General features: G+C 54.8%; 2 protein-coding genes across 6 annotated transcripts in view; one reads left to right on the top strand and one right to left on the bottom strand.

Annotated features, from left to right (window-relative positions):
• SLC43A3 (solute carrier family 43 member 3) lies at positions 19,309–39,115 on the bottom strand. 5 transcript variants are annotated; one of them, XM_018059069.1, is made up of 13 exons: positions 39,023–39,115; positions 37,443–37,843; positions 36,937–37,066; positions 34,428–34,474; positions 31,197–31,273; positions 30,881–30,973; positions 30,079–30,215; positions 28,541–28,638; positions 27,321–27,488; positions 26,978–27,097; positions 22,531–22,717; positions 21,669–21,792; positions 19,309–20,292 (listed from the first exon to the last, which is right to left on the bottom strand). In XM_018059069.1, exons 2-13 carry the CDS (start codon positions 37,624–37,626, stop codon positions 20,191–20,193), a joined length of 1,467 nt encoding a protein of 488 aa, XP_017914558.1. In that variant the 5' UTR covers positions 37,627–37,843; positions 39,023–39,115; the 3' UTR covers positions 19,309–20,190. The 5 variants fall into 5 exon arrangements, with proteins under 5 accessions (XP_017914558.1, XP_017914561.1, XP_017914559.1 ...); XM_018059072.1 differs by having other exon boundaries at positions 37,443–37,805; XM_018059070.1 differs by lacking the exon at positions 39,023–39,115 and adding an exon at positions 38,956–38,971.
• Positions 65,669–69,968, top strand: part of RTN4RL2 (reticulon 4 receptor-like 2) — a 15,829-nt gene continuing 11,529 nt past the window's right edge. Inside the window, exon 1 of the mRNA XM_018059067.1 lies at positions 65,669–66,052. Within this exon, the coding sequence (XP_017914556.1) occupies positions 66,022–66,052 (31 nt within the window). The 5' untranslated portion in view covers positions 65,669–66,021. The remainder of the gene's footprint in view (positions 66,053–69,968) is intronic.

Raw genomic sequence — 69,968 nt, 5'->3', positions numbered from 1 at the left:
CGGCCGTCTTCAGACTGGTCATCGGCGGTCTGACCAGCGTCGTCTTGGTTGTACTAGCTACAGTTAACCTTCAGTTCCGGGGTGCACTTGTTCCCATTTTTTTGAGGCCGATTATCGGAACTGTGGCCGCTCACGTCCTGGGTACAGTCCGGTCATGGGGTAGTTAACTTCCCCACCCGGTGTTTCAGTATCGATAAGGCAGCTCACGGGATATGGCTCAGAATGTGATCTGCAGCCCTTGAGAAAGAACGAAAACTCCTTGACTTCGCTTAACGACCACATTATTGTTATTTGTGCTCCTTACACGCTTTTCCTTTGCCTCAGCATTTCTCACTTTTCTGATTGAACTGTTATTTTTGGACTAAAAGTTTCCACATGCAAAAGGCAGGCAGATGACATGGTGGGATGGGGGTGGGGTGGGGGCAAGGGCCATATGGTCCTGCTCCGTTTCAATGCTTTTACAAAGGAAAAACCGTATGCAAGTGTCTGTCTGTGAGTTTCCTTTATATAGCCGCAGAGCGTGGAGCTGCCGTGCTAAACAGATCCACACTGGCCTGTTCACCTCGGTGGCCTCCGGGAGTAGAAGGAAGAGAGGGAAGCCAGTTGGCTGCCTCCCTTCCTGTCGTGGCTGTGCGTGCCTCAGTGGTTGCGATCTGCGTGTGCCCCCTCTGAAATTTTGCAAGAGGCCTTAGTAATGACTGTGAAATACACAAACCCCACCCTGGGACGTTTCGACTGCCTGGTAGGTCTAGAGTGGAGGGCATGTGTGCCCTTTCAAAAAGCTTCCCAGCTGACTCTTCTGGTGGGAAATGTATCTGAGAATCACAGTCATGGGGATGTCTGAGCACAGGAAGTGTTCGCCTCTGCCTGACCCCACTTCCTTGAGAATGTAACCACTCAATTAGGACGCCCTGGTGGTACAGTGGATAAGAATCCAATTGCCAGGAGACATGGGGTCGATCCGTAGTCCAGGAAGATTCCGCATGCCTCGGAGCAACTAAGCCGCGCGCCACCAGTACTGAGGCTCACGTGCCTAGAGCCGACACTCTGCAGCGAGAGAAGCCGCCACATTGAGAAGTCCACACACCGCAAGGAGGAACAGTGTCCGCTCCCCTCAACCGGAGGAAGCCCGCACTCAGCAACCAAGACCCAGGGCAACCAACAATACACAACAATTAATTTTAAAATAATAAAACTTTTTAAAAAAAAGAGCTTAATGACTCTGTTGGCAACCTACCAGCCTTCATTATGGTAACATACGCTGCTCATTTTAAACCACTGTGCATTGCCTATACTACCTCTTTTACAACAACCTAGAGAGCTAGGTGGCTGACCTCTCCATTGTCCAGGTGAGGAAACCAAGGCTCCGCGTGGCTCCTGACCCACTCTGCGCTCCCCCTCCCCACACTAGGTCCCTTACATACGCTCCTGTAACTCCATCTGCTTGAGCTTCAGAGTGCCTGTTGGCGTTAGTCGTTTTCTCTTTTCTGAGAGATTGTCTGGTTAGTGGGTTAGCGTCTATCTCCCTTCTAGGCTATAAGCTCCAGAATAGCAGAAACCATATCTGTTTACTCACGCTTGTATCTTTGGTGCCTCATACAGTGCCTGCACATAGTAGGTCCTCAATAAAGAATGTTCAGTGGATGGATGGTTAAATACATTGTTCAGGCAAATAGCAGGGTTGGAATTCAAATTCAGTTCACCAAATTTCTGTCCCCTTTCACGTGCTTTATCATGCCATCCATCCAGGTGCAAACAAAATCACAGCGAAGTATAATCCTTGCCCTCAATTTGTTTACAGTCTGGCCGGTGAGAGGAAACACATCCAGGTTAAACAAGAGGAGAAAGATTAAGACCCAAGCTAAGAAGCACTCTCCGGTGATGCTGAAGAAATTCCACGGTGGAAGAGGAAGGGGAAGGCTCCAGGCAGATTAGGAGCTGATGCTCATCTGGAAGCCTTGACAGTGAACAGAAGGGAGGGGAACACGTGATCCGGGCAGAAAGGACACGAGCGAGAGGTGCAGGTGGGGCGACCTTGGCACAGGTGAGGACAGGGCCCTTTCCTTCACTGTTGCTGTTCACTGGCTCCGTCGTGTCCGACTCTGTGTGACCCCATGGGCTGCAGGACGCCAGGCCTCCCTGTCCATCACCAACTCCCGGAGCTTGCTCAAACTTATGTCCACCGAGTCGGTGGTGCCATCCAACCATCTCATCCTCAGTCGTCCCCTTCTCCTCCTGCCCCCAATCCCTCCCAGCATCAGGGTCATTTCTAATGAGTCGGCTCTTTGCATCAGGTGGCCAAAGTATTGGAGCTTCAGTTTCAGCATCATTCATTCTAACGAATATTCAGGAATGATTTCCTTTAGGATTGATTGATTTGATCTCCTTGCAGTCCAAGGGACTTCTCCAATACAATTCAAATGGAAGTCAGTAGTGTACACATTGGAAAGGGTGGGAAACTCAGAGACCCATACCTCCCGTCTTGAGCCAAGGATGGAGGCATCCTTTCTCTGCTTCCACTAAGGAGACAGATGCAGGAATCAGAGGATGACTCAGCAAGAGCCAAAACAGGGGACTTTCCTGGTGGTCCAGTGGATAAGGCTCCGAGCTCCCAATGCAGGGAGGCCTGGGTTCAATCCCTGATTGGGGAACTAAGATCCCACATACCACACCTAGGCCTACGAGCTGCACCTACAGAGTCCATGTGCCCCAGAGAGCCCGCGTGCTCCAACTAGAGGGAAGCCCCACACCACACCTCGAGATGCCGACAGAGACCCAGTGCAGCCCTCCCCTCAGCCCAGTGCAGCCGCTCAGTCATGTCTGACTCTTTGCAACCCCATGGACTGCAGCACACCAGCTTTCCTCGTCCTTCACCATCTCCCAGAGCTTGCTCAAACTCATCTCCATTGAGTCGGTGATGCCATCCAGCCATCTCACCCTCTGTCGTCCCCTTCTCCTCCCACCTTCCATCTTTCCCAGCATCAGGGTCTTTTCCAATGAGTCAGCTCTTTGCATCAGGTACCCAAAGAATTGGAGTTTCAGCTTCAGCATCAGTCCTTCCAACGACTATTCAGGACTGATCTCCTTTAAGATGGACTGGTTGGATCTCCTTGCAGTCCAAGGAACTCTCAAGAGTCTTCTCGAACACCACACTTCAAAAGCATCAATTCTTCGGGGCTCAGCTTTCTTTATAGTCCAACTCTCACATCCATACATGACTACTGGAAAAACCATAGATTTGACTACACAGACCTTTGTTAGCAAAGTTATGTCTCTGCTTTTTAATATGCTATCTAGATTGGTCATAACTTTTCTTCCAAGGAAAAAACGTCTTTTAATTTCATGGCTGCAGTCACCGTCTGCAGTGATTTTGGAGCCCAAGAAAATTAAGTCTCTCACTGTTTTCACTGTTTTCCCATCTATTTGTCATGAAGTCATGGGACTGCATGCCATGATCTTGGTTTTCTGAATGTTGAGCTTTAAGCCAACTTTTTCACTCTCTTGTTTCACTTTCATCAAGAGGGTCTTTAGTTCTTCACTTTGTGCGATAAGGGTGGTGTCATCTGCATATCTGAGGTTACTGATATTTTTCCTGGCAATCTTTATCCAGCTTGTGCTTCATCCAGCCCAGCATTTCACATGACGTCCTCTGCTTATAAGTTAAATAAGCAGAGTGACAACATACAGCCTTGACGTACTCCTTTTCCTATTTGGAACCCTTCTGTTGTTCCGTGTCCAGTTCTAACTGTTGCTTCCTGGCCTGCATACAGATTTCTCAAGAGGCAGGTCAGGTGGTCTGATATTCCCATCTCTTGAAGAATTTTCCACAGTTTACTGTGATCCACACAGTCAAAGGCTTTGGCATAGTCAACAAAGCAGATTTTTTCTGGAACTGTCTTGCTTTTTCAATGTTCCAGTGGATGTTGGCAGTTTGATCTCTGTTTCTCTGCCTTTTCTAAATCTAGCTTGAACATCTGGAAGTTCACAGTTCACGTACTCTTGAAGCCTGGCGTGGAGAATTTTGAGCATTACTTTGCTAGCGTGTGAGATGAGTGCAATTATGTGGTAGTTTGAGTATTCTTTGGCATTGCTTTACTTTGGGATTGGAATGAAAACTAACTTTTTCCAGTCCTGTGGGCACTGCTGGTTTCCAAATTTGCTGGTATATTGAGTGCAGCACTTTCACAGCATCATCTTTTAGGATTTGAAACAGCTCAACTGGAATTCCATCACCTCCACTAGCTTCATTCTTAGTGATGCTTCCGAGGGCCCACTTGGCTTCACATTCCAGAATGTCTGGCTCTAGGTGAGCGATCACACTGTTGTGGTTATCTGGGTCATGAAGATCCTTTTTGCAGGCAAAACAGGAGCTCTGAGCTGTGTTCTGCTCACCCCCATCCCAGGCCCCCTGCAGGACCACTTCGCGCATGTATGGAGAGAGCTATTGCAGTCAGACAAGGACAGGATGGAGCAGACTCTGAGAGCCCAGCTGGTGGCTTGGCATCTGTGCCCTGAGGTTACACAATCCACAGTCTGAAATACACAGCTTAGCGACCATAGAAAGTCCATTTCCTCGACATCCAGTGGAGGTACAAAGCAGTGGCTGAGCGTGTGCGTTCTGGAGTCAGACAGTCCAAGTTTGAATTCTAACTCTGCCAGTTAAAAGCTGTGTGACCCTGGACACTTTTCGTAACTTCTCTGTACCTCATCTCCGTTGTTCAGAAACTGGGGATAACAGCATCTACTTCGCTGAGAATGAAAGACCCTGCATGTGTAGCAGACATGCTGGGAGCTGCTGAGCCTCCGCCCTGCCTTCCGCTTTCTGGGATCCCACTTCTTACAGCTCTTGGGCCAGCAGGGGCAGTGGGGTGGGGAAGGGACATCTTTTTTTAATATTTATTTTTGTTTATTTACTTATTTGACTGTCTGATCCTTTCTTTAAAATATTTCTTAAATTGATTCACCTTTGGCTGTGCTGGGTCTTTGTTGCTTTGAGGGGCTTTTCTCCAGTTGCGGCGCATGGCTCAGCACACCTGGATTTCATGGGAGCAAAGAGCCAGAGGTCTTGGGGCCCCGTGCCTTTGAGCCTGGGCCTGCACTCTTCTCCCAAGAAATGTCAGGCCAATGTTGCAAGGTCCCGAGTCTTAGGAATCCCCCTTTCCAGGCTCAAAGTTACTACGGAGCTTGGACGGCCCTAAAGAGCCTCAGTCATCTGCCGGGAGCCAGCGTGAGGAACTCCGCCTGTGGCAAAGGTCATGAGGAAGGAGGCTTCGGCATACGCAAAGGCGGGATCGAGCCTCAGGAGACCCCCTGTTCCCGAGCATCTACCCCCAAAACCAGAGTCTGCCTGCTTTACTGCTTTACGCTCTCACCTACACCTCTGACTTTTCGGGGGGCCGTCCCCCACCTCTCTCGGAGAAGGAGTTAACCTACAGCTCCAGTTAATAAAAATTCCTGGGCATGACAAGGGTGTCTCAGGTCAAACCTCTCTGCTGGCAGACTAGCTTGTGTGACAGGATTATCCACACTCTTGCTACTATGTACATGATTGTTTACAACCTCTCAACCATAAACAGCACAGAGAGTTTGGAGTATTTTGAAAGTCTTAGTTAGCATTGGGTTTTTCTAAAGAAAAAAATCATGTTGGTGAAGGGTTTTTCATTTATTGGGCCAATGTATGCTGCTAAATCCCCTGCCCTTATACATGTTAATGAATATATAACTAGCATATAGGAGAAATAAGTATTAACCTTTAAGATTAATCATGTTAACCTTAGGCTAAGTAAATTCCTTTCTTAATTGTAACCCACTACACCCTCACCCTATAGGAATGCAACTTTATCTGGTACCTTCGGAGGGTGGTGCCTGGTTTAAGAAAAATCACCCCTGGAAAATTAGTTTTTTGGTTGACTGACCATTATCAGAAAGAAAGGATCATGATGTCAGCAGGCCTCATGGCCAGAAGATGATGTAAAACCCCTAAGACCTTTTCGTATACATTTATATGAAGCACCTGATTTTGATAAAGGTCAGGACTGCTGACCCCCGCGTGACTTTAAAATTTCCATTTGTCTCTATGTGTAAAAAAAGGTATATAAGCAAACCTGAAAATAAAGAAAATGGATCAGTTTCTGGAAAGACTGATTCCCCCATGTCATTCTTTCTTGTTCTCCGTTTTTCTGGCTGAATTCCCATCTGGAGCATGGGTGCTCGCCAAGCCTGCTACTTTTGCCCTGGCTTTTAAGTTCCACGTGAGAGGGAGCCCAAGATGGGGCACCCTCCGATATTCAAGTGGGCGCCGGTGGTCTACGTAGGTGGTACAAGCTTCTTGTCTTGAAGTTTTATTGGTATCTCACATAAACCAAGTTATTCAGCCTCTTTTTCTCCACTAATTTTCCTACTACACTATTTCTTTCTAATCTCCCTCTATATCTTTAATTGAGCAATTAATTCCTAGGACGCTGACTCCGTCCCTGCTTCGAATTACCCTGGATCCCCCGGGGCTGGACCCCGGCAGTCATCCCTCTCCATAACAGCACAGCCATGGGGGGTCCTAGCAGAACCTCTCCCCTCCCCTGCGTTTCATCCTTCCTGGTCTCATTCTCGAGGACTCATCCCAGCTTCGGGCTCGTGGGAGAATGTGCTACAACCCTAGGACAGCCTGCCCAGGGGCAGCCCTGGTACTCAGGGGTCTTTGCTCCCACCAGCGTGCACATGGGCCGACAGGGCACACCGAGCAGAGGTCAGCTCGGGCACGGCGCCCAATATCTACCAAGTCTGGTTTATGTCCCTCCCACGACCGACACATGACAGCTTGAAGATAGAAAGCCCTGCAGTGGCGTATACCCAGCCCACTCTGCTCAGCTGCCTTCCTGCTTGCACCCTCCCACATCCCGCCCCAGGGTGTATCAACCTGGAAACTACGAATGAGTTCAAGGGGCCTTGAACTCTGCCATCAGCGACAATGATGTTCCACACCCTCCATGAGACTGTTTCATGTCCTCCCAAAAGGCAAAGGAAGTGCTAACTTTACCAGATGGTTTGTCCTCAAATTGCCAGGAATTATACCACCAAACTTCTCCACCAAAAAATGTCCTTCTTGGCTCTTGCAATTGAAATTCTAAGATGCCCCCCAAGTTCCTTCTCCCACCCGCTGGGGCCGTCTATAGGATGTATTTTTTTCCTGTGATTGTGCTGTGTTTTACAGATCTTATGAAAGGGAGAACAACCTGGGAGAGTCTAACCTAATGAGGCATGCCCTTTAAAGGGAGTAGGCTCTTTCTAAAGTCAGAGATTACAAACTCGATTGGAATTCACCTCGAGGGAGGTTCTCCATTGCTGGCTTTGAGGATGGCAGGGAGGGCAAGGAATGTGGAGTAGCCCCATCTCACAGCCAGCCAGGAACAGAATTCTGCTACAACCTCATGAGCTTGGAGGAGGACCCTGAACTCTAGATAAGAACACAGCTCAGCCAACACCTTGATTCTAGCCTTGGGGCACCCAGGAGCTGAAAATATGCAGTCATGTTGCAGTTCAGTTCAGTTCATACAGTTGCTCAGTCGTGTCCGACTCTTTGTGACCCCATGGACTGCAGCACGCCAGGCCTCCCTGTCCATCACCAGCTCCTGGAGTTTGCCCAAACTCATGTCTATTGTGTCGGTGATGCCATCCAACCATCTCATCCTCTGTTGTCCCCTTCTCCTCTTGCCTTCAATCCTTCCCACCATCAGGGTCTTTTCCGACGAGTCAGTTCTTCGCATCAGGTGGACAAAGTATTGGAGTTTCAGCTTCAGCATCAGTCCTTACAATGACTGTTCAGGACTGACCTCCTCCAGCGTGGACTGGTTGGGTCTCCAGTCCACGCTATTGCAGGGAGGAAAGCCAATTCTGACTTCAGGTTGGAGCTGCTCCTCTCACTTGCTTTTCATTGCTTTTGTTATTATAATCGTACAGAATGAGTTGCCTCAGAGAGTCCTGCCCCTCTGCCTGGCTTTTAAAGTGCCTTTGTTCAGAACCTTGTCCACCTGTGGATGGCGGGGTGGAAGAAATTAACACACCCCTGCCTGAGCCTTGCCATTGTAGGAGGTGTTTGCAAGATCCACGGCCTTTTTACTTTGCGTCCTCACCTCCCCTCATCTCTATAAAAGAACCTGGCATCCAGACTCCAAGAAGATGGCTGCTTTGAGGCGCTAGCCTGCCATCTTCTCCGTCTGCTGGCTTCCCGATCAGACTAAAGTCTCTTCCTTGCCTCCGCACCTTGTCTCTCAGATTCATTGGCCTGTTATGTGGCAAGCAAAGCGAGCTTGGACTAGGTAATGATGCCGTGCCCACACCTCTGACCTGAGAACTGTGAGCTAATATATGTTGTTTGAAGTCACTAAATTTGCGCCAGTTGCTATATGGCACATACAACCCTCAAGGCCCATTTCCTTCTCAGGATGAAATTTACAGTTGGTACCATTGATGGGGTGGGGGGCGCTGTTGATAGGCATAGGAGAGCACCCCAAACAAATTGGCTGGTGGACCTCCCAAAGAACCCAGGGAGAAGTCAGGAAATATGAACAAGGAGGAAGAGAGGTCTGATTCCAGCCAGAGGCCCCACCTCCCTTCCCCTCAGACCACAAGAAACTGGTTAGCCTCCTCTAGCTCCACGTCCCAGTCTCAGAGAATTGGTGAGGGCAGGAAACAGAACTTCAGGGCTGATCAACTGCCCGCTGCCTAGACTCAGCCAACACCCCCCTGGGGCAGGTAAGAGGCGGGGAAAGGGTTACCATCACCCCAGGAGTGAGCAGCCCAGGAGATAGCGATCCAGGCCGTTGCCCTTCGAAATCAACCTTGATTCACAGTTCCTTTGACACTTCCCTATTTGAAAGCTTCAGCAACCGACATAGACCAAGGATGCTAGGGTTTGAAGGATCTTTAGAAGTGACCCAGTCCAGTGTCCATGCCTAAGATATGAAAAGTGCCCTGGACTGGACTCAGAAGTTCAGTGCTCTTCCTGCCCCCAAGGTGAGATAACGCCCCCTTCCCCTCCAGGCAGCTCCTCTCCCAGGGACTGTGCTTGCACACAGCAAGCCTGGAAGGAATGCCTTTGCAGTCAGCGCCCATCCCCCTACCCCAGCTTCCACCTCAATACCTCCCCCGGCCATCTGTCTCTCTCCATCTCTGCGGCCACCTCCCTAGCCCAAGCCACCACACTGGATAATGTACATTCAAGCCCATCAGGCCCATGCTTCCCATTCAGTGTGCCGCCTCTGCACCAGCAATTAATTCAGACTCGTGACCGCTGCCAGCACGGCCCTCTGTCCGTCGACTTGCCCAGCCACCCTGGTGTGTGAGACCCTTGTCATACTGATTTCTGCTCCTTTGGCCAGGCTGAAGCTTTGATGCTCGCTCCTTCTCATCCAGCAGGCTCAGCTCAGAGGTTGCCTTCTCAGGGAACTCTTCCTGAAGAAACCCGCCCAGCACACTTCCCATATCTAGTTACTTTGATCCACATTATTCAGTGATTTCCTCCAAAGAGATATGGAGAATGAAACGGCAACCCACTCCAGCATCCTTGCCTGGAGAATCCCAGGGACAGAGGAGCTTGAGCCTGGCGGGCTACAGTCCACGGGGTCGCAGAGTCGGACACGACTGAGCAACTAACACTTCACACTCAGAGAGACACTCTTGCTCTTTTGCTGGTTTCTTGTTTATTATCTGTCTCTCCCTGGAGGAAAAAAGTTCCAAGAGAACAGGGACCTTGTCTTTCTTACTCACTGCCTAGAACTCTACCCAGGTCGTGGAAGGAGTTTTTCGATTAGTTGATTTACCATCTTGAAAGTTACTTCCTGGAGAAGGTCCTGCTGAGTTAAGATCAGAGTATATGTCCATTAATTTGAATTCCACAGGTGTCCTTCTGAGCCCCAACTGCCATGAACACTACTGTGGGCCAGGTTCTGAGCACTGAATCATACATTCATACATGCAATAAATATTCTGAGTCTCTAATCTCAGGGAGGCCTAATGTAGCCGATAGAGCAAGACAAACAAAACGAATCTCTTAGTAAAGCAAGGCCCTGCACTGAGCCGACACAGAAGGATAAAGCTTGCATGTGCTGGAAGACACCGATTTTCTATGTTACTGAAACAGACCAGGGCCCTGGGTTCCCTGTCCCCATGTCCTCAGCCTGCCTTTTGTCTCTGGAAAAAAACTTGAGCCACAGAGTAAGTTTAGTGAGAGAAGTGGGCAGAAACAAAGGAAATCAAAGAATAATACCGCACTCATTAAGCATCGTCAAGGACCTTTAGCTCCTTCTCAGGGGCTGTGGATAACATTCTGAGCCATATCCTGGGAGCTGTCTTGTAAGACTGAGACACTCCCCGCCCCAAGGTGGAGAAGGTAAGACATGATGACTGGCCTACAGCCGTGAAAACTCTGCCGCAATTCTGAGAACGGACCTCAGAATGGAAACGAGCCGACCCTGGGTCTGAAGGCTAACTGTACCCGAAACACCCCAGATGACGCTGGTCCGACCATCAAGGACCAATTTCAAGGCGGCCGGCAGGGCTGGCTCTGCTGCTTCTGCAGGTAGCCCCCTCCCTGTGTCTATAAAAGCTCTCGCCCCCCGGACTGCTGAGGGGCAGAGGTGTCAGCCTCTGGGCTGATGTCTGTCCTATGCCTCTAGCTGCCGGCATCTGAAATAAAGTAAGCTTTCCTTCCCACCAACCTGGCCTGTTTATTGGTGTTTGAGCGGGAAGCAGCCAGAGCCCGCTTTCAGCAACGCTGCCAGAGTTGCACTGAGGGCAAGGGCAGGCAGAGAGGGCTTCTTTGAAAAGGTGTTCCTTGGACTTGGCTCTGGAAGATGGACAGGCCGGATAGGAGAGGCAGAAGAGGAGACGCACTTCTAGGAAACAAGCCACAGCACGGCTGGAATCTGAGCCAGCATGTGGGTGATTTGGTGTTTCCTGGAGGTTCAGTCAAAGAATGATGTGAATTCTCTTTGCACCGAAACCGAGCTCCTCCAATGAGCAGTGTAGACTTAGTGCAAGTCTTAGCCGTGTCCGGCTCTCTGACCCCAGGGACTGTGTAGTCCCTGGAGTTCTCCAGGCCGGAGCACTGGGTAGCCTTTCCCTTCTCCAGGGGATCTTCCCAACCCAGGGATTAAACCCAGGTCTCTTGCATTGCAGGTGGATTCTTTGCCAGCTGAGCCACAAGGGAAGCCCAAGAATACTGGAGTGGGTCGCCTATCCCTTCTCCAGTGGATCTTCCCGACCCAGGGATAGGACCGGGGTCACCTGCATTGCAGGCAGATTCTTTACCAACTGAGCTATCAGGGAAGGCCATAGTGTAGACTTAACTGGCCAGCAACTCAACTCCCCCGGTTCCTTACACTATATTACCAAACTACTCTGGTTTCTGCCCACCCTGCAATGCTCCACAGAAACTACTCTTGCCAAGGTCCCCACTGGCTGCCTGATTGCCAAACCCAACAGACCATCTTCAGTTCTTGTCCTACCCGACCTCTCTGGTGCCTGATATCTCTTTACTTCCTCCTTCTTAAAAACAGCATCTTTTCTCAACAACCTTTCTAGCCACTCCTTCCCAGCTTCTGTTGAGGGGCTCTTCCTCTTCCAGAAAGTTAGATATTGGCTATCCACTGGCTTCTTGGTGCCCTTCATTCTTAACTCCATACCCGCTCTGTGGGTTAGCCCATCCACCCCCGCATCTCAGGCAGCAACACATATACTCTCATCACTCCCAAATCTTCATCTCCAGACCAGGACCTGCCACTCACCAGGTCTAGTCCACAACTACGGACTCATATATCTGGTCACCCAATAAGCTTTCCAACTTGGGTGTCCCACGTGTGTTATGAATTCAACACACATCCAATTAACTCATCTCACACACGTACACACACACCCCTACACAAACCCACTCCTCCTCATGTGGTCCCTTCCTCTGGAGAAGCCATCACCTTGCATTCACACCCCCAAGCCAAGACCCTGGGGCCGTCCTCCACCCACCCTCTCCATCACCCACACATCCACAGTCTCAGCACCTTAACCATCGTGTCTCCCCACACAGTCCCACCTCCTCCGCCCCTCTTCTAATGAACCGCTGGCCGTCTCTCACCGGGACCACCTCCCCATTTCATCTTCCAACCAACCGCTGGCCATCTGTCCCCTGGACCACCCCCCCATCCCATCTTCCAGCCATCCGCTGGCCCTCTGTCACCTGGTCCACTTCAATGGCTCTCAAATCACTTTCTCTCCTCCTCTTCCTATAACCTACCCCCATCTCTGATACATTGTTGGGATGCTGCTAAAATGAGCTCCTAAAACCTGGAGCTCATCACACAAACACTTGTCACTTCTGACAAATACTGTCTCTCTGATCTGCCCCCTCCTGACCTCAACCTGAGCATTTTTGACTCTGGGGACCGGATTCTCCTTTGTTGTGAGGCGTTATCCTGTGCCGGGTTGGGGTTTAGCAGCAATGCCCTCACCCTCTAGATGCCAGTCATGCCTTCCCCCCAAGTTGGAACAATCAAAAATGTCTCCAAATATTACCAAATGCCCCCCTGGGGGGCAGAGCCACCTGCTAGTTGAGTCACTGCCCTACAACCTCATCTCCCCAAACACACACACACACTGCTCCCATCATATTGAGCACCCTGCTATTTCCCAAATATACCATGAGCTCTCAGACACCATTTCGTCTGTCTAGAGTGCCCTTTCCTTGATGCATTTTGCTGTACAGCAGAAATTAGCACAACATGTGGGGATTTTCCTGGGTTCAGAAGATCCCCTGGAGAAAGGAATGGCAACCCACTCCAGTATTCTTGCCTGGAGAATCCCACGGACAGAGGAGCCTGGCGGGCCACAGTCTGTGGTGTCACAGAGAGTCAGACACGACTGGGAGATGAGCACTTTCACTTTCAGTGACAGCTTGCCCAATCCAGATCTACACACATAGTGAGCATATCTACGTGTATAGAGGTCCCTGGGACCTCTTCCAAGTTTAAGAAGGAGGGCTATCACCTAAGGAGCTGTGACTCTGTGAGATTAAGAAAGAATGTTGTCTCCTCAGGCGGTCTGATTAATGCCTACACACAACACACATCTTCACTAGCAGAGGGGGGAGGCCAAGCGCAAGGAGAAGATTCTTCTGTTTTTTACGCGTCAGTCTTTCTTGTCTTGTCATAAAATATACAATGATTTCATCCATTTCCCCGACATGACACCCTCAACCTTCTCCAAAGCCTCCCGGTTCAAGCCATCCTGCAGTTTCCTCAAGCAAGTCCCTGCCAATGGCGAACGGAGATCTCAGGGTGCTGGAGGTGAAAGAGGTGCTCCCTGCCTTCAGACAGTCATTCATTCCTTCCCTGACCCTTTCCTTCCCCTCCCTCCCTCCCTCCCTCCCTTCCATCTCTCTGTCTCTCTCTCTTCCTGTGTCTCTTGCATCCAATATTTCTTGAACCTCTATGTGTACCTCCTTGGAAGAAAGGTGAAAGTGAAAGCGAAGTCATGAAGTCGTGTCCTACTCTTTGCGACCCGTGGACTGTAGCCCATCAAGCTCCTCCGTCCATGGGATTCTCCAGGCAACAGTACTGGAGTGGGTTGCCATTTCCTTCTCCAGGGAAGAAAAGCCACAACAAACCTAGACAGCATATTCAAAAGCAGAGACATCACTTTGCCAACAAAGGTCCATCCAGTCAAAGCTATGTTTTTCCAGTGGTCATGTATGGATGTGAGAGTTGGACCATAAAGAAGGCTGAGCGCAGAAGAACTGATGCCTTCAAACTGTGGTTCTGGAGAAGACTCTTGAGAATCCCCTGGACTGCAAGGAGATCCAACCAGTCCATCCTAGAGGAAATCAGCCCTGAATATTCATTGGAAGGACTGATGCTGAAGTTCCAGACTTTGACCATCTGATACAAAGTGCCAACTCGTTTGAAAAGACCCTGATGCTGGGAAAGATTGAGAGCGGGAGGAGTAGGGGACAACAGAGGATGAGCTGGCTGGACGGCATCACCGACTCGATGGACATGAGTCTGAGCTAGCTCCGGGAGATGGTGAAGGACAGGGAAGCCTGGCGTGCTGCAGTCCATGGGGTTGCAAAGAGTCAGACACGACTGAGTGATTGAACGACAGCAACTCTGCGCCAGGTAGTGAAATTCACTCAGTCGTATCCGACTCTTTGCAACACCAGGGACTGTACAGTCCATGGGATTCTCCAGGCCAGAATACTGGAGTGGTTAGCCTTTCCCTTCTCCAGGGGATCTTCCCAACCCAGGGATCAAACTCAGGCCTCCCTCATCGCAGGCAGATTCTTTACAGGCTGAACCAGAAGGGAAGTCCTGATACAAGGGGTAATAAAAGACACGGTCATTGGGCCCCCCTGGTGGCTCGGCGGTTAACCATCTGCCTGCCGACGCAGGGGACACGGCTATGATCCCTGGTCCAGGAAGATCCACAAGGTACAGAGCGAGCAAGCCCAAGGGTCATCACTCCTGAGCCCGAGCTCTAGAGCCTACAAGCTGCAACCACGGAGCCAACGCACCTCAGCTACTGGGGCACAGTAAGGAAGACCCAGCACAGCCAAAAGCAAATCCATTTCTTAAAAATTACTTTAGAAAGATAACTTTATCATCTGCCTACCTGGAGTTCCCAGACTTGCATTATTATTATTTTTTAATCTGTACATTAAACTGCAATTGTAACAAGCTCTATGTAGACAAGTGCCTGGTGCAATGAAAATCCGTTCAGGGTAACAGGAGGGAAAGGAAAGAAAGGAGGTAGCAGCTGAAAGCTGGAGGAACTGCAGGAGTTGAACATGGGTTTGGTGTGATGCATTCCAAGCAAGAAGAATAAAATCGTTTCACTTCTAAAGCATGCACATTAATGGAAAATAATTTCAAAAAATATGTATGTGTAAGTATCACTGAATTACCTTGCTATGCATCTGAAACGTAAGTCAACTATACTTCAATAAAATATATGTATTAAGAGAAAAAAACAAAAGTGTGCACTTGACCTTTAAGGTGATATTGTGCATATATTAACAATAAAAATTACTCCGGGACCTGCTATGAGCCAGGGCCAAGTGCTTTTCACATGGAGCCTCTTTATCCTCAGCAGCAGGGAGAGGCTGTGACCCATTCAAGAACACACAGCCTGAGGACATGACAGCAGGGCACAGGGCTGGCTGTCTGCACTCCTACCTGGACCCCAGCCATCCCTGACCCCTGGCCCCGGAAGGAATCCACAACCCAATCCCTCTGTGCACACAGATTTCCTGCGCTGGCTACTGCAGAAGCAAAGAGTAGGGCTAGAAATGAATATGAAGGCTGACATTTTTCATTGGCTTAAGATCTGGGATAATTAGAAAGTCTTTTTTTTTTTTTTTTTTTTTTGTCTTGAAGCTTTCCCATTGTACACAGCTCAAGAGGATCTGCCCTGCTTTGTCAGACAGAAAGGAGTTCCGGCAAATGCTTGCGGGCTGGTTTCCGCCCTGAACCAACGCAGTGACGTTCCAGCCTCCCCCAGGCCTGGAGTTCTCACTCTGTCTGCCCCCCAGGGAGTCACAGATGCTGCCAATAACATGCGGGTGCTTGCCTGCCAGAAGCAAGGCAGTTTATGTCATGTTCCAAGTGCTCTGAAGTCATCACTTCCTTCATCCTCCCAACCCCAGATCCAACTCCGCTGATATTCTTAGTGTACTGATGAAGAAGCAGAGGCTCCCTGAACCGAGTCCCGAGCTCTGGAGGGAGAGCCGGAAGCTGGTCGTGGAGCAGCTGGTCCAGCTGCCTCCACGTTTTATTCCCCGAGTCCTCTCTCATCTTTCCCACCAGCCTGTGCTGTTTATTGTCTCCATCGCAGGTGAGGAAACTGAGGCTCCAGGGATGAGGGGGTGCCTTGAGGTCACACAGCTGGTCCGTGTCTGGGACACCCAGAGCCTTTCCCCCGCACCTACAGCTTGAGTCCACCTTCAGGCTTGGGAGGTGAGCCTGGGCTCGGGAAAGGGAACGCAGAGGGCCCTGAGCACAGTCCCGGCGAGTCGGCCCCGCGGTGGGCAGCAATGGGCCAGGAGTGGTCAGACGTGGCCCATCTGGGACTCCTCATCACCAGCAGAGGACCGCAGTCTGGACTGGAGCCTGTGGACTTGGTGCTGGAATGCAAGCGTTCTTCCCGCAGAACATTCAAGGAGGGACTCAACGCTGTGCCCGAGGCACACTCGATGCATTCGGGGATCATCTAGGCCCTGAGGGACCGGCAGGGAAAGGAGCTCCAGGCCATCCCTGGGGGGACCCCGGGTTTCAAATTAGCAGAGGAACAACCGCCCTGTGAAGCAGGCAGCCAGCGCCTTCAGACTGGAGAACTGTCAGCCCTAGGCCAGTGAAAGGCGTTCAGTCGTATCCGACTCTTTGCGACCCATGGACTCTCCAGTCCATGGGATTCTCCGGGCCAGGATACTGCAGTGGGGAGCCTTTCCCTTCTCCAGGGGATCTTCCCAACCCAGGGATTGAACCCAGGTCTCCCGTATTGCAGGCGGATTCTTGACCAGCTGAGCCCCCAGGGAAGCCCAAGGGAAGAGGATTAAGCACCGTGATGGGGTTCCCCCAGAAACTCCCAAGGGGCTCCTCCGGCTGTTACTGTTCACAGCCCCGACCTGCCGCCCTCCACCCCTCTCCCGAGTCTCTGCCATCTGGCACCCCGACCCAGGCAGCCCCGGGGCGACAGGAGAGACAGAGGCACATCGTCCAAGACGCGGCACATTGTCCAAGACGCGGTGTCCAAGACGCGGTGTCCGACGCGGGTCCGACGGGTGCGACGCGGGCAAGGCGGGGCGGGGCGGGGCGGGGCGGGGCGGGGCGGGGCGGGGCGGGGCGGGGCGGGGCGGGGCGGGGCGGGCGGGGCGGGGGCGGGGCGGTCACTGTGCCACGGCCATCAGACGCGGGCGTAAGTGGCCATTTAAAGTCACGACTGTGACAGCGGCGTGATGCTGTAAAGAAGGGCTTGGGAGATGGCTTCCATCATTACACACACAGTTGCACCTCGTGGGGCACACAGGACCCCGTGCTAACCGCGGGCATTTCTGGGTGCTGAAATGAACGGTGATAACCCTTTATCACGCGGCTCTTTATTCTCTGACCTGCTTTACAACAGCCGTTTCTTTCTGACATAAGAACGAACGCCAAGAGTGTAGAGGAAAGGCCAAGGCGTGAGTAGCATGAGCCGCCTTGCCCTCCGCCTTCGGTCTGTGCATATTTCGCAGAGCTTCCGGCAGCGCAGGGTGGGCACAGGGCAGCCGGAGGTTCTCAACCGGTGCGGTCCACAGGAGCCACCGCGAGGAGAGTCTGGGGAAGAATACACCACGTTCCGTGGGAAGCAAGGGGAGGTGACTAGCTGTGATGACTGCGTTCTGTGGGTGTGGATGCGCAGCGTCTTTCTTGATAGTAAGACACCAACTGCTTAACGAATAATCCATGAGACAGATATGACACGGACCTCTAAGGAAAGAAGGATCAAACTCATCCTAGATAGGTTTGTAAATAAACTTATGACGTAAATAAAAGGTCACACCTAAAAGGAATGTGACCTTAGGAATCAGACAGACGTGGGGTTTTTCATGTTTTATTTACTTGGCCACACCAGGTCTCAGTGGCGGCATGCAGGGTCTTCGTCGCAGCATATAGGACCCCTGCTCCCTGGTCAGGGGTTGAACCCCAGCCCCCTGCACTGGCAGCAGAGTCTGCCACTGGAGCACCCAGGGAGCCCGGGCGTGGGCGAAAGCAGCAGCTCCACGAGGCACTGGCTGGATGGTCCTGGCGAAGCTTGCCGTCACAGCCTCGCTGTCCTCAGCCCCAAGTTGGTGGTGAGAGCAGACGGTCACACAGCTGACTCACTGTCCCTGTCCTGGGCGCAGCAGGCGCCCTCCTCTCCCTCCCTGCCCCAGAGAGGACCCCGCCTGGCACCGCCTGCAGCGCTCCCTGTCCGCTGAGGCTGGCAGCAGAGAGCAGGGTGGCACTGCCCGCCTGCTGCTGAGGGGAACCAACCCTCGCGAACAACCCCCCACCCCTTCCCACCTCCCCCACCCCTTCCCACCTCCCCCCCCAGTCTTCCAACAGGCAGTAACTGGCACCACGTACCTGGCAAGCAGGCACTACTCCCTGAGCCAGGAGTGAGACCCAGAGGCTGCCTCCCAGGCCTTTCTGTCCAAATGGGAAAAGGGGCCACGAGAGGAGGCGGGGGCCAGTCTCCAAGAAGGGTATAACCAAGGCCCGGGAACTCAGGGCTGCTGAAAGCTGCAGAAAGGCTTTCAGAGGAGATGGCGTTTCAAGCTGGACCCCACTGGACCCAGCAGAGTTCCCTGGCAGAGACGGGCTGGGTGGGAGGAACGGGTAGGCTCACAGATGCTAAAGCGCACACCTGGGCTGGGCCCAGGAGGTGAGGGGTGGAGCGGGGAGCTGGAATCACGTTGCTGACCGACCATCTACACTGCCACACTGGAATCTAGGCCCCACCCCATGGGCCACAGGGAGCCAAGCTTTTGAGCAAGACAACCGGATGAAAGCATCTATCAGCAATCATGTCATGTGCACACCCAGGCCCGAACCCGGAAAATTAGCCCTCGGCAGCTCAGAGAAGAGCTGGCTTCAGACCCTCGGGCACCTCTCTCGACGCCCCAGTGCCTAGAACAGACCCCGCAGCAGCTCAGGAATTAGGGACTGACCAAAGGCAGGAGTCAGTCCTCAGTGCTCTCCCGGATGAGGAGTCAAGCCCCGGGCGTGTTCCAGACTTTCTCCCATCTCGCCCAGGCCGTCCCTCACCCCCTCTCCCTTAACAACCCACCTCCTCTCCAGTCTGAGTAAAGTGAATGCTCCAGGGTGCCCAGCACACACCAGGCAGTGGAGACCACCGTCAGTTCTCACAGTTGCCCTCCAGGGTGTAAAGGACTCACCACAGCCAGCAGTAAGGACCTCAGGGGCCTGCCCAGCTGCTGTGAGGGGAACGGACACTTGGGTCAGACCTTCTGAGTCCAGCTGGGGGGGTGGGGGCAGGCACGTGTTGCAGCAGGGGTGGGGGCAGGGTGGAGAGCAAGAGGAGGCGAGGCAGGGGATTCCTGGGGACCCGCAGCCCAGGCCTCGGGACCAGGTGGCTGGACCCCAGTCTGAGGCACCTGCCCGACCCTGGGTCCAGCTGCCACGCCTGGGGCTGCAGCCAGCCGCCTCCACACCGCCCGCGTCCACGCCCCCAGGCCAGGTCTGGGCTGGGGCACAGGCACACACACACCACCACAGCCCCGAAGCCTGGGAGCAGCAGCTGTCTTAGACAGAAAGGCTTTATTTCTAATGAAATGATTTAGGACATAACTCAGTGTTATAAAAACCATTCCCCAGAGGATGTTTTTATATTCTACCCAAAGTAAATAATCATCTCCCTTCTTGAAGAAGTAAACCTCCCCAAAAGGCTTCGTCCGAGACCCTTGGGTCCAGCAGGCCAGGTGGTTCTCACAGCTCTGAGGGTGGCCGGGCTGACACTGTTCTGAAAACCTTCTACTAGCCCAAAAGTTTGTTTGGGTTATCTCCACCCCTCGTACCATCTTACAAAAAACTCAAATGAACTTTTGAATTTTTCCAGTGGAACACGAATGCTGGAGGGAAGGCCGACTCCAAACCCCCTCTCCTTTCACAGATGGGAAACCAGCGCTCTGAGGGGAGAAGGGTCTGCTCAAGGCCACTCGGCCCGCCCCAACCCACCTGCCTCTCTTTCCCCCTGGGCTCATCCTCTGGGCCGCTGCGGGCAAGCTGAGTGCCACTGCTGAACGCTGAGTAGTGGGACAGCCTCAGCCTCCACTGGGAAGCATGTCCGGCGCACAGGGTCCAGGCAGGCTCGGGCTTCAGGGACAGAGACCCGGGGAGGCAGGAGACACAGCTCACCATCCCATCACCCGCCTCAGCCCAAGTGTCCGCCAGGGCCAGCTGTCCCTGCCTCTGACACTGAAAGCCTTTCTGTGCTTTTGCTCCTGTCTTGCAGATAAGCAGTCTTGGCAGGGAGGTAAGCATGGCTTTTTGTCTTATGGAAGGAATAATGGCTACTTAATACAAGCAGCCTGGGTGGGCCACGTCTTCCTGGACGTGGGATCCTCCGAGGGGGAAGATGACGCATCCTCGGGGCAGCAAAGGCGGGGCTTCTGATCTAGGTGACCTCACCGGGGCTTGCCTTCCGCTGGCACTCCCGGTCCACTCGGAAGGGGTGGATGAACGTCAGCAGAGTCAGCAGCACCAACATCAAGTTCACCTGGAGGGTGAGGGGCAGTGAGGCCAAGTCCACCCCCATGCAGGGACCAGAATCCCGCCTGGAGGGTGAGGGGCAGTGAGGCCAAGTCCACCCCCATGCAGGGACCAGAATCCCGCCTGGAGGGTGAGGGGCAGTGAGGCCAAGTCCACCCCCATGCAGGGACCAGAATCCCGCCTGGAGGGTGAGGGGCAGTGAGGCCTAGTCCACCCCCATGAGGGCCCAGAATCCCGCCTGGAGGGTGAGGGGCAGTGAGGCCTAGTCCACCGCCAGGAAGGGCCCAGAATCCCGCCTGGAGAGTGAGGGGCAGTGAGGCCTAGTCCACCCCCATGCAGGGCCCAGAATCCCGCCTGGAGGGTGAGGGGACAGTGAGGCCAAGTCCACCCCCATGCAGGGACCAGAATCCCGCCTGGAGGGTGAGGGGACAGTGAGGCCAAGTCCACCCCCATGCAGGGACCAGAATCCCGCCTGGAGGGTGAGGGGACAGTGAGGCCAAGTCCGCCCTCATGCAGGACCAGAATCCCGCCTGGAGGGTGAGGGGCAGTGAGGCCAAGTCCACCGCTAGGAAGGGCCCAGAATCCCGCCTAGAGGGTGAGGGGCAGTGAGGCCAAGTCCACCCCCATGCAGGGCCCAGAATCCCGCCTGGAGGGTGAGGGGCAATGAGGCCTAGTCCACTGCCAGGAAGGGCCCAGAATCCCGCCTGGAGGGTGAGGGGCAGTGAGGCCAAGTCTACCGCCAGGAAGGGCCCAGAATCCCGCCTGGAGGGTGAGGGAACAGTGAGGCCAAGTCCACCCCCATGCAGGGACCAGAATCCTGCCTGGAGGGTGAGGGGACAGTGAGGCCAAGTCCACTGCCAGGAAGGGCCCAGAATCCCGCCTGGAGGGTGAGGGGACAGTGAGGCCAAGTCCACCCCCATGCAGGGACCAGAATCCCGCCTGGAGGATGAGGGGCAGTGAGGCCAAGTCCACTGCCGCGAAGGGTCCAGAATCGCACCAGGTTTCTCCTCTGCGTCCCACTCAGACCTGACAGTGCCCTATGGGATGGACGCCGGGTGACTTTTCGTTCCACCTGCCTAGAGCAGGGCAAGAAGGAACGCTGTGACCATTTCACAGGTGGAGAAACTGAGGCCTGCAGAGTCCCCAACGACCTGGGAGGCCATCCACGTTAACCCTGTGGCTTCGGGGATCCCTGGCGCACAACAGGGTTCTCCCACAGACTCCCATTGGAAAAGCAAGACCCAGGACGCAGCCATGTGCAGAAACGTTCCCGCGGGAACCACACCCAGGCCACCCCGGCCAGGCCAGGGGCAACCCCGATGGAGCCTGACAAAGGCACCGCGATCTGAGTCCAAGGCCAGGGTCCTCGCCCGCAGTACTCACGTATAGGGGGTCGTCCTGGAGGGGGCCCTTGATGAGGGTGAAGAGGGGAAACTGCAGCAGAGACACAACAGCCGACAGGGCCATCACGAGTCCAAACAGCTTCCCGAAGTGCTCCGAGGGGAACCTGCGCGGGGGCGGGCAGAGGAGGTTCCCGCGGGCTCGGGCCCACGGAGGGGCTTGGCTCTGGTGGGTCTCGGTCAGCCCCCTGCTCCCATTCCCCTAGTCTAAGCCAGCCGGCACTTACCCACACCCACGGGGGCCCCCCTTCACCTCTGCTCAGGCTTTCAAGCCACGGAGCACAGAGACGGCCCCGCGCTCCACCGGGGAAAACAGCAGAGCCCCAGACACAGGCTGGGCCCCGAGAGGTCTCAGGAAAAAGACACAAATACATCCACCGTATGCTAAATGATGCCTGCACCAGCAGAAGCAGCGAGAATAATGACTTCCCTGGTGGTCTAGTGGGTTAAGACACTGCACTTCCCGTATAAGGGGTATGGGCTCGATCCCTGGTCAGGGAACTAAGATCTCACAAGCAGTGCGGCAGGGCCAAGAAAATATCCAAAAAAAAGGAAGAAGAAGAGTGTCAGAAGGAAAGAAAAAGCTTTCTTTCTGCTCTTCCCTGGGAGAGCTACAACAGAAGAGGGCTTTGGAGGGGGAACAGAAGTTCGCCAGGCAGATCACAGAGGCAGAGGGGAGCAGACATGAAGGGCGTCCATGCAAGTGAAGGCTCTGCCCCTCCCACAGCCCCCAGTGCGCCTCCCCGACCACATCTGGGTCCCCTCCCCTGACTCCTCCGCCCACAGCACGCCTCCCTCTGTCCCGGGGGGATCCCACACCAGGAGCACACATCGAGCCCACTTACGCAAGCGTGAGGAAGGCCGCGTTGCAGCCGTACAGGAAAGAGCGGCTGACCACTTGCAGGATGAAGGTGGCGTACTGCAGGGGGAGCACCGGAACAGAGGCGCAGACGGCAAAGCCCAGGCACAGCAGGGACGTCAGGGCCAGCGAAGGCACCGCCGAGCGCAGGGCAGCGGCCTCGGCCGGGGCCCCTGTACCAAGAGGGAGACAGGAAGCTGACGGGACGCCCACGGGGCCAGGGCCACGCTGGGCCCTTCTCTCCATACACCCCATCTCCAATCCATCAGTGCACGCGGAGAGCTCACTCCCTAAACATTCGGAGAAGACTCTTTAGAATCCCTCAAACTGCGAAGAGCTCCAACCAGTCCATCCTAAAGGAAATCAGTCCTGAATAGTCATTGGAAGGACTGATGCTGAAGCTGAAACTCCAATACTTTGGCCACCTGATGCGAAGAGCTGACTCATTGGAAAAGACCCTGATGCTGGGAAAGACTGAAGGCAGGAGAAGGGGACGACAGAGGATGAGATGGTTGGATGGCGTCAGTGACTCAGAGGACGAGTTTGGGTGAGCTCCAGGAGTTGGTGATGGACAGGCAGGCCTGGCGTGCTGCGGTTCATGGGGTCGCAAAGAGTCGGACACGACTGAGCGACTGAACTGAACTGAACCAAAACATCAAACATGTACCCATGCACTCGTCCCCAGCGACTCATCCTAATCACAGGCCAGCGTCAGCCACTCACAGATGATCACATCCCACAGCCAGATACTCCAGGCAGGACCACGGGCTCCAGCGAAAGACCGGAGGTGTCCAAACCGGCAGCAGGAGGGGAGTGACTGCGGCAGAACGTAACAGAACGAGGCAGCAGACAGGCAGAGGGCTTGCCTGGGGGCTCAGGGGTAAAGCTGCTGCCAACGCAAGAGACGCAGGTTCAATCCCTGAGTCAGGAAGATCCCCTGGAGAAGGAAATGGCAACCCACTCCAGCGCTCTTGCCTGGGAAACCCCACGGACAGAGGAGCCTGGCGGGCTGCAGTCCACAGGGTCACAAAGAATCGGACACGACTGAGCGACTAAACAGAGGTGGAAGGATGGAGCCCACCGAGGGGCGGTCCCAGGACAGAGAGCCAAAGGAAGCAGACTGCCGGAAGAAGCCTGCAGGGTGCTGCCTTTACGTAAGAAAGAGGAACTGTTTACGCAGAGTCTATTCTTTAAAGGGGAAAAAAAAAAAATCAAAGCAATTACCAAATGAGGGCAGGAAGGAAGGCCAGGGGACGGAGGAGGAAACAAACCCGCTGGGCTGGTTCCCGTAGCTGTGGCTTCGGAATAACGTCAACGTTTGATACAAAAATGTTCTTAAAAATTAAATCAGAGTAATAGGAAGAAAACAAGCAAAGCCATTCCCCCCTCAAAAAGAAAAAAAAAAATCCAAAGAGATGGAACCAATGAACACAACTTTTTATATCAAGTTGCTGACTCTTAAAATACCATAATTTTGCCTGACAGCTCCTAGGGGACGAATCCTCAGAATGAGAGCGGGGGAAAGGAATGCGCACCGACGTCCAGCACTGGCACTGTGGTCATTACAGCACTGGTCTTGCTCAGCCAGTAATTATATCTGAAATGTGTTTTCAAAAACCTATATATACAATATTTGTGTGTGTGTGTACATATATGCAATGGCACCCACTCCAGTACTCTTGCCTGGAAAATCCCATGGACGGAGGAGCCTGGTGGGCTGCAGTCCATGGGGTCGCTAAGAGTCGGACACAACTGAGCGACTTCACTTTGACTTTTCACTTTCATGCACTGGAGAAGGAAATGGCAACCCACTCCAGTGCTCTTGCCTGGAGAATCCCAGGGACGGGGGAGCCTGGTGGGCTGCCGTCTACGGGGTCGCACAGAGTTGGACACGACTGAAGCGACTCAGCAGCAGCAGCAGTACATATATAGTACACAGTATACGTACATATAGTATATATGTATAGTATTTTATTTTATTTTTGTATAGTATTTTAAGAACCATGACTTTCAGAAGAAAAGAGATACAAATGCAAAAGTCAAGTAAAATTTGAACTAAAATTATCAGCATTAGGCATTCGTGATTTATTTTCTTTTCATCCAAAAAATTATGTGTATCTCACCTCTGAGGACTAAAAGCCACGAGTGCCCAGGAGAATTAGAAACCCCAGCATCCAGACTGCCGTCATTAAACACCGATTCTCATTCAAAGGGACCTAGGACTTCAGGTCTGCGCCAGGAAACACACCCAGTGAAAGGGACCCGAGCACTCTCTAAAACTAACTCTCTGTAAAGGACACAGATGCTGGACTGGTCACACTCCCAGGGGTCAAGGATGAGGGAGTCTGAACCCCAAGAATGATCATTACAGAGATGGACTGAAACAGTCAGATATACTTAAAATAAGATTTCAAAAGAGAAACCATGCGTGTTACCCCGGGAAGTTGCTTAGATACCAACTCACTTTTCTGAAACTAGTAAAGAAGAGGAAAAATTGTCCATTGCACATTCACGCCTGACCCTTTTGCAACCCATGGATGCAGCCCGCCAGGCTCCTCTGTCCATGAGATCCTCCAGGTAAGAATGCTGGAGTGGGTCGCCATGCCCTTTCTCCAGGGGATCTTCCTGACCCAGGGACCGAACCTGGGTCTCCAACATTGCAGGTAGATTCTTCACCATTTGAGCCACCAGAGAGGCTCACGCAGAGGAAAAAATATACATTTATTTCAGGGTGAACAAGATAGTTAATAAAGCTTGTCCTTCTAGAGAAAGTTTTAGCTATGAAAAGCGGAAAGAAAAGATAGCAATAGACCCTAATAAAATAATGGGTCTAGGCATCAAGCATCAGTAGCCGTAAGGCCTGCAGCCGATGAGAAACTTTTACAGTGGCTGGATCAGACTGACAGTGTCTGAGTGCACGGATCAATCCTCACATCGTAAGAACAAGGCAACGGGTACCCAGGGTCTGCAGACGAGACCTCGGAGGAAGCCCACGGCTCCACCTCTCAAGCTATTCTTGCCAAAAGATACTAAACGGAGTCTCCGATCTACCTGTTTACAGACAGAGCCCAATCAAAAGGACATTTTAAAATGACATGGAAAGGATGCCAAATGCAGAGCGTGGGAAACCTGGCCGCACAAGTAAGCCAGTCCCGTCGGTAAGTGAACAAAGCGGAAAAAGGCAGCGGGGGGTGAGGAGGCTGACTGCACTGTGGCCCCTGTATGGATCCGAATTTGAACCAACCGGTGACAAAAAGACACAGATGAGACAGTGAGCGAAATTCAAACTGGACTACACGAGTGAACAGATTACACTGAGAAATTATTGGACGCTGTCTCAGGCGTCGTAACGGTACTTCTCCCAGTGATGCTTCACTTCAACAAAAGATGCCTTATTTGTTGGCACTACAAACTGAAGTGTTTACAAACAAAACGATCTGATGTCTGAGGTTTGCTTTAGAAGTGGCCTGGAGAAGCAGGGCGGGGGGAGATGAAACTCTAGGGGTAGCAGCAGTCCCTAGGGTCCAGTGGTTAGGACTCAGCGTGCTCACTGCTGCCCTGGTTGGGGAACCTAGACCCCACAGGCCGTGCGGCTTGAGGCTCAAACAACGAAACGAACAGGTGGCCCTGTCCGTCCATTCTCGTCCCAGGATCAGGCCCCAGCTCCCTGGCAGGACGCCGGCTGCCCCTTCTCCCCACCACCCCCCGCCCCCGCCCCGCCCTGTGCCTGAACCACCTGCTGGGGCTCCTCAGCTTCCGCAGGGTTCCATTCCCTCTCACCACCAGGAACAATGACCCCGCTGCACCCCTGGACCACTCCCCCAGGCCCTCGCCTTCATCTTGCCACTTCTTACTCTCCCTTTAGGAGCTCAGAAGCTGCTTCCTCCGGGAACACACAGCACAGGTGCCCTGCCTCATGTTGCCACAGCTCCCCGCAGGTTTATTTCAGGGACTGCAAAGCTCGATTACTTGCATTTCTCTCTAGACTAGAACAGCCTGAGAACAAGGACGTTTAACTGTCAGGCCTGTTACCGAATCTGGAACTATGGTTGGCACATAATTGGCACTCAGTGACTAGCAGGTGGATGGATAGATGGATGATGGATGGATGGGTGATGGATGGATAAAAGGACAGATGATGCATGGAAGGATGGATGAGTGAGGAAGGATGGATGATGGATGGACGGGTGATGGATGATGGATGGGTGATGGAAGGAGGGATGGGTGATGGGTGGATGGGTGACGGATGGATAAAAGGACAGATGACGGATGATGTATGGAAGGATGAACGGACAGATGAGATGACGGGTGATGTATGGAATGAACGGACAGATGCAGGTAGAAAAGGATTTAAGGAAAAAGACAACGGGCGTGGAGGTAAACGAAAACCTCCCGCACGCTGGCTCCCTGACCCTCTGGAGCGCAGGGCTCACCTGTCTTTTTCGCTTCCTCCTGGTACTTGTGTTTGAGCCGGTCCATGAGCAGGCCGTTCCAGGGCGCGCAGAGCACTCCGAAGAACTGAGTCACGGCAAAGGCGTTTGTGTAGGTGCTGACTGCAGAGGGCAGAGAGGGGGTGGGCGGCAAGAGCTCTTCAGGACTGCCTTCCAGAGGAGGCCACCCACCCGCCCCTGCCCCTGCCTGACCCTTCAGCCCGCACCCCAGGCTCAGACCTCCCTCAGAGCACAGAGCCCTGCTGAGCTCAGCGCCCCACCACGCAAGGTGCCAAGTCCCCAGAGGCGATGCGCAGAGGGGCTGCCTCCCGGCGCCCCCACCTACCCAGCGCGCTGTCCTTGCTGGCCAAGTTGTTCAGTAGGGAGTTGAGGGTGCCGATGAAGAGGTAATGCCACAGCTGTATCACGGACAGCCAAACCACATGCCAGGCAAAGCGCTGAGAAAAGGCGTGGCTCCAGAAGGAGCTGGGTGCCTGCTGCTGTCCCGGGGTCTCTGATGAGAGGGGAAGGAGATTCGGGCAAGAGTTTCTATTAAATTGGGGGGGGAACTGGGTGCACAGGTCTTACGGGGGAACCCGAGCTCCGAGCTCACCAGCTCTTGCCTCCCCAGACTCCCCGAGGGCAATACCCCCACCTCCACACAACATCCCAGCCCCACCGCCGTGGGGGAACGGCTCTCCCATGCTCTGCTGTCCACTATCTGACCCTTCACACTGGGATGCTTCTCGCACTACCAACCTTCCCGATCGTTCTCAGGCAGGATGAGGAAAAGACAGGCATGGAGAGGAGAAAGTCAGAGGCGACGCGTGGGATGGCAGGGACAGCGAGGATTTCAGCGGCTCCGCACCCCCTCCTCTTTCAGCACCAGCATCCGAGTCTCCCACAGAAACCTTCCCCGCCCTGTTCTTCACGGCCCAGGTGAGCCCGTGGACTAAGCGCCCTGCACCTCACACCAGGCCACCCAATGGGACCGTTCTCCTTGAGGGGCGGAGTGGCGAGGATTTGACCCCGGGGTCCCCAGGGGTATCCTGCTTCGGCTCCTCCTGGATGCGGCCTGGCAAGCTCACTCCTTCCTTCATCCAGTGAACTTCCCAGGGTCTTAATCTTGTTTCTACCTCAGCCGGCAGTGCTCTGTGACGTTTGTAACCCAGGACCCAAAACAGAGGAGAGAAAGGCGAGGCAAGATGGAGAAGGGGCAGGGAGAGAGGGCTGACCCACGGGACCTGCAGATACTGAACAGACGCGGCGCACTTAGGAGTGGGCGGGCAAGGGGAGGTGGAGGGTGGGAGACTGAGCTCTGGGGAGCAGGGCTACGGTGCGCTAGGAAAGGAGCCGGGGACAGAGAGGAGAGATGACATGAAACTGGTTGCCCCTCTCTGGATCCCCTGTAGGCTGAGGGGGTTGGGAAGGTGCTACAGGTCTCTTCGCCACCTGACCTTCTCTGGCCCTGAGTCCCTGGCAAGGCTCTGGAGGTGACGAACCATGCTGGCCACAGGGGAAGGCCAGGTTCTGGGGAGGGGAAATGGGTTAGCCAGCAGGGCTCACCTTTCTTGGGGGAAAGGAACTCCTCTGACTGCAGCTCCAGCTTTTTGGACCCAACTGCCTTCTTGTCTTCCTCTTGGGGGCTGTCCTCGGAGCAGAGACTGTGGAAACAGAAGCTCTATCAGCCCAAGCTGAGGACTGGGCGCTGAGCCTGACACGCCGTGGGATGTGGGGAAGGGAAATGGTCCCTCTCACTGCACACTGGAGTCACCTTTCCGCAGCCCCAGCGCCCGCGTCCAGGCCCAGACCAGCTGAGTCAGAAGGTCTGGGCGTGGAAGGCAGGTTCCCGTTATCTTTTTTCGAAACATCTCCAATTAATCCCAACAATTCTAATCTGCACCCACATACAGAGCAACAGAAGGGTGGGAAGCATAAAACAGGCGTCGGTTCAAATTCCAGTCCCGCCTCTTCCTGGCTGCAGCAACGCGGCTCAGACCTAAGTCTTCTGAGCCTCACTGTTCTGATCTGGAGATGGAGACACCGATACGCATCCGAGGACTACCGTGAAATGAAACCAGAGAGTAAGTGAGCCGCCAACAAACGTCCCCGACGCCACTGCTCGTACTGAGCGGACGCAGAGATGGTCCCGCTTCTTCACCTGCTCTCTTCTCTACCCTTTGCAAAGGAAATTGGCGGCTCTGTTTACCCAACCTCTGAATCTGGGCTGGCCTCGTGAGCGGCTTCAACCAAGACGACCCATCAAAAGTGATGCACCGGGCCTCCCTGGGGACTCAGCGGTGGAGAATCCGCCTGCCAACGCGGAAGCCACGGGTTCGACCCCTGATCCGGGAAGATCCCATGTGCTGCAGAGCAACTAAGCCCGTGCGCCACGACTGTGGAGCCTGGGAGCCACAGCTCTGGGCCCTCGGGCGGTGGTTACTGAATCCTGTGCGCCCGAGACTCTGTGCTCCGCAACAACGAAAGCCACGGCAGTGAAAAGCCCACTCTCCGCAACCGGAGAAGAGCCGTGCAGCAACGGAGAGCCACCGCGGCCAGAAACTAACAACAGCACATAAGCTTATTAAAAGTGAGTAAGTGAGCGGCGTGCCAATCCAGCCTTAAACCTGAAGAAAGCCTGTGTGCTGCTGCACGCTCTTGGAACCCGGAAACCACGAAGTGAAGACACGCCACCAGCCTGCTGGAGGGTGCGAGCCACCTGACCCAGATATCCTCGCCACCCCAGACAAGCAGATACATCCCCTGTGAGTAAGGCCATCAGGCCCGCCGGCCCCCGGCTAGCCCTCCAGACAATCGCAGGCATGAGAAGTCCTGTCAAGAGCATCTAAGTAGCTCCCTGATCAGTAGAACTAGCCAGCTACCCCTAGACTTCGGAAGATAATAAACTCCTAAGGTTTTAAGCCTTTAAGTTTTGGGATCGTTCGTTACACAGCAATAGCTAACCGATACGCCCTTGATCTAGTCCTCTTCTCCAGAGACAGGTTTCCTCTGCTCTACTGTAACCATGTCCGCCCCACACCCTCTTCCCACTCCAGGTCAGAGAAGGGGCTCTGGCCACACCGTCCCCAGCTCACAGTCCTCACCCATAGCGGTAGTCAGCAGGCAGCGGGTAGGGGATGTGCCCCCGGGGCATCAGCAAGAGAGTGCGCCCGACATGCCAGGCACTGCAGACAGAGATGAAGATGAAGGAAGCCTTGATTGACGCCCTGTCATAAAGGAGCTGCAGAAACAAGAGGGGAAAGGTCAGGGTAACAGTCACGCTCACACCAGCCCTACTCACGACGTCCGAAGGGTGGACGCAAACCGACGCCCCTTCACGGATGAACGGATACACAACCATGGCACGCACAAGAGCAGTCAGTCTTGAAAGGAAGGAAACTCTGACACCTGCTAAAACAAACTTTGCACTTTGAGGATACGCCGCTAAATGCTAAATGAAACAATACGGTCACAGAAAGAAAAAAGATAGTATGTGATTCTGCTTCAGAGGCACCTGCAGTAGCCAAAATCACAGAAGTAGAAGTTGTAACGGTGGCTGTCAGGGTCTAGGGGGATGCAGGTGGGGGGTGGGGAGCTGCTGCTTGCTGGACAGTTTCAGCTTCACCGGGTTGAGCAGAGTGCTGGTGATGGTCGTACAACACGAATGCGCCCAGGGCTGCTGAGCTGCGCGCTAAACAGGGTGTAGGTGCCAAGGTTTATGTCGCCATCAACTGTGCACTGTACCATACCAAGAGTCCAGGTAAGAATCCAGGGCCAAAACTTATTTCTAAGAATGAGTCTCGGTCCAGGCTCTTGCCTTCTACTCCAGAAGCTGATTATGGATGCCTGGGGCCCACCCCAAGGCCCAACCAGCGGCAGGGGACACGGGTGATCGCCACCCTCTACCTTGATGATGAGGAAGACCGCCGAGGAGGAGTCAAACGCTCCGTTGTACATGGTGATGATGGTCGAGCGGTGTTTGCCAAACAGGTTCCCGATCTGGAGAACACAGGACCAGCCCGAGTCACTCACTCGCCCGTGGAAACACTTCCTGTGCGCCCCGCAAGCGTCAGGCCCTCGTACGCGGAACCCCCTCCACACCAGGAGCCGCCGCTCCGGCTGGGGCCCACCCCATCAGAGGCCACCAAAGCAGCGGGGGCTTGCGCCTCCCCCACCCACCCCAAGGTCCTGCCAGGCACCCTCGGCCAGGGCGGGCTCACACCTGCAGGTTGGTGATCAGGAACAGGATGCCCCCCACGGCGAGCATGGGCATGGCCAGGAAGAGCAGCACGGCTGTGTCTGCAAGGATCCAGACAGAGGCGGGGTGACGCCACCTGGCAACCCAAACACGGAGCCCCGCACTCTGGGGCCCCCCCTGCTCCCTACAAGAGCAGCACAGCTATGTCTGCAAGGATCCAGACAGAGGCGGGTGACGCCACCTGGCAACCCAAACACGCAGCCCCGCACTCTGGGGCCCCCCCTGCTCCCTACAAGCCTGCACTCAGGGCCCCGATTCTGGGCAGCCCTTCCAGCACCCTCCAAGGGTCTCAGGGGACCATCAAGCCTGCCTCACGTGCTCCTGCAAAGGGACCTCCTCCCCATCAAAGATGACCCTTGGTCGACGGCAGGCTGGATGTCTAGAGAGAGGCAGGACTCGACCCGCTGCCCGCTTCCTTCACTAAATCACACGCAATCCTTTTCATCTTGACACTGCAGGGGAGAGGCGCCTGGACTGAGCCCACACACCCAGCCTCTAACTCACTGCACTGAGCTGAATTCTGAATCTGCGACTCAGTCATCTCATCTGATAAATGGGAACAACAGTCCCTGCTCGTCTGCCTTCCTAAGACACTGTGCGATCTGAGTCAGAAAATGCCCATGAACTGCGTTTCCCCTGTTCATTAGACTTCGAGCATTTCCTTTGTTTGCCTGGCGTTAGAAATGTGGGATGAATAAAAAGAATTTCTTTCCCTTGAAAAGACCGACATGCGAAAAGAAAATAATCATTCCAATAGCTCTGGCAGCTGGTGGGCGAGAAGAGCAGGACTGAGAAACAAGGGCTGGAGCTGGTGCCAGCCGCTCAGTCGCGGCTGACGCTGTGCAGCCCCGTGGACCGCACCCCACCAGGCTCCTCTGCCCGTGGGCTTTCCCAGGCAAGAACACTGCAGTGGGTTGCCCCTTCCTCCTCCAGGGCATCTTCCCGACCCGGGGATCGAACCCACGTCTCCTGAGCTGCCAGCGCCCTTTCGGGTCACTGCCTTCTTTCTGTCCACCTTCACGACCTGGGCCACAGGCCGTGCCTGTCTTTTTTGCTAAAAAAAAAAAAATTTTTTAATGTGACTCACTATCCAAGAGGAATCTATTATTTTTGAAGGAAACTTTATGCTTGGAGTTGCCTGGTGGCCTTGTGGTTAGGATGCCAACTTTCACTGCCATGGCCAGGGTTCAATCCCTGGTTAGGGGACTGAGATCCCACAGTGAAATAGCAAGGGAGCTGAAAAAAGGGAAACTTTATATTACGAGTGTCAGTGAAATGAAACTGCTGTTGCTTGTTGTGAATGCGTATGTGTTAGTCACTCAGCCGTGTCCGACTCTTTGCAACCCCACGGACCGTAGCCCGCCAGGCTCTTCTGTCCATGGAATTCTCCAGGCAAGAATACTGGAGTGGGTTGCCATTTCCTTCTCCAGGGGATCTTCCCCGCCCAGGGATCGAACCCAGGTCTCCTGCATTGCAGGCAGATGCTTTACAGTCTGAGCTACTAGGGAAGCCCTAACTATAAAAATAAGTACAATGAAAACAGTGTTAACAAATTGTAACTGAACGCAGTTGCACTTAGAATGTTCAAAGCCTGATTTCTGCTCTTGCCAGTGTTAAAATTACCCCAGCCCTATGTGATTTCCTGAGTGAAATCAGAGGCCTGAATGAGAAATAAAAACAGAGTAACATTTCCACCACTGTGATTCAACCTTAACATAGCATATGTGTGCTTCCAAATAATATTCTCCAAAGTAACTATCATTCTAGTAACTATTCCCTACCTGGAGACACACCGTAAACTTGCTCATTTTCGAGCATTCACACTCCTTACCATTCAATTTCTGTCTCTGGAAAAGGTGCCTCCCCAAATGCCCTGAAGGTTGGCTGAGGTTCCTTTCAAAAATAGCATCACTGTGGTCTCAACACTTTTTCCAAAATCAAAAAGCTCCATTTTCTGGGGGAAGGGCAAATGGCGGCTCCAGTGATTCACAGATGGGAGTCAAAACGTAGCCAGCCATTACCTCCACACTCAGCCACTTGAAAGTCATGTTCAGGCTTTTAGGGACAAAGCCGTGCTGATGAGCAGAGTGGGTTTTAAATAACTGGCTTGAGGTGCCAGGCTACCTCCCGAGGTCTGTCCAGAGAGAAAGCTCAGTCGGCCTGTGTTCACTGAACACCAGTGCAGACCGCCAGCGTCGGGCGAGCACCACTCACAGCAGAGCGAGGTGCTCTCACCTCCTAAGCCCAAAACTGAGCCCCACAACCTGACTCCGGGGAGAACACCGAAAGGCATCTGTTGGCCTCTGTAATGAGATGCTGCTAGCAAAGAGCACAGCCAGGGTCCCAGCCCCACCCCCCACTAACTTGCTCCGGGGCCTTTTCTAAGTCTTTGCAAGGGGGTCTCTGACCTCAGTTTTCTCCTCTACGCATTCCCCACTTTATTCCCCATGAAGAAAGTGGGGAATAAACCAGACTGGCATTGAATGGTGGCTCAGATGGTAAAGAATCTGCCTGCAAAGCGAAAGACCCGGGTTCGATCCCTGTGTTGGGGAGATCCCCTGGAGGAAGGGAAAGGCTACCCACTCCAGCGTTCTTGTTTGGAGAATCCCATGGACAGAGGAGCCTGGTGGGTTACAGTCCACAGGATCACAGAGATTCAGACTCGACTGAGCACCTAAACACATCACACATGCAGACCAGTAAGATTTGAGGAGGAAAATGTTTCGACCATCATAGAGTTGTTGGTCTGCACCCTGCTCAGTCAGGATATTTTCAACAACTACCATTTATACTGTGGTTTCTTTTCTCTCGTCTTTCTTTGGCCGTGCTGCGCAGCTTGTGAAACCTTAGTCCTCCGACCAAGGGTCACAAACACGAGCAGAAGAGCACACAGTGCTGCCGAGGGATTCCCTACTATTTCATTTTGCAAAACGAGAGGACATTTTAAGACATAACAGAAGGATGCAGTCTCTTGAATCAATTCTTCCGCTCTGAAGCAATTTCTCCCCTGTCCTTACTACTCACATTTCTCACTAACCTGTTTTTAGAGACCAGCAATAACGCCCTCAAGGGCCCTTTCCAAGCTCGGAGTCTGTGGATCTGAGAAGTTGCGGGGCCAGGGTCCCCCCCATGACCCTTCTGCCCCTGCCCCGTCCACCAGGTACCCGAGGTCACGTCCCTCCCGAAGGCGCTCACCTGTAGAGGTGAAGGCTATGGTAAGCGTGGCGCTGGTGTAGAGAAATCTGGAACAAAGAAGGGGAGACGGAGAATGTTGTCACAGAGAGAGAGACCTGGGGGACTCCCCTTGTGACCCAGTGACTAGGACTCAAGAGCTCCCAACGCGGGGGCCCAGGTTCAACTCCTGGTCAGGGAACTAGACCCCACGCACTGCAACTAAGGCCCAACACTGCCGAACAAACACCTCTTTAAAAAGGAGAGATACGTGGAGGGGCAAGGATGTGTGGAGCCAAGGTCCTCCAACCTAGAAGTCCCAACTAGCCAAGCCCTTAAAGAAAGATGTTTGTGCCTGGTCTACAAAACCTTGAGTTCAAACAGCTCTTGCTGTGTGACCTTGGGCAAGGTACTACACTCTCTTAGAAGCTTCTTTCTATAAAGGAATTGACTGGACTGATCCAGACCCCGAGCTTAAAGTTCTAGGATGCTATGATTTCACGACCAAGATCCCAAGGTTACTGGGATCTCTTAGAAGTTTGGGCATCCTGTAAGGCAGAGGGTAATAAAAACAGGGCTTATGTGTGATATTCTGATTTATGACAAGAACTACACATTTGGTCCTTGTCCCCAGGCCTTGATACAGGGGTTCTAATAATTTTATAAGTTCCTGCAGAGAAGACACTATGAACGTCTTTTGCTCTACTGTTCCGATGAGATAACTGTGGAGAGGTGGAAAAGCCACAGTGAGATGCCTGGAATTTCCACCCTTGCATCCACATCTCTACAGAGAGGGGAGAGGGCTGGAAGTGGACTTAATAATGGATCGTGTCTATGTGAGGAAGCCTCCATAAAATCCCCTAAGTATGGAGTGTGGAGAGCTCCCAGGTTGGCAAACACCTCCACGGACCAGGAGGATGCTGCACCCCAAGCCCACACAGATGCAAGAGTTCTTGGGCTCAGAACCACTGCCCACCTGGCCCTGTGTCTCTTCACGTGGCTGTTTATCTGTATCCTTTATCATGCCCTTTCAGGAACTGGTCAATGCGTCTCCCTGCGTTCAGCAAGCCCTTTTGCAAAGCACTGAATCCAAGAAGGTCAGGGGCATCTCAAGAGCTGTAGCTGACTCAGACCTTGTGGGGAACCTGGGGCCTGCCACTGCAACTGGCATCTTAGTGGGGCAGGGGCGGTCTGGTGGGACCCAGCCCTCGACCTGTGGGGTCTGCTGCAGGGACTCCAGAGAGCGTCAGGACTGAGTTGAATTATAAGACCCCCAAAGGCTTCCCTGATGGCTCAGCAGATAAAGAACCCGCCTGCAATGCAGGGAACAGAGGAGACATGGGTTCGATCCCCGGCTCGGGAGGATTCCCTGGAGGAGGACATGGCAACCGCTCCAGTATCCTTGTCTGGGAAGTCCTGTGGATGGAGGAGCCTGGGCTCCAGTCCACGGGGTCGCAGAGAGTCAGACACGACTGAGCAGTTGGCACACACCTAAGACGCCCAGCTGATGCCAGCGGACGGCCTGCCACTTCCTTTCTGACACATCTGTGGACCAGAAGTGTCTCAGAAGCGACATGTTCCGTGTAAAAGTGGAGGAGCAAACACAGGTGGAAGACGGGGTTTTGCTTCACACACTCAAGGCTGGAGAAGAGGGAAAGGGCAAAGGCAGGGCAGGAAAGAGGAGGAGGCAGGAGACTGGAGTCCGAGGACGACAGAGACGGTCACCCAAGGGCTCAGAGAGCCAAGGACCTGCTGCGCCATCCCGCCACGGCCTGGCCCGGCCGCCCTCCAGTCCCTCCAACAGCTGAATGCCCCGGACCTCCAGGGAGATGCCCGCACTGGGTCCTAATTACGCCCCGCAGGCCGCCGCTTATCACAGAAGCTGGCCAGCTCAGCAGCACCCCTGTGAGCCAGCGTGGCCCTCCTTCTCCCTGACTACTCAGCCTGGGCACCCCTGCGGGAGGGAACCTGAAGTCCCCACCGCTGAAGACACCCCAGGGCGCCGTCCTGCCTAACTTCTGGGAAGTGACAGGGTAGGGGGAAGGCCAGGAGGAGGGTGGCGAGGAGCCACTTGGGTGTGATGAAGACACGGGGTCCCCTGCACCAAGGCAGAGACAGTTCTGTTTTTCTCTGTGGCCACACCGCTCGGGATCTCGGCTCCCCGCCCAGGTGTTGAACCTGGCCCCTGCAGTGGCAGCTCCAGTCTCACGGGTGTCAGAGGCAACTCTAGGCTTTGCTGATTTCACAAGCCCTGCCCCAGGCCAGCACCCCCCACGGGAAGCAGGCCTGACCTTCTGCCCGGTTCAGCGCAACCGATGGCCCAGTTTCACATGCCACAGAGGAAGGAGGGGAAAAAGGGAAGCAGGGGCTATGGGAACAGGCAAGGTCGAGACAGGGTGTCCACACCCAGGCATGTTCCCGGCAGCGCTGCTGGAGCAAAGGGGCCTAGCGGCCTGGCCTAGGGCTCCCTGCAAACAACGCCTCTGCCCACAGTCCTCTTGCCCAGCCCTGGCCCGGCGCCCCTGGGACCTACATGGCGATGAGGCGGGCCACGGTGGTCTTGAAACGGTCGAAGATGTAACCCATGGGGAAGGTCATGAAGTTGTTCATGAAGGAGGCCAGGGTGAAGATGAGTGAGAACTGCTCGTCCTGGGCCCTGCAATCTGGAGGAGAGACGGGCCCATCTCAGGAGTCCAGGCAGACGGGCCAACCCCCCCACCCGTCCCAGCCTTCCTGGCAGGCAGGCACCCAGCCTGTTACCTGTCCAGGGCAACCTCTTCCATCTCGGACAGCCTGCCGGGGGGGAGATGTTACCCCTTTCATAGCTAAGCCGTGACGGTCGCTGATCGGCCCTTGGGAGCGGGCACCTCCCTCCCCAGACGCCTCTTAGGTCCAAGTTGAGGATGGGGGAGGCTGACGCCCCCTTTTTCTCACCATAGAAAGCCTGGCCTGGGTGGGGGCGGGGGGGCCCGGAGTCCTGTCTAGCCCTTCTTCCCACCATCTGGGATCCAGACTCAAGAGAAGGTCCTGCTCCCTTACCATCCAGCCCGGTGGCATTGCCCAGTGACCCGGCATCCGGTTCGCAAAGCTCCTCGAAGTAATGCTGCTTTTTGAAGACAAACACCAGAGACGTCCAGCCAAAGAGGACGCCCGCGAAGCCGAGGCACTCCAGGAGCCCTGTCAGCAGCGTGGCCACACGGAAGGGCAGGCCACGGCCCTGCATGGCGCCGGGGGGCCAATGCTGCGATCCCACTGGCGGCCTCCAGGCTGACCCGGCCTGGCGGCCTCCAGGCTGACCCGGCCTGGCAGCCAAGCCCTTGGAAAATTCCTAGGGTCTGGGTGGTCCTCTGGTTTCTGGCTGTTTCAGGCTTGTGCAAGTCATCCACCCGGCTTCTCTGGATCCTGTGAAGTCAGGCGGAGGCTGCTAGTTCCACAGGGTGCTGTGGGCAGGATAGGGCGGACCAGGGGTTCTTTGTGGGACGGAGGCCAACTGTTAGACACAGTTACAAACCTTCTCCATCCCACAGCTGGCAACAGCTGGGGTGGCTGGAGCTGAGCCCCAGCCGCTAAGGAACAAAAGCAGTTCTGGGCCAGGCACAGAGGCTGGGGGACCCCGCAGTCCTCCCTGAGGCTGCCAGTAACTTGGTAAAGCGGGTGGTTTCCTATCTTCAGTTCACTGACAAAAGCGCCGAGAATTTTGTCAGCTTCCCTAGGTCACGTGGGCTGATGAGTCACGCAGCCGGCAGGGCTAATAGCAAAAACATCCCCCCAAGCACCCCCGCCCCGCTCCAAGATCCCCCGCGATCCAAGTCTGGGACCCCCGAAACCTCCACCCCCACGCCCCAGGCCCCTCTTCCCATCACCATCGGCCGGGAAAGCACCCGGGAGCCGCTCCCCACCCCCACCTCGCTGCCCGCGGCCCCCAGCACGTGCTCAGCGGCCCTTGGGACAGGGGCGCCCAGTGGTTTGCGCAGCCCCGGAGCGCGCGGCCCCCCCGCCCCCGCCCCCGGCTCCGGCCCCGCCCCGGCCCCGCCCCCCGCGCCCCCGGCCCCGGCCCCGGACCCCGGCCCCCGGCCCCCGGCCCGCGCCCTACCCGCTGGCCCGCTCGCCGCGGTGCCCTGGCGTGCCGCCGCGCGCCCGCCCAGGTTTGCATCGCGCCCCGCCTCCCGGGCCCTCCCCGCCCTGCGCGCGCCTCCGGAAGCCCGGGGCGGGGCGGTGGGCGGAGGTGCCGCGGGGCCCGCGCTCTCCCTCGCTTCCTTCTGGCCCGGCCCTCGCGATCTCGCGGCCTCTTTGACCACGCCCGGGGGCCTTCCCTCCCTGGCCTCTTCTGACCCCGGCGGCGTCCGTTTTGCTTTCTGATCCTCTTTCCCCCTCCCAGCTGCCGTGACCGACAGAGCTTTAATGCTGCTGCGCACACGGTCAGCAGCCCCCGCCCCGCCCCACGGAAAAAGATCATAAACTCACAGCACACAGAGGGCTTACCCGCAGACAGACGGACGGACACACACAGACACACACACACACAGACACACACACACACAGACGCACACACCCGCTTCCTTGGGCTACACCTGGACCACGTGGGTGGGCACACGGTACGTTTCTTCCCATTCACCCACCAACTCATCCTTTCTCCTGAGTTTATGCTCCTCGCGCCGCCAGCAAATCCCGGCGGAGTCAAATCCCAGCGGAGTGAGAACCGAAAACAAGAACTGGAGAAAAAAAAAAAAAAGTGCCCGGTACGTCAGTTATTTCAGGAACTGTTGCCTCCCATTGCAGTCCGTGCCTGCGTGCCCAGTTCAGTCGCTCAGTTCTGACTCTTTGCGACCCCGTGGACTGCAGCACACCAGGCCTCCCTGTCCATAACCAACTCCCGGAGCTTGCTCAAACTCATGTCCATCCATTCGATGTTCCCATCCAACCATCTCATCCTCTGTCGTCCCCTTCTCCTCCTGCCTTCAATCTTTCCCAGCATCAGGGCCTTTTCCAAGGAGTCAGTTCTTTGCATCAGGTGGCCAAAGTATTAGAGCTTCAGCATCAGTCCTTCCAATGAATATTCAGGACTGATTTCCCTTAGCATAATTCTTCAGTGCTCAGCTTTCTTTATAGTCCAACTCTCACATCCATACATGGCTACTGAGAAAACCATAGCCTTGGCTAGACAGAAAGGTAGCAGAAGCAGAAGATATTAAGAAGAGGTGGCAAGAATACACAGAACTGCGCAAAAAAGATCTTCATGACCCGGATAATCACGATGCTCTGATCACTCACCTAGAGCCAGACATCCTGGGATTCGAGCTCAAGTGGGCCTTAGGAAGCATCACTATGAACAAAGCTAGTGGAGGTGATGGAATTCCAGTTGAGCATTTTCGAATCCTAAAAGATGATGCTGTGAAAGTGCTGCACACAATATGCCAGCAAACTTGGAAAACTCAGCAGTGGCCACAGGACTGGAAAAGGTCAGTGTTCATCCCAACCCCAAAGAAAGGCAATGCCAAAGAATGCTCACACTACCGCACAATTGCACTCATCTCACATGCTAGTAAAGTAATGCTCAAAATTCTCCAAGCCAGGCTTCAGCAATACATGAACCGGGAACTCCCAGATGTTCAAGCTGGATTTAGAAAAGGCAGAGGAACCAGAGATCAAATTGCCAACATTCACTATGCATCGAATATTCATCAAATCCATCCAGTGGTCATCAAAAATCCAAGAGAGTTCCGGAAAAACATCTACTTCTGCTTTATTGACTATGCCAAAGCCTTTGACTGTGTGGATCACAATAAACTGTGGAAAATTCTTAAAAAGATGGGAATACCAGACCACCTGACCTGCGTCTTGAGAAATCTGTATGCAGGTCAGGAAGCAACAGTTAGAACTGGACAGGAAACAACAGACTGGTTCCAAATCGGGAAAGGAGTACTTCAAGGCTGTATATTGTCACCCTGCTTATTTAACTTATATGCAGAGTGCATCATGAGAAATGCTGGGCTGGATGAGCACAAGCTGGAATCAAGATTGCTGGGAGAAATATCAATAACCTCAAATATGCAGATGACACCACCCTTATGGCAGAAAGTGAAGAGGAGCTAAAAAGCCTCTTGATGAAAGTGAAAGAAGAGAGTGAAAAAGACTCAACATTCAGCAAACGAAGATCGTGGCATCTGGTCCCATCACTTCATGGCAAATAGAGGGAGAAACAGTGGAAACAGTGGCTGACTTTATTTGGGGGGGCTCCAAAATCACTGCAGATGGTGATTGCAGCCATGAAATTAAAAGATGCTTGCCGCTTGGAAGAAAAGTTATGACCAACCTAGACACCATATTAAAAAACAGAGACATTACTTTACCAACAAAGCTCTATCTAGTTAAGGCTATGGTTTTTCCAGTAGTCTTGTATGGATGTGAGAGTTGGACTATAAAGAAAGCTGAATGCTGAAGAATTGATGCTTTTGAACTGTGGTGTTGAGAAGACTCTTGAGAGTCCCTTGAACTGCAAGGAGATCCAACCAGTCCATTCTGAAGGAGGTCAGTCCTGAACATTCACTGGAAAGACTGATGCTGAAGCTAAAACTCTAACACTTTGACCTCCTGATGCAAAGAACTGACTCACTGGAAAAGATCCTGATGCTGGGAAAGATTGAAGGCTGGAGGAGAAGGGGACGACAGAAGATGAGATGGTTGGATGGCATCACCGACTCAATGGACATGAGTCTGAGTAAACTCTGGGAGTTGGTGATGGACAGGGAGGCCTGGCGCGCTGCGGTCCATGGGGTCACAAAGAGTCGGACACGACTGAGTGGCTGAACTGACTGGCTAGACAGACCTTTGTTCCCAAAGTAATGTCTCTGCTTTTTTTTTTTCCATATATTTACTTTTTATTGAATTTGTTAATGACACATAGTTTTTGTATGATTTTTAATGTGCTGGCTAATGTGCTCAGTCATGTCCGACTCTTTTCCGCCCTGTGGACTGCCCACTAGGCACCCTTTTCCCCTTCCCGGTCTATTGGACTGTAGATTCTCCAGGCAAGACGGCTGGAGTGGGTTGTCATTTCCTTGCAGCACCTGCAGGCAAGCAGACAGTGCTCTCAGAGGGGATTAAGAATGCAGGAAAACAGGATGCTGGCCCTGGATAGTTAGCATCTTATCTAGGAATACCTTCAAGAAGTGGAGATTCTTGCCTGATCCCCTACTTGTCTGCCTTTGTGATTGGCAGTTCTCTTTTCCTGTATGACAGTAGGGAGTGGGTTTTCTTTTTTTTTTTTTTTTGGGTGGTGGGGGTCGGGTGTTTGCATGTGTGTGTGTGTGTTGTCTTTCTCCAGTGAAAGCTCCTAGATATCCTGGCTCCTCCCTTAGCTCTTTGGAGCAGTTCCTCGGAGCTATGTGAGAGGCTGTGTCCCAGGCTGTCTGCTCAGAAAGGTCCCTGAATGAAACATAACTCGCCACTTTTGGTTTTTGTTGTGTTTGTTTTTTTGTTTGTTTTTTTCTTTTCAGTGGACAGCACCTTTTCAGAGACCCCCACCCGGAGTGGTGCTGTTCGTTTTCACTGCCCAGGACCCCTTTGATTACTTCCTGCCACACCCCCAGCCCGGGTTCTGAAAGAGTCAACCCTCCAGACCTTGCTGATTAAGTATTCATTCACTGCTCCATTTTTTATTAATCAAAGACGTATATAATTGCCCGCCAGAGCTTGTGATCAGCAGGAGAGAGCCGGCCAACCCAGCTGCCCTGCTCCCATTCCTGCCCAGAGCAAGGCAGCCGCTGGCTTCCGCAGGGACCGTTTCCTGTTTCCCGTGGAGAAAGCTGAATTGGGGGAGAGAGCTTCTTGCATATTCAAGGCACTCTACAAACCCCCACGCCCAGCCTCCTGGGCTCCTCCTGGGGCTCAGGGACTCAAGCTATTCCAAGCCCACCCTTCCTTTTAATGAGGAAAAATTAAAAGATTAGGAGGACAGTGGAAAGTCAGAACCAGGGAATATTTTCAGGTCGCTACCAAAACAGAAAGGAGAAAGTGTGGCCAGCCAAGCAGAGGGCAGAGGTAGCTCTGACCCTAAACCCAGGCACTCGGGCCACGTGAATTACGGAGCCGAGCCAGCCCCCTGGCAGGCGGCGCTGCTGATAGGAACCTGCCTGTTGATGCAGGAGACACGGGAGACGCCGGCTCTGTCCTCACGTCAGGAAGACCTCCTGGAGCAGGGCAGGGCAACCCGCTCCAGTATCCTTGCCTGCAGAATCCCGTGGACAGAGGAGCCTGGCGGGCTACAGCCCGTGGGGTCACAAAGAATCGGACACGACAGAAGAAGCTTAGCACACCTGCAAGCCAGCCCTTTGGAGGCCCCACCTGTGAGATGGAGCCTGTAGCACCTTAAATTAAGGTTCTAACCATGTCACGAAAGAAACAGGAGACGGGCTGATGAAGGTGTACAGCCAGGCGGTAGCCAGACTGTCCACCGTAGTACTGGGGATTCCAGGGCCCGCAGCAGCAGCCTTGGGAGGGGACTTCAGAGGAACTTGCCTTGACTCGTCACTCTTAACACTCCCAGGCTTCACACTGGCACATGGGACGTCAGTCACTTGCCTCACTGACTCAGCGGACAGGAGTTTGAGCAAACCCCCGGAAACAGTGGGGGATGGGGACATTGAAGAAAACAAGTCTTTTCTTAAAAAAAAAAAAAAAAAAAAATTGATCGATGGAAGGAAAACAAAGAAAGAAAATATAGCAGCTCAGGATAACCAGGACCTAAGACGCAAGATTTTCCGTTTGATGGCAAGATACAAAGACACTGAAATTAATTCAAGCCCTTTTGCCTGCTCTGGCTTACATGTTGGTCTCTGGGGGACCTGAGGGATCAGCAAGTGTGGAAGCAGCAAGGGAGGGAACACAGTCAAAGCAGAGAGCAGGAGAGATTCTCGAATGTAAATCCAGGCCCGGAGCTGGGACCGGACAGGCCGTCGAGGCTCTGTCCACTTGCCGGGGGCTCTCTCTGCTCTCAGTGGCCCCCCCACCCCCACCCCCCAGCTCTGTCTGCGAAAGGCATCCTTCTGGCCACGTGTCCCTCTTGCTGACCCCGGTGGGATGCGATAATAGGATATTCTTTGACCCATTCCCGTTTTATGTGGTTTGAGTTCCAGAAACCAGGAGAGGCGGATGCTACTGAGATGACCCTCAAGCCTGACTCCGATGAGGATCAGCCCGTGACGTCAGAGAGCGGGATGCTTACAGTAAGATCCGATGGTGCGCCCGGAGATCTTCCTCCCTTCCCTCTTCACTTCCTTCCCCTTCACTCTGCCTCTTTTTAATGGATCGATTCGCTCCACAAACATCTGTGGGGCACTCTAGGCTTTGTGCCCGGTTCTGGGATTCAGAGACAAGAGACTCACCACCTTCCCTCCAGGAGCTCACGCTCTAGCTGGGGAGCCAGACAGAGGGGCCCCCAGACGGTCTTGCAGGCCGAGGCTGGCACGGAGCCTGGGCAGAACGAGAGCGCTCAGGAACCGTCTAGAGCAAGGCGGCGGCACGCTTGAGGCTGGAGTGGCTGCCTAAGTGCGGCCTTTGGATGTCAGCCCGCATCAATCAATCAGGTCCTATCGATTGTGCCCCTTAATATCTCTCCTCTGCATCCTCGGCCACTGTCCCCTTCAGACACTCATCGTCTCTCATCTGAACTTTTCCTGTTTCCAAACCGTCGCCCTTCTGCTGCAAGAGTTACGGTCGTGGTTCCCATTTGATGACCCTGCTTACCTGTTCAAGGCCTTCCCTGGTGGCTCAGCCAGTACAGCGTCTGCCTGCAGTGCGGGGACCCGGATTCAATCCCTGGGTCAGGAAGAAGCCCTGGAAACGGAAATGGCACCCCACTCCAGTACTCTTGCCTGGAAAATCCCATGGACGGAGGAGCCTGGTGGGCTACAGTCCATGGGGTCGCAAAGAGTCGGACACGACTGAGCGACTTCACTTTACCTGTTCATACCCTTCCCAGAGGAAAAGCACTGGGCCTCTTGCTTCCCAAGTACTGGTGCTGGGGGGCAGGTTTCCTTCCCATTATGAGCGTGTCTGGATACGCAGGCTCCACCCGGATGGATGTCACGACGAAGGGGTGGGGAGGCGAGTGTGTTTATTTAGGTCAAGGAAGAACCGTTTGCCAAACAAGGCGATAGGGATGAGTTGCACCCAGTCATCCCCCCGGCACGAGCTGTGACTGGCCCTCAGCAGCGTCAGCTCCCAGTGCAGCCGACCTCTCTCCTCCTCCGAGAGTACTCGGCCAGGACCGACCCCCACCCCCACCTCGGGGAAGCGTCCATGTGCTCTCTCCTGCCCCTCCCTCCCTTCCAGATATTTATGTGCGGGGACTTCCCGTGGGGGTCCAGTGGTTGAGACTCCACCTTCCCCGTGCAGGGGGTGCAGGTTCAGTCCCTGGTCAGAGAACTAAGGTCCACACACTGTGGGTGCAGCCAAAAAGTTTTTTGAAAAGACAATCTCCAAATATTTTTGTGTGGATAAAGCGTGATCCATTCCTATAAAGGGCTCTGATTTCTGACATGCTGAACACAAGCAGAACAAAACAGAAGCTTTTGGTCTGTTCATAATCTGGGCTTGCTGCAAACCAAACTGATTCCCCTGGCTATGGCCATGAACGAGGTTTGGAGGCCCTCCTTCAGAAGGCAAAATGTAAATGCACACATTTCCTGTTTCATCTCAATCGGGGAGAAAAATACTAATCATCTCGAGGCGATGAAAAAAAAAAGACACTGTTTTTGGGCCAATTATTGCTCTTGCTGACCCCTCTGGGTTTCAGTGTCCTTTTCTATAAAGTTGGAATCAGGTTGCTATATAGATTAAAGATGTAAGGAAATTGTCCAATTAGTACACTAGCTAATTAATAAACAGCAGCTGTTGTTAAGAAAACTTACTTAGTTACCAAAAAACGGGGAGGAAATCACAGTCGTATTTGAGAAGGGTGGCAAAGTGCTCCTAACAGTCTAAAGGCTGAGCTCTGTTCCAGAAACTCCGCCCCCGAGATCTGAGCTCTAGCTGCTCCCAGCTGTACAGCCCTGTGACCCAGGGAGGCCGGTTCACAGCACCGACTGGACTGGTCCAAAGCAGGGGCCAGGTGGACTGAACTCTGAGCTGCAGAAGGAAGTCTCTTGAAAGGATGGGGAGGGGCCGAGTCTCACCGCTGGATCCTTGAGCAGGTCCCCTGGTGTGTTCAAAGCGGTCTGAGGGCGGTGGGCAGGCACCCCAGAACCCTGCGTGAAGGTGAGGCCCCTGCCCCACTGGGAAGACCTTTCTCTTTATCCTAGGGTAAATGTGGAAGGACCCCTCCCCCAAAGAGGCATGGAGGCTGGAGTCCACAGATGTTAAAACCAGCTCAGCCGGTGCCAGCGATAGCGAAGGGAGTCACGGCCCCACCACACTCAGCCTCCGGAGACCCCCACCTCCACCCACCCCCCTCCACTCAGCTCTCATCTGACGCTCATCAAGCCACCGGTTGTTGGTAACTCGATCTCCTGCACAGACTTTGCTGGAACAGAGGGCCCTGGTGTGCCCTGTTGACTCCTGAATCTCCAGAGCTAAGGACCAGGCTGGGAGATGCTGTCGACACCAAGGCCTCCCCGCCCCTGAGAGAAAGAATAAACAAGCATCAGGACGCTTCTTCACTGAGCGCTGACCGTCTGTAGGGCATTCTTCTAACTGCTCTGAGCTTGTTCTCTCTGAACCTCACGACAATCCTGTGGGGATCGGTGGTGCTCTTAGCATCTGTTATCTGGGCCAGCTGAGGCCCACAGGGGCCAAGCAAGGCCCCCGGCATCACCCCTGCAGTACGTGGCAGGACTGGACTGTCCACCCTGCTGCTCCAGCCGCGACAGGCGTTCTCATCCTGTATCCCACCCTCCCCTCTGCCGGAGCTCCCACAAGTGCGGGACAGAGCATGCGCTGGGATGAGGTGGGTGGGTAGCAATTATTGGTAATAGGGATGGGAGTGGGTGCCCGCTTCGGAAGGCAGCCTTGATTAAAAGGAGAGCAGAGTGCTACCTCTCCATTCACCCACAGATCTGCGTCTGCCAGCCTCACCCACCTGGCAGCCCGCACCCACCATCGTGGATTCTGCTGAAAAGAGGAGATGAACCCAGGGGGAGAGACAGGATTCCCAGACGAAAACAGCAGGATTTTTCAGATGCCCAGCTCCACCAGGAGAAAAAGAACAGGGAAGAGCTGGGGCCGATGAGAACACTTTTGTGGGAAGGCAAAGGGAAGCGGGGAGTGAACGCAGAGTCAGTTCTTAGGCAGGTTAGTAAGACGTCTGGGAGGGGTCTCCCCAAGGAGGAGGTAGGGGTGGGTTCTCAAGGAGTCTCCCCAAGGAGGAGGTAGGGGTGGGTTCTCAAGAAGCAGAGAAGGACAATCACTGTTTCTACATTGCTTTGTCTTGGTCAGTGTATCTTTAATTTAGTCCATTTATCTTTACCAATGTGTCTAACAATGTATCTCGCTCGAGGACATGTTTCTCCTTAACAGGAACCTTCTGACTAATCTGGAGCTCTTAAAACTTGTATACTGTAAGACCTTTCTATTGTAAATTCTAATCTTGTTAATTTGAGCTGTACTTTGGGGGAGAGGCTCTGGTAAAAATATAGAAGGCCTTGCTTGGACTAGTGAGGGGGGCAGTCTCCTTCCCCCTTCTGATGTCTGTGCCAGAAGCTCTCTCTGTCCCTTATTCACTTTGATAAAACTCTGCTACACCAAAGCTCTTGAGTGGTCCAGCCTGGTCCCTGGTCACGAAGTTAAGTCCTCTTCTTCGGAGATCACGAATCGGACATCGTCCTCTGTCAGCTCCCAGAAGCGGGGCAGTTTCCATGGTGCTGGAGGGGTGGGGGTGAGGAAGTACCTGGGAGGGGTGGTTTCCGCTGCCCAGGAAAGCACAAGGAAACCCTGGCGCCCCCCAACCTGTTCTCCTCTGCCTCTCCTCCGGGCCCCACCAGAATCACGCTTGTGGGGAGACCAGGGAAGGCCCCCCAGGATCTGCAGACAGAACACGAGACAGAGAAGCAGGAGGCCCGGGGGCCGGGCCCGGCCCTGGAACCAAGCTGGCTCGTCGGGAGCATCTTCTCCTAGGGGCCTGTGCTGAACCTGGCTCAGCCCCACCCCCGGTGATGCTGGGATTCTGTGCAGAGGCTGAACAGGCCCGGGGATCTGTTGGGGGGCAGCAGGAAGCACCCCTCACCCCCATGCTGGAGGCCAGACAGGGCCTCGGTGGTGAGTCGCCCTGGGGCTTTCTGCTTGGAAGTTGAAACGGCCTGACAGTGACTCAGAAACCACGGAAGTTCTCAAGGCCGCTGGGTTCTTGCAGATCGCACAGCCAGCTCTGCGAAACCGCAGGACAGGCTGTGCCCACGCTCCCGGAAGGAGCTGCGTACTGCGGAGAGCCTTCTGCCCTGCGGGTCTTAAAGGAAACACGGACTCAACTCAGCTCACCTTCTTCTCGTAGAATTCTCCTCAATGAAAGCATCAGTTTGGATGTTAACAAAGGAACACCCTTGACAGCCATTCTGAGTGCCGCCTGTGGGCCCAGCACTGCGCTAAGAGCTACTCACGTGTGATGTATAATCATTTTATCCGTACAGCTACCCCATAACGTGGCTACTATTGCTATGCCCACTTTAAAGGTGAAGGACCTGAGGCCTAGATACCGAGTCACGCAGCCAGTACAAGCAGACTCCAGAGCCTGTGTTTCAGCCTCTAAGCATGATCCCTCTTCCTATGCCAATGTCCTCCTCCTTCAGGAAGTCTTCCTTGAAGCTCCTTCCCCCCCGCCCCCAGAAGCCCCTCTCTGTCCTCTACACTTTCAAAGGGCACATATTCATGCCATTCTTTGGACACCTTTCTTATACTACCCTGTTGATGTCTCCCCTCCAGCCTCTCCCCGGGAACTTAATTGTTGTCATGGGGTCGGGGTGGGGGTCGGGGGGAAAGGTGCGGGGAATGACCTAAACTAAACCAACTCACAAGAGGCTGACTGTTAAACCTGAAATGCAATTTATTAATTCACACTGAGAATTGAAACCATCTAGGAGACAAGAATCCTGAGGTTGGCTGGTCAGCACAATCTCTTCAGGAAGGACAGACTTTTGGGAAAGGAAATCAATACTTCGTTCAATCCAAAGTCAGAGTGAAGGGAACTGATGGGTTGACACTTAGGAGAAGGCTGACGCACTCCTCTAGAGCCTCCTACCTGCCAAGGGACGAGAATATCCAAGGCAGGGGGCCACAGGGGTGTCCTTTTCTCTGGACAGTGCTGGATTTTTCTGGCTTCTGCGAAAATCCTACCTGTACGGCTGCTTCACGTATCAGGATCGTGGCTGGCTTTTTTGTTCCCTTGTATTAAATTCTGCATATTTGATAGAACTGCTCGGCAGTCTCCCGTTGAGACCCGCTGAAGAATCGTCCTCGGCAGAGCCTTCACTTCCCTGTTGTCATCTCGTCTCCACGTGGCCTTGCGGTGGAGGGACAAAACACGGAGCCAGGCTACCTGGGTGGATCCTGGGGTCGGCTTCCCCATCTGTAGGTTGGAAATAATAATAACACCCTCCTCATCATTTGTTGAGAGAGTTGAATGAGTTAATACACATCCGGTGCTTCGGACAGCGTCTGGCATCTGGTAAGCACTCAATACTTGTTAGCAATGATTAATAATTAATCCAATAGATGAAAACACTGAAGCCCAGAGAGATAAAAAGTCAACCAGTATCATACAGTCAGTAAGTGGTGAAGACAGAATTCCAGATCTAACTGACTTCCTTCAGCTGCCAAAGTCTTTCCCCAAACCAGTTTCTTATCCTTGATCCTTCATGAGCATCCCAAGGAAGGCCTGTTTTAAAAATGCAGATACCCACCTACCAGGTGGGGGAAGTTTGAAAGGGTGAAAAGATCACTGAAGGATGAGGCTGCTGCACAAGTGGAAATAGGCAGGGCCACACTGAAAACTGTCCGGCAGTTTCTAATCGAGACAAACACACACCCACACTGTCAGCCAGGTTTAATCAGGGAAGCAGGCGTCCTGTGTCTATGGATTTGTCCTGGGGATTTCGACTTACCCAGTGTGGCAGCTGGTTAAGCAGTCTTGCAAGACTGTAGTTTTCGCATCTCACATCGGAGGTTGAATTCCATAGGTGAGAAAGTTGGGTCCAGGAGGTGGATATACAGTGGTGAAGATCAAAAACAGGCTGGACCTGGGGCTTCGCTGGAGACTCAGAGGTAAGGAATCCACCTGCCAATGCAGGAGGTAAGGGTTCAATCCCTGGTCCAGGAAGGTCTTGCACACGGCAGGACAATGAAGCTCGCGTGCCACAGCCACTGAGCTTGGGCTCTGGGGCCTGGGAGCCGCAACTTCTGAGCCCTGTCGCTCTGGAGACTGCTCTGCAACAAGGCAGGCCGCTTCAGTGAGAAACCCGTGCGCAGCAACTAGAGTAGCCTCTGACCACATCGGCTAGAGGAAAGCTCTCATAGCAACGAAAGACCCAGCAGAGCCAAACAGAAATGAAAGTATCACAAAAGCAGGCTGGAGCTCATGAGAGAATCACGGAAGGACAGCCCGAGTCCCTGAGACTCGTGTCTGTTTTTGCTGCCTCTGTCGCTGATGCTGTGGGCATTTTGCAGGAGCTAACATCCTTCCCCACTGGAGGTAACCTTCAGCCAAGCCCTCACGTCACAAAATCATCACGTCTATCCCTAGATATCTGCCCAACAGAAATGAGTGCAGCTCAGTTCAGTTCAGTCACTCAGTTGTGTCTGACTCTTTGCAACCCCGTGGACTGCAGCACGCCAGGCCTCCCTGTCCATCACCAGTTCCAGGAGCTTACTCAAACTCATGTCCGTCGAGTCGGTGATGCCGTCCACCTAGCGCACTCGTTCACGAAAGGCACGCACGGGAGTACGTCTAGGAGTCTGCTTCAGAATAGCCTGGAAAGAGCTCGAGTGCCTACTGGGAAGAAGACGAATGAGCAGCAGCCCTATAGCCACTCGGTGGAGCACTGCGTTCAATACAGAGAGCAAAGCGCGGGCGCACGGGACACAGAGTAACTTCACAGGCACGGCGTGAGCGGAGAGACCAGACCCAAAAGGGTGCATGATGGGGGCTCCCTGGCCGCCCAGTGCCTAAGACTTCGCCTGCCAATGCAGGGGGTGGACTTGATCCCTGGGGGGCAGCTAAGATCCCACAAGCCTCAAGGCCCAAAAGTCAAAACATAAAACAGAAGCAAGGCTGCTCAGTTCAGTTCAGTCACTCAGTCGTGTCCGACTCTTTGTGACCCCAAGGACTGTAGCATGTCAGGCCTCCCTGTCCATCACCAACTCCCAGCATTCACCCAAACCCATGTCCATTGAATCGGTGATGCCATCCAACCATCGCATCCTCTGTCGTCCCCTTCTCCTCCTGCCTTCAATCTTTCCCAGCAACAAGGTCTTTTCACGTGAGTCAGTTCTTCACATCAGGCGGCCAAAGTATTGGAGTTTCAGCTTCAGCATCAGTCCCTCCAATTAACACCCAGGACTGATCTCCTTCAGAATGGACTGGTTGGATCTCCTTGCAGTCTAAGGGACTCTCAAGAGTCTTCTCCAATACCACAGTTCAAAAGCATCAATTCTTTGGCGCTCAGCTTTCTTTATAGTCCAACTCTCACATCCATACGTGACCACTGGAAAAACCATGGCTTTGACTAGACGGACCTTTGTTGGCAAAGTATGATTTCAATAAAGGTTTTAAAAATGGTATACATTTAAAAAAAAAAAAAAGCTTAAAAAAAGAGCTTATGATGTATAAGCCTATTTGTGTGACATTCAAGAACAGTCAGAATGAACTCCTGGTGACACAGGTCAGAGTGGGGGTTGGTTCGGCCGCAGGGGAAGGCGGGCTCAGTGCTTGCAGCCGGGAGGGAGCACCTTGAGGTGCCTGAGGGCTCCGCGCCTGGATCTGAGAGGTGTCACCGAGCTCTGCTCACAGGTAAAATGCTTCTGGGCTATACACTTAGGTTTGTGCTCTTTATCCTATTCATGATAAACTGTCATTTAAAACGAAATGCAGGCTCTTGCCCCTCCCCCCTCCCCACAGATTCCTGATGCAGTTTAACGACCACCCTGGGGAAATCTCTGCCCTGTACCTCATTTCTTCTTGAATCTGCTCCCCTTTCTGTAGAGTCAGTCATCCTTGAATTCACCCTAAACCCAACTTCTTCAAAGAGAGAGAATATCCAATTTTAATCCTACATCTCTGGGATTTGAAAAGAAGCAAATTTCTGTTCAAAAAAACACCCGGAGAGTAGGACTTAAGCAGACAAAGCTTCCTGGTAACAGCCTCGGAAGGCGTGTGAACAATCTCTGAAGTTGAACTGCTCTTGGTTTTAAGATGCCAAGAAGCTTAATAGTTTCCCACTTTCAGAGACCGTTCCTTTGGGAACTGCTGGGAACCGGAGCCTCTCTGTGTTTATTACACTTGCCCACGTCCCAGACTCAGCCGCCCTCTCCCGGGGTGAACAGTCCCAGGATGGCTGGCTTTGTCTCTAGAAGCTGCATGCTTCAGGGACCAGAGGTCTCACTCCCTGAGGGGAGGGACATCCTCCCTGGGGAAAGCTCTAGAAAACCCTCAGTCCCGAAGGCATCCACACAGTTCAAAAAGAGCATTATCTGGGACTTCCTGGCGGTCCAGTGGTTAAGACTCGGCACTTCCACTGGAAGGGAAGGGGGCTAGGGTTCGATCCCCGACTGTGGAACTAAGATCCCGCATGCTGTATGGCATGGCCAAGTAATCATAAATAATACAGTAAAATTCAAAAGTGAACACAGCCCTTCTTCCCGTCATTTAGAGCCTCCTCCTGTGGAGGAGATGCTCCAACGCTCCAGATAGTCCCTGTCCAGTCCCCGAGCCTGAGTTCCCATTCTTCAGAACTTTCCGCCGGCGGAAAGGGAAGAGACAGAACAGTCACTCGGATTTGCACAGTGCTGCACAATTCATCAGAGGCCCCCCCACCAACCCCCACTCCCAAGCACCAGCCCAACCAGTGAGCAGAGACGCAGCAGAGTGTTTGCGGACGCGTTTAGACTTCCCTGAAGCTCAAACGGTAAAGAATCTGCCTGCAATGTAGGAGACCAGGGTTCGATCCCTGGGCCGGGAAGGCCCCTTGGAGAAGGGCATGCACCCCACTCCAGTACTCTTGCCTGGAGAATCCCGTGGACTGAGAAGCCAGGCGTGCTACAGTCTGTGGGGTCGCAAAGAGTCGGACACGACTGAGAGACTGACGCCGTCCACACGGTCCTTGGCCTCAGAGTCCCCAGTGAGAAGCAGCTACCTCCCAGAGATAACACAGAGATGTTATCTGCTGCTCATCAGCCCTCACCTAATGGCTATCCGGGCTCAGCAGAAGTGACACCAAGAGGTGCCACTGACAAACTAAGTTTAGGCTCAGACCCCAGCTCCTGCCTGAGGAAGATGAGCGAGGCAGGGGTCGAGTGGCAATACCCAGCCTGCATTTGGCAATCGGAAGCCCAAGGCTTCCGGAAGAGCCGACATCTGTGCCATTTCTCCCTGCCACGAGATGATCAGCCAGCCAGGGAACCCCGCCACTTTCATGTGCTACCTGGAGGAGGGCGTGGCAACCCACTCCAGTATTCTTGCCTGGAGAGTCCCAGGGACAGAGGAGCCTGGCGGCTATGGTCCGTGTGGTCGCCAAGAGTCAGACACGACTGAGCGACTAACACTTTCACCTTTCAGGAAGAGACAGACAATGAACAATAAACGAGTAAATAAATTTATGTAACGTGTTGGAATTGATGGCAGAAAAGAAAAGAGTACAGCGTGTTGTCCAGCAATGATGCAGCTCTGGGTTTCATCCCACCTGCAAGTCCGTCCTGACGAGTCCAGGATAATCACAGTGGCATCAGCCTCCTGCCAGGGACTGATTCAGGAACCCCAACCCAAGTCAATCAGTGTATAATACCTTTCAGGTGACAGCTGTCTCGAGGGGGGTTTGACCTAAAATATCCCAGAGAGAAGGGAAAGGCATTTGTCCCGTGGCGGGGTACAGCCTGCTTTCTCCTCCCGAAGGACTAGGAGGCCTGGTGAAGCCAGTTCGGGTTGGATCTTCTGTAAAGTACTCTGTCGGGTGAGGGGCATCCTTCCTGCTCGGACTGTGTTCAGGTTTGACCCTCTCACAACTCAACATAAACAGTTCCCCAAGGTTGCGCATAAAGCGGTCTCCCCACTGGCCTGTCCCCTCGATGCGTACCGTGGTAAACTGAGGAGAAAGAGCAGATGAAACCAAGGAGGGTCCTGGCATGCAGGAAAGGAAAACCAGGCCCTTACGGTCCTTCCCTCCCCGTGTTGTGACTATCCGTGGATATCAGGCCCTCCTGAGCAGTATAACCTGTCTCCCCTCCTACTCTGTAGGGAGAAGGCGTTTGCCTGACTTTCCGCCCGCCCAGCACACATGTCTCATCCAATCAGCAAACGCCCACAAGACCCTGGGCATAACAGTGGATTAAGGACCCCTGTTCAACGTCAGTTCTCCTTTGAGCTGGGCTGCTGTTCTAACAGCGTCTCCCACTCTAATAAACTTTACTTCCCTCTCATTCTGTCTCATGTCTGGAAATCCTTTCCCAACTCATGCCTGGACCAGGACAGGTACCACGCAGGACCAGCTGCCGTCCCCTCAAACTATCCGGTGAAGAATCCATGATCCCCACCTTAGAACAAAGCCCTTAGACTTAGAGAAGCCACTGAACTGTGTCTCGACCAAAAATCCACCTCTGAAGCCTCCCAGCTGCTGGCCAAAGAAGGGACAGGCGAAGGCTGTCAACCGGAAAAATAACAGAGACAGGGTGCCTGGGCCCTGCCTGGGCCGTGAGAGTGACGTCCTGCAGCCTGGAAAGCCACCATCGCTTAGGCGGGCCTTGCCTCAGGCAGGACATTCTTCTTTTTTTAATTATAAATTTTAAATTATTAAACAGGTAATACATGCACAGGGTTTTAAAACACAGGCAGCACGAAAGGTTACATGGTATCACCTAAGTCTCCTGGGGGATCCGGGGCAGGGCTGAGAGGTAGCTGAGGTGGGACCATCTCTAGAGCTCTAATCCACAAGCCCCCAAATTACCCTGAGACTCCGCACAGTTTGCAGGCCAGACAAACCCTGCAGCCAGACCCTTCACTACCGCTCAACCAGAGTCCTTCCAATACCCAATTCTGGGCAGCCACCCCTGCCTGTTTTATTTCCGTGCTTCCGGAGGGAGTCTGTGTGTGTATCAGTATGTGTGTATAACTCTCTCTATATATTTCATCTCTCAGGGGTTTGATACAAATGGTAACATACTATTATACTGTTCTGCACTTTGCTTTGCTGGTATCTTTGATATTGTTCCATATAAGAACATATGGGTGTGTGTGTATTTTTTTTTTTTTTTTTTTTTTTTTGCTGTGCTGGGTCTTTATTGCTGCCTGCCGGCTCAGTAGTGGTGCTGCAGAGGCTGAGTTGCCCCAAGACAAGTGGGATCGTCCAGGACCAGGAATCGAACCCAAGTCCTCTGCACTGATAGGCAGATTCTTAACCTCTGGATCCCCAGGGAAGTCCCAGAACATGTTTGCTGTTGTTGTTAGTTGCCACGTCTTGTGCTGAGTAGCACCTGACTCTTCTGCAACCCCATGGACTGTAGCCTGCCAGACTGCCCTGTCCATGGGATTTCCCAGGCAAGAATGCAAGAACTTCTCTAGGGAACTCTTCCCAACACAAGAATCAAATCCTCGTCCCCTGCCTTGGCCGGGAGATTCTTCCCCATAGAGCCACTGAGCCACCATGAAAGCCCCTAAGAACTCAGACTTTGTTCATTCTTTTTGATGGATGTGCTGAAATTCATGTGGACAGTTCCCTATTGATGATACTTAGGTTGCGTTTCCTACATCACACGCTACCACACACAATCCTACTTTGACTATTAAGCTACAGATATCTCCATGTCCATTTCACGAATAACTGCAGGATGATTTCCTAAGCCTGAACTGAATGAATTTTGAGTCCATGAGCATTTTGCATTTAATCTGCTATCTGCTAAGTCGCTTCAGTTGTGTCTGACTCTGTGTGACCCCATAGACGGCAGCCTACCAGGCTCCCCCGTCCATGGGATTCTCCAGGCAAGACTGGAGTGGCTGCCATTTCCTTCTTCAATGCATGGAACTGAAAAGTGAAAGTGAAATCGCTCAGTCATGTCCGACTCTTAGCGACCCCGTGGACTGCAGCCCACCAGGCTCCTCCACCCATGGGATTTTCCAGGCAAGAGTACTGGAGTGGGCTGCCATTACATTTAGTAGCTGTTGTCAAATTCTCTTCCAAAGTGGCTGTGCTCATTAAGAACCCCATCCATGATGAACGCGCCCACTCTGGAGGGCAGAGAAGGGGGAGCTGTCGGCCTGTTTGTTGTATAACCCTCATCACTAATAAGACCCAGGACCCGAATGGTGAAGGGGGCTTAGGGGTCAAACAGTATTTGACTCGGATCTGGGTTGTTACTCATCCACTGTGTGACCTGAGCAAACGCCTTAAACCCTACGGGCTTCGGTTTCCTAACAAAACAGAAATTAAATGTTATATCCATTTTATAAGGTCATTATTAGGAGCCAACAGTAAAGTTTCAGTTAGTCAAGATGAGTAAATTCTAGAGATGTGCTTTGCAACACTGTGCCTATGGATAATAAGTTTGCATTGTTCCCTTTAAAAATCTGTTAAGAAGGTAGACTCATGTTAAGTGTCCTTGCTGCTAAGTCGCTTCAGTCGTGTCCAACTCTGTGCGACCCCACAGACGGCAGCCCACCAGGCTCCCCTGTCCCTGGGATTCTCCAGGCAAGAACACTGGAGTGGGTTGCCATTTCCTTCTCCAATGCATGAAAGTGAAAAGTGAAAGTGAAGGCGCTCAGTAGTATCTGACTCTTAATGACCCCATGGACTGCAGCCCACCAGGCTCCTCCATCCATGGGATTTTCCAGGCAGAGTACTGGAGTCACAACACAATAAAAAGAACTCTGACCCAGAAAAGGGAAGGAAATAAAGGAGAAGAGAGCCGATTAGACCATGTGTATACAGTTTCTAGCATAATGCCTGGGAGTTTAATAAAGTGTTAAGTCGCTCAGTCGTGTCCGATTCTTTGCAAACCCATGGACTGTAGCCCGCCAGGCTCCTCTGCCCATGGGATTCCCCAGACAAGAGTCCTGGAGCGGGTTGCCATGCCCTCCTGAATGGCCCAAGCAGAAACATCAGGAGCTGCTGGGGAAGTAAGCCTGGACCAGGAGACGGGGGCCAACTGTGGCAGAAGGTTTTTTCCCCCAAGAGAGGTTTACAAGATGATCTCAGGAGATTTTTTTTTTAATGCTATTAACACTTTTTTGTATTATTGCACATTGGAAAATACAACCAATACATTTAACAGACGATTCCAAGGGGATTCTTGTTTAGAAGAATACCAGAGTAGGCATTCAAATGTTTACAAATTGAGTTGATCTACATTTTAGTATTTTGGCCACTCAGCAAGGCATGTGGGATCTTCGCTCCTCAGCCAGGGACTGAACCAGCACCCCCCTGCACTGGGAACATGGTGTCTTAACCGCTGGACCGCCAGGAAAGTCCCCTGAATCTTAAAACTAAGTACATCACAGCACATGACGCAGGAGCCACGTGTGTGTGTGTGTGTGTGCTGAGTCAATCCAGTCGTGTCTGACTTTGTGTGACCCCATGGGCTGTAGCCCACCAGGCTCCTCTGTCCATGGGATTCTCCAGCCAAGAATACTGGAGTGGGTTGCCATGCCCTCCTCCAGGGGATCTTCCCGACCCAGGGATCGAAACTGCTGTTAAGCAGGATAGTTCTTTACCGCTAGTGGCACCTGGGAAGCCCGTGTGAGCCGAAGTTATTCCCAGATCACGATGGTGAAACACTAGTGATTAAAGTGCCTCAGGATGCAACTTACAAAGCCAATCAACGGGGTTGAGCACAAGCTGTGGACTCACATAGCCCTGGCCGCGGAGCGAAGCAGTGGCCTACGGCCCAGGATCTCAGGCCCCTAGTCTGTAAACAAGAATGATACCAGCTTCTGTTCACAGGGTTGTCATGAAGCTCCAACGAAACCAATGGATGACTCACTTCACTGCCTGGAAAGTAGCAGACAACTAACAAATGTGATCACTATTTTTAAAATTATTTCATTATTAATTAACATTTTTACATCCATTATTAATACTTAAGCAATCATTATAGTGAGTGAAGGCTAAAGAGCTCTGGCTTTATTCTGTAAGCAATAAAATGTTTTGTTTTTATAGTGTTCATTCTGTTGTGAAAACATTTCAACAACATTAACAAAGAATGATTCTTAAACAAAAAGGAAAACCACTCATCACTTCCCCAACCTTTTGCATATTCTCCTCCAGACTTCTCGACATGAATACTTACTATTCGTGGCTGCAATCACAGTGTTCATGCAAATTGTGTATCCCGCTTTTTCTCAGCAAACATGATGTTATGAACGGTTTCCATGCTTCGGCATATTCTTTATAATTATCATTTTTGAGGCAGCATAATGTTGCACTGACTACGTTAGGCATGGTTTTCTTAACCATCTCACTGCCTGGAGAAATACAGAATAATGCCTATGGCATGCCTGGAGCTTTTGTCTTCTGTTGAATTGCACGCTTACAATCAATTCCCAGGGGTGAGCTTAATGGGTCAAAAGGTAATCATGTTTTCAAGGCTCTCATTGCATTGTACTAGATGGTGTGCCAGAGTTTTGCACGCTGCTTCTAGAGATGGAGACAGACTTCATCCGACTCTGGCAGCACCGGGGAATGGGGGCTGCAAACTCTGCTAATTTAATGCGTATGAAATGCAATCTCCATACTGTTCTCATTTGCACCTCTTTGATCACTAACCAGCTGAACTATTTTCCAAGTGTTTGTTTACTCTCTGCTTATCCTCTTGGGTGGAATACTGGTCCACATCCTTCACCTGCTTATCTGTTGGAGGCTTTTCTTATCCATTTGAATGAGCATTTCAGAGTCGATAAATGTAATCATTTGCCAGCCAGACTTAGCTACTGGAGCCTTCTGAGCAGGGTGGGTGCGCGATCACACAACACCTTGGGAAGATTCATTCTGAGATGAGTCGAGGAAAGTGGGCTGGGAGACCGAGAAAGCTGTCCACAGGTGGGCTGCCGGGGCTTGATCCCAGAGTAGGGGCCTGAACGCCACCATGGGGCTGGGAACGGCACGAGGGTCTGTGTGCCCCGTCCTGGAGCTCGTGGTTCCCTGCATCGTCCCCCACGATGCCCTTCATGCTTCCTCGCAAACTTAGTGGCTTCGGCCCACAGAATTGCCGGGGAAAGGGTTCATGCTTCCTCGCAAACTCAGTGGCTTCGGCCCACAGAATTGCCGGGGAAAGGGACTGTTTTTGCTGTGCAGGTAAGTGAGGTGTGTGGTCCGCGGGGGAACACACGGGGAGGGGATGCCACGAGCACCTCCCTCACCTGGGGTCTCCAAGGCGGGGGCAGGGGAACAGTTGGAGAATTAGGGCAACCGGTAAACGGAGTCAGGGGATTCTTCTGTCTACAGTGCGGCGCCCAGGCTGATGGAGTCTAAGGCAGCGCGGCCACAGCCATGCCCCAGGCAAGGCTTCCTAGTCCTTCCCCACAGCCACCCTCCAGCCCCGAGTGCTCACTACCAGCCCAGCAGCACCGTGCACCACGAGGGCTTACTAGCATCCTCCTCATTAGTCCAGCAGGTCAGCCACACGTGGCAAGGGCCTCCTCCGGGCCTTTGTGCACGGAACAGACGAAGTCAGAGACGACACGCAGCTCACAGTCTCTCGAGAAAGGGAGGTGCTCTTCACCGGGAGGGGCACTCAGGCAGACACAATGGGACAGCCTGCTTTTCCTTTAAATAATTTTGCCTGTTTTTGGCCGTGCTGGGCTGTGCTGTCGCTCCTGTCGTCGTGGTGGGCAGGGGCATCTCATTGTGGCGGCTTCTCTTGCTGTGGAGAACGGGCTTTAGGGTGCGTGGGCTCCAGTGGCTTCTGCGCGTGGGCTCAGTAGTTAACGGCTGCCGGACTCGGGAACACAGGCTCAGTGGCTGTAGTTCAGGGGCTTAGCTGCTCTGAGGCCCGTGCGATCTTCCCATAAAGGGATCAAACCTGTGTCTTCTGCCTTGGCAGGCAGACTCTTTACCACTGAGCCAGCAGGGGCGCCCAGGACTCCGCTTTCTAACCAAGAGAACCCCAGGGAGCCGACACCCTGACTGTTGCTCAGGCCTGGCATGCAGCGTCATGAAGGAAAGAAAGACTCACACGGGCCTGGGTTCAGAGCCTGGCTCCAGGCCTCTTTGTCATGACCCCTCTGATGGAGCCACATGACCTCTTGGTCCAGCAGCCCTGCATCTCTGTAAACAGAGGCCCTGGCACCATAGACTGGCAGGGTCCACGCCAGGCAGTCCCTGCCCACGAGGTGCCCCCAGCCTTCTACCACACCAGTATCACTCTGTCGTGTTCTTCAAAAGAACCTGGCATTGGACGGCTAAGCTCAAGTTTAGAATGACTGACTTCTTGGAGTTCTCTACAGAAATACAGCCAACTCCTCTTCTCCCCAAACACAGCTCCATCCCAAGCCAGGGGTCTCACACAGATGTATCGGAATATTCCTCTTCCATGTCCCAGCTCCACCACAGCCCCTCCAAACAGCTGCCTCCTCGCCAGTCCAGGGATACACACGGGGCACAAAGGTGGATGGGAGAAGCTGCCCACACAGGTCCTGGAAGGAGGCTCCGGTCATTTGATCAGGAGATCCCAGGGCTCTGGATGCCCAAAGCATGGTCTCAGAGGGGAATCCAGGGAGTTCTCTTGTGGCTCCGCAGACAGGATTGCAGGCTTTCACTGCGATGGCCTGGGTTCAACCCCTGGTCAGTGAACTCAGATCCCGTAAGTCACACGGCACAGCTAAATAAATTAATAGCAAGTAAAAGGGGAATGCAGACTCTCTGAGGACACAGCCGCTTAGTTTCTGGGCCTTTTTCCCCCATGGAAGGACGCTGGCTGGAGAAGGACCACAGCAAAGCCCTCTAATGCACGAGGCCCAGGGCCAGACCCCTCTCGCTCAGAGCTAAAAGTAGCAGCACCCTCCGAGTGTGTGTCTCCATCGGCATAAAGCGGGCATCAGCAGACGCCCGTTCCACTGAGCTGCTCCGAGTCTTACGTGAGCCAGTGCACGTGAATTCACGACACGAAGCAGGTAGTTGGTAAAGGCCAGTTATCCGCGTGAATGGTGTAGATGAGCAGAGACCTAGAAGCCAAGCAGGCGAGAAGGCGCTCCGACACCCTCGCCCTTTGGCATGTCTAGTCTAGGTGTTCTCCCCTGTCTGTCTTACGCATCAGGCGGCACAGGGTCTCCGCTGAGAGCGAGGGCTTCCCCAGTTTCGGTGTGTGGACTCTAGCGGGCACAGACACATCAACGTGGGGGATCTTGGTTCCCGGACTAGGGATGGAACCCACACCTCCTGCATTGAAAGGCAGATTCTTAACCTCCGGACCACCAGGGCAATCTCCTAGTCTCCTGTTTCAGCACGCCAGGCAGAGGAGGACGTGGGACTCATTGGCAAGGGTTCTGGGTGCAAAGGGCAGGGGCAGCGGTTTCTCCCTCCCTCCAGAGTATGCGCTCACCAACTGCCAGTCACCGACAGGCCTGGCAGCCAGTGGGGGTGCCTGGGGGAGTGGGGTCTGAGGGATCCCTAGAAATGCTAAGCTTCCTCTGTCGCCCCCATCACACCCCCAGGGCTGGGAAAGATGGGGCAGCACGGAATCTAGCTGAGGGGCTTCATTTTCAGGGTCACAGAGGTGGGGTATCACCCAGTCATGGTTTTGCGAGACTTCTCAAGAGTTCTGAGTCCAAGATGCACCTTTTGAAAGAAGGAGCTGGAAGCCCAGGGACCAGAGCGGTCTGTCCCACATTACACAGCCATTCAGAGTCAGGGTCCAGGCTAGAACCCAAGACTTCTAATGCGAGTCTGGTTTGCCCTCAACACACCGGGCAAACAGCCCTGGTCTGTGGCTGGAGCAGGTGGAGAGGCGGAGGTCAGACACGTGGGGTGGGACGTTCGAACTAAGAACTGACTCTCAGACTCGGCTCTGCCATGTGGGACCTCTGAGATTTCAGGTCATAACTTTACTGTCTGCCCCTAAAATGCAGCCCCTATGTCTTCCAGTTGCTGTTAGGCCAAGCAAGAAAATTAATACAAATGTTATTAGAATTTACTGAGCATAGGATCAGGCTCTCTGTTAGGTTCTTTCATGCCATGTCTCATTTAATCCTGAACAACCAGATGAGCTGGGAACTGCTATTGATTTCCTTGTTGTTGTTCAGGTGCTAAGTCGTGTCTGACTCTTGGTGATCCCATGGATTGCAGCACGCCAAGTTTCCCTGATTTTTTATTCCGTTAATTTATTAATTTCTTTTTTTAAATTTTTGGCTGTGCTGGGTATTTGCTGTTGCTCCAGTCGCAGTGAGCGGGAGTCTACCCTCTAGCTGCAGTGTGCGGGCTTCTGATCGTGGTGCAGAGCGCGGGCTCACAGGCTTAGCTGCCACGAGGCATGTGGCATCTCTCCTGACCCGGGATTCAACCTGTGTGTGTCCCCGGCATCGGCAGGCAGATTCTGAACCACTGGACCACCTGGGAAGTTCTGGGAACCACTATTGCTTGCTGTCCTCCTCCATCCACGCCCATTGTTCGGAGGAGGAAACGGAAGCTTGGGAAATGTTAACTGCTAGCCCAAGGTCATCTAGCTGTGACTGCAGCTGAGCCAGGACAGCACCCGGCAAAGCTCTGCTCTGGGCCACTGAGCCACCCCACCTTGTTGCCACATAGGTGGAGAAAAAGAACCAGGAAGGCTCCGTGAACTCACCAGATGGAGTTGCCCAGAAGGAGGACAGGGCCCTGGGGGTCACACTGAGAGTGGGGGTGATGTTAGAAGGAGGGCATTCATTGATGAAGTCAGGACTCATCTAGTCTGTGTCCGTGTCCTGCCGCTTCTTCCACGTGACCTCCCAGGTCTCCACCCAGGGAACCCTCCTTCTGGGGCCGGGCGGTAGGGGTGGGGATCCATCCATCAGCCAATTTGCTTGAGCTCCTGGGTGTCCCTTGGGGCTGCAGATCCATCTACGGCCACCAGAGGGCGGGCCAGCTCTGTGCCAAGTCCCGGGGACACAGTGCCCCGCAGAGAGCCCTGCCAGGTGTGCAGACCGGAATTAGATGAGCCCTTTCACTTTGACCCGAGGGCCATCAGCCTGGGCTTCCCCAGTGCTCAGTGAGCAAAGAGTCCACCTGCAAGGCGGGAGACCCGGGTTTCATCCCAGAGTGAGGAAGACCCCCTGGAGGAGGAAAATGGCAACGCACTCCAGTATTCTTGCCTGAAAAATCCCATGGACAGAGGATCCTGGTGGGCTACTCATCCAAAAGGTCGCAAAGAGGTAGACAGCACTGAGCAACTAAGCAAGCGTACCCACATCAGCTTCCATCCCTTAGATCCCCAAACCTCTAACTGCAGAAGTTCAGTTCCATCCGACAGGGTGTCTGATTCTACTGAGGTAAAGACTTAAGGATCACCATCCAAACAGTAATGACAACAGCTGCCACCGCCAACACTCGCAGAACCTCGTTTCACTAAGCCCTTTCTCATACCTTGACTTGCTGGAGACTTACTGGTAAGCTGAAGCACAATTGTGAGTGGTATAATCCCATTGTACAGATGAGGAAACTGAGGCCCCAGAAAAAGGAAGGCATTCTCTTTGGGTCACCTAGAGGACTCTGATCTTCCGGAAGAGCTGTTTCCAATTTTCTGCCTGTCTGTAGGACAGGCTGGGGGTTGGGGGGACGGCCCAAGGGAGGGGAGGAACAAGAGGTGGGAAAGCTCTCCTGGGAAGATGGTATTTCCTGTAAATTGACATCCCCATCGCCCACCCTCGCGCCATTCATCCACCCGACCTGTTCATTGAGCACCTGCTGGGGACGCAGAGATGGATGAGGCGAATTTCCTGCCCTCAAATAGCTGGCGGTCTAGTAGGGGAAAGTAGTGAGTCAGCACATAATTATAGGCAACCGACGCCTGGGTAGTGGGACACGTGAGCACAGGGAATGTTCGCCGACTGGGACACACCCAACTTCGAGGTGTCTCTTTCGGCTCCCAGGCCGGGATCACTGGCAGGGGCGCCCCCTTCCTGCAAGTCATCCTGGGACGGGAGCCCCCCTCCCAGCGCTGGGACAAGCCAGTGTCGGGGGTCCCGGGCCCCCCCGCCCCCAATTACCCCCTCCCCAAGAGCGCCAGCCCCGGGACCGCTGACAGCGCACGCCTGAGTCAGCCCGCCGCCCACCCGCCCCTCGGCGTCCGTCTCCGCCGCGTGTGATATTTCGCTCCCGGGAGCCAGCCCCACCGCGCTCCGGAGGCAGCCCGGCAAACAAACCCAGCGACAGATTGTGCCGCGGCTCATTCCGGGGAAGGCCGCCAAATCCCACCCTGCTTCCCCCAAACTCCCTCCCCGCCGCCCCCTGCGGGCCCCCCTCCCGGGCGCGGGCGCCCCGCGGAGTGGGCCCTGGGAAGCGCAGGGACCCTGCTTTCTAGAGATGGGGGAGGGGGGACAGGGGCCCCGGGGCCGCCCCTCTGCATTCCCACCCCACCCGAAGGCTGAGTCGCGGGGAGAGGGCGTTTAGATGCTGGCAGCCGGGGAAGGGCAGGCAATGGAGCCGACTGGGGGCGCCCGAGCGCCGAGGGGCAAGAGGGCTGGGAGCCCGCGACTGAAACCGGGTGGAAAGGGAGCTGAGAGACACGAGACCCAGAGATGGAGAGACAGGGGGTCACGAGGACCGGAGGCGAGCGACAGACACACGGACAGAAAGGCGGACGCGGAAAGGGAGCGAGAGGGAAAGGAGACGGGGAGGGTGGGAGGGGACGGAGACCGGGGCCGTGAAATGTGAGTAAGAGTCGGGGGAGAAAGGAGAGGAATCGGACGCGAACGAGGGACGCGTGAGACTACGGACGGACCGACAGTGAATGGAAAGATGAGATCAGCATTTATAGAGCGCCGACTGTATGCCAGGCGCTAAGCTGTTGTTCTGGCCCGGGAGGGAGAGGAGGAGCCCGACGGAGCGCCGAGGGCATCTGTCGCTTTGCTCGCGGGCGGTGCCATCCGGGACGCCTGCGGGTCCTGCGCCGCCCGCCCCGGTCGTCGAACGCGCCGCACTCACATCCCCAGCCCGACCTGCGGCCCCGAAACGGCGACCCCGAGGGCCCCCCACCCGTCCCGTGCCGGGGCGCTCCCGAGCTCCGGGTGCCCTTCTCCCTGGAGCAGGTGAAGGCCGGGGTGAATCCCACCGCCGCCTTTATGAGAAAACGCTTCGGTGTCGGCCCCGCACGGATCGCCCCGAACGAGGCCATGAGGGGCGCGAAGGGGTCCAGAAGAGGTCGGAATGCGCCCCTCTGGAGAAGGAAGTCCGGGCGAGGGTTCCACCGCCCTCGCGGAGGAGACCGCGCGCACCCAAACTCGCCCCCGCTTGCGAGGGCATCAAGGGGCGTACACACGCCAGGACACACACCCCCCGGCCACCCCGGCCGCAAGCTCGCCGGCCCCGGGCTCCCCATTCGCGCGGACCCGCGAGCGGGGGAACACCCGGCGGCTCATCGGTTCGCCCACTCAGGTGCCCGGGCCCCCCCAACCCCGGCCCGTAAGAAAGGTCACGGGCCAGCCCTGTCACACCTGCGCAAGCACCCTGGCTCGCGCGCGCTCACGTGGCCCGGAGCTTGCACCCACAAATTCTTGCTGACACTGTTCTTACACACAGGGCTCGGGGTCTGGGAACAGAAGCGAAGGGGAATCTCGGAGTTCTCCCAGAGGGAGGAGCGTCCGAGGCTTGCGCTTAGGGGCCCCGGGCTGCGCAAGGCGGGGGGAGGTGACCCAGGAGCCCTCCGGGGGAGTTGCGGTGCGGGAGGGAACTGGGCGAGTTCACGGGTTTCCCGAACACGACCGCACCCCCTCAGGCGGGGATTCCTCCACCAGCGGGGAGATCGAACACAGCACTCCGGGCCCCCCAGACAAGGGAGGGGGCCGGACTGCCGGGGGCCGGGAGCCGCTCCGCCTCTTGGCGGGCAGGCAAGGGTTAAGCCGGCGAGCCGGGAGGAGAGGGCGGAGCCAGTGAGCGCGGGGAGGAGGCGGTGGGAAGAGCTGCCTCGCCGTCCGCACTCTCGCTCGGCGAGCGGCCGGGGCGCGCGGACCGACGGACTGACGGACGGGCCCGCGCGCAGCCTGCGCTCCTAGGGGCGCGGGCCCCGGGCGTCGACGGCCAGCCCTAGCCCTCCGCGCCCAGCCGCGCCCCGCCGCGCCCCGTCGGGGCCGATGGCTGCTCCCGAGGCTCGCAGCCCGGGGGGCGCGGGGTAGAGCGCCGCGGCCCGGCCACGCCGCGCGGGGCCCTCCCGGAGCCCCGCGGGGTCCCCCGCCGTCCGTCCGGCGGGCTCGGGGAGCCCGTGGAGGCGCCCTCCCCCCGCCGCCCCTTCCTCCGAGCGTCGCGACAAGATGCTGCCCGGGCTCGGGAGCCTGCTGCCAGGTAGGGACCCACGCGGGCGGAGGGGAGCCGGGCGCCCCGGCCCCCAGGGCGCGCGGGTGGGGCCGCCGTGCGGGTGGGGGGCGGCCTGGTGGGGTGGGGGGGAGCACGCAGCCCCGGGCCCCGCCCCCGGAGCCCGGCCGGGCTGGGCGGGAGGCTCCTGAGCTAGGGGACACCCGGGCCGGGGGCAGGGGGGCGCTCCAGTTCCGCCGTCCCGGCCCTACCTGCTCCTGGGCGATGCTGAGCACTCCAGGCGGCCGGGCAGCGCCGACTCAGCAACTTCTGGCTCCCGGTGCCTCAGCACTTTCCAATCGCCAGGGGGACGGGGGTGAGGGCAGGGCGCTGTCTGGGAGGGGCGGGGGGGGGGCGGGGGAGACCCCAATGGCCCTCCCCGGTAGGAAAGCGCGGGGGGGGGGTGGCGCTAGAAAGGGCCTCTCTCCACCGACAGGTGTGGCCGACCGACCAGGGTGTGGGCCAGGGACCGGGGGCTGGGCTGGGCTGGGAAGGGGCTGGCAGCGAGGGTCAGGCAAAGAGCAGTCAGAGATCGAGAGGGGTCCGCGGAGGGCGGCAGGGAGGGGGCGGATGAAAGGTTAGACGGGAAAGCTGGGAGGGAAAGGGGACCCCGGTGAGGACGGAGAGGGGGGCGGGGAGAGGGGAGGCCGGGTCAGGGGCGAGGGGTGCAGACCACTAGGGTCCGGCCCGGCTCCTGGGGGTGGGAGGGACGAGAAGGCGCTGAGTGCGATCTAGGGATGCTGAGGGCGCGGGGAGCGAGCAGACAGCCCGCGAGCGGAGGAGGACGGGGCGGTGGACGGAGGTGCGGGGCCAGGGACAGGGACAGGGGACCATGAGCTCCAGGCTTGGGTTTGGGAAGGCAGAGAGGAGAGAGGGGTCGGGGTTGATCAAGACGGGGCCGAGGGCTAGGAAGGGCCGAAAGGAAGGAGGCAGAGGAAGGGGAGAGAGAGACAAAGAGACTTCTGGTGAGCACGTCCACGTGGGGAGCCCTCCATTTCCAAAGCGCCTGCCCGTCACACCGCTCCTCGCAGGGAGTGGCCGGCGGGCCAGCCCCCCGCCCCGGGGCTCTGCGCTGCAGGCTCGGGAGGGAGGCAGCTGTGAGGGGGATTTGGGGGAGACACGGGTGTGGGGTGGCAGCCTCCAGGGGTGGGCGCCCTGGCTGACCGCACGCTGCCATTTATATCTCTGGGCCCCTCTGGCCGTCGGAGGAGGAGGAGCCTGCCATCTCTGCCACCACCGTGGCTGCTTATTTCGGGGTGTTACATTCTGGCAGAGTGAGAAGCTGTTTGCCGCGGCTCTAAACCTCCGTCACCCGCGCCAGTGCGTCCTGGGCCCTGCGTCACGCCATTGCCTCCCACCTCCTCTGCCCCTACCCCCTCAACATCTGCCCGCAGGCCCCAGCCCTTCCCCGCCTTTTTGGGTGTCAGAACCCCAGGCCTGGACTCCCTCCCCAGGGAGCATTTTCCCTGGGGCCACTCTTCCCTGCCTCCTCCTCCAGCTTCTTCTCTTGCAGCGATCTCTGGACCAAAGGGTGACTCCTGGGCTGAGAACTTTGGGAGCCTTGAGGCCCCAGGGCGATCACCCAGCGTCCTTGACGATGGGCCCGCGGTGAACGGATCATTTCTGGCTCTGGGCCCCTCTGCTTTCCGGGATCGGTGCCATGTTCCGATCTCTCTCCGTTCCCTCCTGGGTCAGTTCTGGCCGCATCTTCTGGACACAGGGCCTCTCTTCCCGCCTCCTGGATGGGGTGTCACCTCGGACAGCCAGAGCCTGGAGCCCAGGGAACCAAAGTTGCAGAAAGCCCGGGTTCCCCCCTCACCTCAACCCTGGACAGGCAAACAGAACCGGCATCACTGCTGGCCCAGCCTTGTGCGCCTGGGCTCAGTTTCCATCCTCGCTCTCCCCCAAGCCCAGCAACTCTCACACACAGGGTGGCTTCCGTGGCTGACGTGCGGTCTCCCAGAGAAAGGTCAGAGAGTCCCTTTAGACAGGGACTTGTCCCATCCCGGTTCCTCCTTGGACCAGCTGCACGACCCGAGGCAACTAATTTCACACTTGAGAGCCTCCCTGTCCTCACTTGCAAATGGGGGGCCGGAATCTTGATCTCACGGGGGTGATGCTATGTTGATTCTGTGCACAAAGACGTGTCCAAATGCGGTGGCTGGCACACAGTAGGTGTTCAGTCACAGATGGTTTCTGCCCATCACTGCTCCACACTCCCCTGCAACTTGAGCATCACCTACCTACTGACTTCAGTGAAAAATAAAAAAGACAGGATGACATGAGCAGAGAGGATGGGAGGAGCTGTTGGAATGGGCTTTCCTTGGCCCAGATAGTGCGGGGGGGGGGGGGGGTCAGATGGAGCCTTGGAGAAAGGGGCTGAAGGCAGACTGAGATTCGGGTGAGGGCCTAGGCCGCTCACTGATGGCGTGGCCACTGAGATAAGGGTCAGCCCCTGATGGCTGACGAGGTGTCCGCCATTCCTGCTCTGAGATTCTGTGCCTCTCGCCCCAGTGGTCACCAGGGATGCATGAGATGGGGCCTGGAGTGGACCTGTGGTCCTTGGGGAAGAAGGCGGGGCCTGGGGCCGGGGATGGAGTGCTAGTGGGGAGAGGCAGGGGGCAGGGAGGGGGGTGGTGATCGGAGACCCCGGGCAGGGGCTGCAGGGAGCAGAGGAGGGAGAAAGGCACCGCTCACCAGGCCCCGGGGGCAGAGAAGCCCAGAGCCCCTCAGTCTCCCCTGCGCCTGGCTTCCAGTGTGAGCCGCAGCCTGAATTATGGATGAGGCTCCTTGGGTTTCAGCTGCCTTGCATGGCGGCGGCCAGGGCCAGAAATGGCAAGAGTCCCTGTTAGGCGGCAGCTGTCACAGGGGCCCCCTGCCCAGGGCACTGCATCAGAGAGGCTGCGGGGGCACCACTAGACCATGGGGAGGTGGGCCGGAATGATGGGGGTGTCGGGGGCCGGCGGGGGACAGGGAAGTGTGGGCTAGAGGGTCTGATAGGGGCCCTGCTGAGCCCCCTGCCCCACCCCAGGCTGGAGGAGACCCTGGTGCCCTGGGGACTGGCTCTGACTCTGGAGCACTCTGGAACCAACCCCAGGCCCATCTCTCCTGGGGGTTCTCTGCTCTCTGTGTCCCCCTGTTCTCTGGGGGTTCTCCTGTTCCCTCTGCCTCTCCTGGGGGAACAGTCGACCAGGAGGCTGGGGAAAGAGCTCCATAATCCTGGGGGGACAGGGGGTGGGGTGGGGTGGCTGGCTGGCGGCTTTCTGAACACACACGCTGCGAAGTGATGGATCAGCCGCAGGATTAAGAGCTCAGAGAGGGATTTGGCTTTCTCTGGTGTCGAGTCCTTGGGGAAGGGAGCCGGAGGGGGCCCCCACCAGGAAGGGAACGGCCCTGGCTGGCCACGGGGACCCTCCACTCTAGTGCTGGCTCCGCTCTGCTGTGTGACCTTGGCTGAGTCACTCGGCCTCTCAGATCCCTGGCCAGCAGGTCAGCAGAACCAGAACCCGGATGAGCCTGGAGGGCTGCCCAGCTCTGAGTGCCACTGTCCTGGGCCCCAAAGCTCAGCCCTCCTGAAACCCCTGGGGCTCCCACCCCTGCCTGGTGGGGCTGAGGGGTGAGAGACGCGCCCCTGCAGCCCACGTGGCTCCCAGAAACCCCGGGAGGAGAGAGTGATCGTGAAACGCCGCTCGGGGGAGGGGTGAGAAGGGCCAGCAGCGCGGAGGCGGTGTGAACGAATGGAACAGCGGCGGCTGTGTCACTGAGTATTACATCACACCCGGCCCACACACGCACGGGGCCCGGCACTCACACACTCGGGGGGCTGCGGGCACACGCCTGCACGCTCGTGGGGGGCCGGGCGCCGGGGACAACCGCGCCTTTGCCGTCTTCCAGGGAGGAGGCTTCC

This window comes from Capra hircus, chromosome 15 (genome assembly GCF_001704415.2).
Source record: "Capra hircus breed San Clemente chromosome 15, ASM170441v1, whole genome shotgun sequence".
Lineage (NCBI taxonomy): Eukaryota > Metazoa > Chordata > Mammalia > Artiodactyla > Bovidae > Capra > Capra hircus.
Note: the sequence above shows the minus strand (reverse complement) of the source record. Positions and strands in the feature narration are given on the sequence as shown.

Excerpts from the sequence above, each read along its gene's own strand:
- SLC43A3 (XM_018059069.1), bottom strand. The coding sequence starts at position 37,626 with ATGCAGGGCCGTGGCCTGCCCTTCCGTGTGGCCACGCTGCTGACAGGG. Across the intron at positions 28,639-30,078 it reads CCTGCTGACTACCGCTATGG|TCTCTGCTCCGAGGACAGCC; the intron begins GTGAGGACTGTG and ends CTGTTTCCACAG. Across the intron at positions 27,489-28,540 it reads GTTCCTTTCCCCCAAGAAAG|AGACCCCGGGACAGCAGCAG; the intron begins GTGAGCCCTGCT and ends CCCTCTCATCAG.